General features: G+C 40.4%; 3 protein-coding genes and 2 long non-coding RNA genes across 8 annotated transcripts in view; all 5 read left to right on the top strand.

Annotated features, from left to right (window-relative positions):
* LOC133824645 (uncharacterized) overlaps positions 1 to 3,524 on the top strand; it is a 6,950-nt gene extending 3,426 nt beyond the window's left edge. The window contains exons 3-5 of the mRNA XM_062257599.1: positions 1 to 607; positions 706 to 1,197; positions 2,821 to 3,524. The exon at positions 1 to 607 is cut by the window's left edge and continues 237 nt beyond it. Coding sequence (XP_062113583.1) covers positions 1 to 607; positions 706 to 1,197; positions 2,821 to 3,524 — 1,803 coding nt within the window. The remainder of the gene's footprint in view (positions 608 to 705; positions 1,198 to 2,820) is intronic.
* A 23,495-nt stretch (positions 3,525 to 27,019) lies between these two features.
* On the top strand, positions 27,020 to 30,906 carry LOC133800534 (isoeugenol synthase 1-like). 2 transcript variants are annotated; one of them, XM_062238540.1, is made up of 5 exons: positions 27,020 to 27,244; positions 27,372 to 27,506; positions 27,652 to 27,880; positions 29,065 to 29,268; positions 30,601 to 30,906. In XM_062238540.1, exons 1-5 carry the CDS (start codon positions 27,089 to 27,091, stop codon positions 30,798 to 30,800), a joined length of 924 nt encoding a protein of 307 aa, XP_062094524.1. In that variant the 5' UTR covers positions 27,020 to 27,088; the 3' UTR covers positions 30,801 to 30,906. The 2 variants fall into 2 exon arrangements, with proteins under 2 accessions (XP_062094524.1, XP_062094516.1); XM_062238532.1 differs by having other exon boundaries at positions 27,022 to 27,280.
* Positions 30,907 to 44,258: 13,352 nt separating this feature from the next.
* On the top strand, positions 44,259 to 45,168 carry LOC133822696 (uncharacterized). The gene is made up of 3 exons (XR_009887972.1): positions 44,259 to 44,450; positions 44,767 to 44,869; positions 45,100 to 45,168. It is a non-coding gene; the product is annotated as an uncharacterized LOC133822696 (long non-coding RNA).
* Positions 45,169 to 45,732: 564 nt separating this feature from the next.
* On the top strand, positions 45,733 to 46,569 carry LOC133822711 (uncharacterized). Its single transcript, XR_009887977.1, has 2 exons — positions 45,733 to 45,767; positions 46,256 to 46,569. It is a non-coding gene; the product is annotated as an uncharacterized LOC133822711 (long non-coding RNA).
* A 721-nt stretch (positions 46,570 to 47,290) lies between these two features.
* Positions 47,291 to 49,689, top strand: LOC133822718 (T-complex protein 1 subunit theta-like). 3 transcript variants are annotated; one of them, XR_009888001.1, is made up of 4 exons: positions 47,291 to 47,440; positions 47,598 to 47,675; positions 47,874 to 47,996; positions 49,453 to 49,689. XR_009888001.1 is itself a non-coding variant. In XM_062255155.1 (4 exons), exons 1-4 carry the CDS (start codon positions 47,412 to 47,414, stop codon positions 49,459 to 49,461), a joined length of 312 nt encoding a protein of 103 aa, XP_062111139.1. In that variant the 5' UTR covers positions 47,291 to 47,411; the 3' UTR covers positions 49,462 to 49,689. The 3 variants fall into 3 exon arrangements, 2 of the variants coding, with proteins under 2 accessions (XP_062111139.1, XP_062111146.1); XM_062255155.1 differs by having other exon boundaries at positions 47,291 to 47,513; XM_062255162.1 differs by having other exon boundaries at positions 47,291 to 47,513; positions 47,604 to 47,675.
* The last annotated feature ends 22,400 nt before the right edge of the window (positions 49,690 to 72,089 follow it).

A 72,089-nucleotide genomic window follows, 5' to 3' on the forward strand; every position in this document is an offset into this window, starting at 1 on the left:
ATTCGATTTCTTCTACGACAAGGTCTTGCATTTCGTGGTCATGATGAGTCTGAAGATTCTAATAATCAAGGTAACTTTCTTGAACTTTTAAATTTTTTGGCTGATCATAATGAGGAAGTTAGAGCTGTTGCTTTGAAAAATGCTCCTGAAAACCTTAGATTGACTTCCCCAAGGATTCAGAAAGACATTGTAAATGCATGTGCTATTGAAACAATTGATGTTATTATTAAATACATGGGAGATGCTGTATTTTCTATTTTAGTTGATGAATCTCGTGATGTATCTATGAAAGAGCAAATGGTTGTAATGTTTCGTTATGTGGACAAGAGAGGGTATGTGATTGAACGATTCATAGGCATTGAACATGTTCCAAATACAACAGCAATCTCACTAAAAATAGCAATTGATAAGCTATTTTCAAAGCATGGGTTGAGCATATCTAGACTACGAGGTCAGGGATATGATGGAGCTAGTAACATGAGTGGAGAATTCAATGGTTTGAAGAGTAGTATCATGAAGGAGAATGAATGTGCTTCTTTTGTTCACTGTTTTGCTCATCAGCTTCAATTCGCACTCATGGGTGTAGCCCAAAAACATGATTTAATAGGTATTTTCTTTTCTTGTAATTATATATTAATACTTGTTATTTAATAAACTATGTAACTCTGTTTCCATTTAATGATTTGTATTTAATAAAAAAATTAGGTACTTTTCTCACTGTGGTATCCAATGTGGTGAATATTGTTGAAGCATCATCTAAGCGTCGTGACATTCTTCGAGAAAAACAAGCTCAGAAAGTCATTGAAGCCTTAAAAAGTGGACAACTTTCAAGTGGAAAAGGCTTAAATCAAGAAAATGGGATTAAGCGTCCATGTGATACACGATGGGGATCACACTTTGGCACTTTGGTAAGCTTCACTATCATGTTTTCATCTATCCTTGATGTACTTGAGGAAATTACAAATGATAGTTTGAATAATGACCAAAAATATGAAGCATCTATTATGTTACAAGTGGTGCAATCATATGACTTTGTGTTTAGTTTTCATTTGGTAAAAAATATACTTGGAATCACAAATGAGTTGTCGCAAGTCTTACAAAAAGGTGATCAAGATATTGTGAATGCCATGGATTTAGTTAAAGTATGCAAGGAGCAATTACAAATAATGAGAGATAATGGATGGGATTCTGTTGACGGTGAAATCTCGTCAACAAAATTAGGTCGGAAAACTCAAAGGTAAATGCGGCGATCTCTAGATAAGAACTTAGAATTAACTTATGAAAGGATAAACACAGATGAACAATGGAGTGAAAAAATGTATATTTCTTAATGGCCTCTGCATACAATGAATTTTCCAACCCCCTTTCAGGTGGTCTTAGAGTTCATTTTATAGTAGGCTCTAATGGCCTTAGGTACATAGTGGTCCAGGGGACCAAATGGTACATACGTAATGTGTCAGGGGAGTGGCTCCAGAGGTTGTAGTCGTACACCCCGTACAGGAGCAGGTGTCAGGAGGATGTCTCCACTACTTGTCTGTATCCATGTCTGATGCGTGGTGGTAGGCGTAGTGGCGCAGGAGGTAGTGGTGTCGGCTCTGACCTATGGTCGTAGACGTACGGACCATAACTCCTATCCTTGCATACCCACTCCTGGCGTTCCCACTACTTGTCTGGTAGGGGTACTATATCCGTACTCTGACTTCTTTAGGTTTGTAGGTACATTCCATATTCATGCGTGTACCTTGCCCCTTGCGAGTATTCTCACCTCCAAGGCCATGGGCACGGGACCATGGGGCCTAGGTCATGGGCGAGGCCACGGGCGAGGCCATGGAGGAGGCCACGGGCGAGGCCATAGGAGGAGGCCACGGGCGAGGCCATAGGAGGAGGCCACGGGCGAGGCCATAGGAGGAGGCCACGGGCGAGGCCATAGGAAGAGGCCACGGGCGAGGCCATAGGAGGAGGCCACGGGCGAGGCCATAGGAGGAGGCCACGGGCGAGGCCATAGGAGGAGGCCACGGGCGAGGCCATGGAGGAGGCCATGGAGGAGGCCATGGGCGAGGCCATAGGAGGAGGCCATGGGCGAGGCCATGGAGGAGGCCATGGAGGAGGCCATGGGCGAGGCCATAGGAGGAGGCCATGGGCGAGGCCATAGGAGGAGGCCGTGGAGGAGGCCATGGAGGAGGCCATGGAGGAGGCCATGGGCGAGGCCATAGGAGGAGGCCATGGGCGAGGCCATAGGAGGAGGCCATGGGCGAGGCCATAGGAGGAGGCCATGGAGGAGGACATGGGCGAGGCCATAGAGGAGGCCACGGAGTGAGGCCGTGGGGCCGAGTGCATGGGCGAGAGGGGCCTCACGAGGCTACTGAGCCTTGGCACCTATGCCTTGCCAACGTGGGCCACTCGGCATCGACTCCACGAGAAACGAACCCAGACTCGTGTTGTGATGGCGCGATGGCTTCCCGAGACGACGGTGGCCTTAGGGCCTTGCCTCGGCCTCATACTTTCTCTTGATGAGATTATGAGCATCAACAACGCGTATGAGTGCATCTTGACCCATGAGCATGTCAGCCTTGCGCGGGCACGTCGAACCTCACTATGTGAGGGCCCTGTGCACCTATCCTCTTGCAGTATTCATTGTGGCCCCCTAGCTTAGCAGGGCCAAACCTTGTGGCTCATAATGTGTTGTTTCTCAGGAGATGATCTCCTGTATTCAACAAGGCCTACAGGCTCGAGCCCAATAGCATGAATAAGTGACCTTTATCCCTAGGTCCTGACCAGGGACTAAAGAGTTTTTATTTGGTGGATTTTTGGCATCCACAGATTCCTTAGTAGAAGAAGTTTCTAAGTTTTGTGTGGAATTCAATATCGATGTTCTAAATATGGATGGAATGTATTGTGCTCAAGGAAAATCACGACGTAGAGCTCCGAAGCTTACAAATTTTCACTATTTTCGTACTGATTTTTTCAACAGTGTGATAGATTTACAACTACAAGAGCTAAATAGTCGTTTTAATGAGGCTAACACTGAGTTGCTACTTTGTGTAGCATGTTTGTCTCCAAATAATTCTTTTGATGCTTTTGACAAGGAAAAGCTAATTCGTCTTGCTCAGCTCTATCCTCATGATTTTTCTACAGTGGATTTGAGGGTACTTGAATTTCAACTTCAAACTTATGTTGATGATCTGCGTTCACATACTGAATTTTCAGAATTGAAAGGAATTGCTGACCTTTCAAAAAGATTAGTGGAGACAAATAAACATGAGGTATATCCATTGGTATATTTGCTTATTAAATTGGCATTAACACTCCCAGTTGCAACAACTTCAGTAGAAAGGGCATTTTCAGCTATGAACATTGTGAAAAATCAAATGTGCAACAAAATGGGAGATGAATGGTTGAATGATAGCTTGACTGTGTATCTTGAAAAAGATATATTCAATACTATTGACAATAAGACTATTATTCATCGTTTTCAAACACATGAAAACTCGTCGAGGACAACTTTAAATATATGTGTTGAATGATTGCTTTATTTTGTTAACTTTTTGGAATATTGAGAATGCTTTTTAAGCATCGGTTTGAATGAGTTTGTAATCAATATTAACTTTTTAAATATTTACACAATAAATAATTTTTATTTTTATTTTTTTGGCATTGAGAAATTTTTTTTGTTAGAAATTTTTTTTTATGCCCCCCTAGTATCAAATCCTGGGTCTGCCACTGCCTATGACCTATGGTCAAGCTCCACCGAACCCTTAGAGACAAATGCTTATGCAAGAAATGATGTAGATGATGGATGTCAGTCAGGCACAACCACAACCCCTGAAGGATAGTGGTCATGATAATATCGATATTAACGATATGACTCGCCTAGGATAGGATACATATATAGATTTTAATTGTAGTTCGGATTGTTCAAATAATATAATGTTAAATTTTCGTCATTTTATTTCTAAATATTATGTTAGTTTTGGATTGTCAAAATAATATTATGTTAATTTTGGATGTTTTAGTTGTAAAATAAAAATTATTATTAATTAAATAATATTTTTTAAAAGATAAAATACAATTTGCGGTGACACTTGCTGCTACAAAAAACTATATAAATCGCCCAAAAAAAATATTATTTTGATAAAAGTATTCACGACAACATTTCATCACAAATAATAGCCTTATGCTTTGACACTGTTAGAAGTATTGTTTACCCCTCTAAAATTCTTCTAATTGTTCAATCATTTTTAAAACATTAGTGTTAAATAGCAGCCATTGGATCCCATGCAAAATCTTTTAATGGTGGAGATTGTCTAATTAAATACACCATATCTGCATCCTATATATTTATATACATATCTGCATTGTTTATACAGATTCATCCTGTGGAGTTTGCGTCTTGATTTCACTACACCTATTAGTCTGTTATTAATGTTTAAGTTACTCTTTTTGTTTCTATCTCTTTTTCTGTTTCTAGCCTATACATATAAAGGCTTTTCTTATTCATTAAATTGTAACAAAAACTTGTGTAAGCTGAGTAGAGAGAAAAAGAGTAGTACATTCCTGGGGGTGTACTCGAGAGCCTTTCTTTTTGAAGAATAAGTTGTATTTGAAATTTCTATATAGTGAAGAGACCAGGGAGTTTACTCCCAACCTTGGATGTAGGACCATTAATTGGTCTGAGCCAAGTAACATGTGGTGTTCATCATTCTTTCTTTTATTTACTCTGTTTTAAAATCATCATCTTGTTCAAAAACTCTGCTACTATTGGTGTGTGTTTTTCTGGGGGTGTACTGAGAGGAAAATTCCTGGGGGTGTACTCGAGAGCCTTTCTTTTTGAAGAATAAGCTGTATTTGAAATTTCTATATAGTGAAGAGACCAGGGAGTTTACTCCCAACCTTGGATGTAGGACCATTAATTGGTCTGAGCCAAGTAACATGTGGTGTTCATCATTCTTTCTTTTATTTACTCTATTTTAAATTCATCATCTTGTTCAAAAACTCTGCTACTATTGGTGTGTGTTTTTCTGATCTTGTGTGTTCAGGTGCTTCAGACTAGCTGGTTGTGTTGAAATTCCTCACACATCTGGAACATGTTTATACATATTCATTCGGAACACCACACAAGGGTATTTATTGATTAATCAAGCCAGGCCTACAGAGTTTGAGTAGTCTATTTTACAATTCTTCATGAAATCTTCTTTTGGTCTAGATAAATTGTAGAATTGTACATTTTCAGTGCTCCAGCATATACTTCCATTTTCTTTTCTTCAGAGTAGCTAGTTGTATTGAAATTCCTCACAGATTGGTATCAAAGTTCAGGCTGCCGAAGGAAAATTCCCATGCCGAGATAAAAGATTACTTCATCCATCTTTTTGTTTCTCCATCCATCTTCTTGATTCTTCAAGATTTTCTCACCCTTTCCTTGTTTCTTATCTATTTTTTATTTAAGAATTTAACTGGCCATTAGATTCGATTACAATGTCTTCAGCAAAGGTTGATTTTGAGAAATTTGATGGTAAAAATGATTTTGTCTTATGTCAGCAGAATATGTGTGCACACCTTGGAAATCTTAGTTATGAAGAAGCTTTAAAAGAAAATGACAAAATGTTAGTCAAACAAGAAGATAAGGAAGAAATCTTGAAAAAATCAAGGAACACCATTGTGCTTAGCTTGAGTGATTCTATCCTAAGGAAGGTGATCAAAGAAAAGACAGCAAGGGAAATATGGGAAAAGCTTGAACAACTTTACATGACCGAAGCTCTTCCTAATAGGATTAACTTGAAATAGAAAGTGTGTGGTTTCAAGATGGATGAATCGAAATCGATTGACGAAAATTATGATGTGTTTGTCAAGATGATTGCTGATCTTGAAATGATGAGAACACCATTGAAGAAGAAGATCAAGCCATCTATTTGCGGAATTCATTACCAAAGACATATGATCAACTTAAAGATACTATCAAATTGAGCAAAGAAGTTTTGATCGTGGATGATGTTATCAGTGTAGCCTACTCAAAAGAGATGGACTTGAAAGCAAGTGACAAGACTCATAGGAGTGCTGGAGAAAGCTTACTTGCTTGTGGAAGACCTGAAAGAAGAGATCATCACCAATTTAGAAATCAAATCTCAAAGAGTGGGAACTACAAATTTGGCAAAACTGGTTCTAAATCAAGAGAGAAACAAGTATGTTGGACATGTAACAAAAGTGGTCATATAAGGAAAAAATTTCTTCAAAGATTTAGTTTCAACAAAGGACATAGATAAAACAACTACAGCAACAAATCAGAGAATTTAGACAACAACTCAGATCTGAATTTCTCAAATGGTTATGAAAGTGCTGATGTACTTAACATAAGTAATGAAAATCTAGAAATGGAATGGATTATGAACTCTAGATGCACATTCCATATGACCCCAAGAAAATATTTTTTTTATTGATTATAAACATATATCTAATAATAAAGTTTTCATGGGAGTTAACAATTCTTGTGATGTTGCAGGTATTGGAAGAGTAAAACTCATATTAAAGGATGGTTCAACTCAGATTCTTGATGATGTGAGGCATATTCCAAACCTGAAAAGAATCTAATTTCTTTGGGTGCCATGGAATGTTTGGGGTGTACATATAAGGCTCAAGGTGGATTCTTGAAAGCCTCCAAAGGATCTATGGTCATAATGAAGGGAAGCTTACAACAAGGGTTGTATATTCTGCAAGGAACTGTTGATGAGGGAACAACTGCTATATCTATCTACAAAGAAGATCAAACCAATCTATGGCATAATAGATTAGCCCATATGAGCATCAAAGGCATATTGGATCTTGGAAAACAGGGTCTCATAGACAAAAGCAAGCTGTCAGGAATCAATTTTTGTGAGCATTGCATACTAGGAAAATCTTATAGACTGAAGTTCACCCGAGCTGTACACAAGACAAATGGTACACTTGATTACAAACATTCAGATTTGTGGGGATCACCAAACATACCATTTTCTCTTTCTAAATGCCAATATTTTGTCTCATTTATTGATGACTTCTCTAGGGAAGTCTTGTTATATTTTTCTTAAAACAAAAGATAAGGCTTTTGAAAAATTTATAGAATGGAAAACACTTATGGAAAGAAACATTGGTAAGAAAATCAAGAGACTTAGGACTGATAATGGTCTTGAATTTTGTAATAAATTGTTTGACAAATATTGCACTAAAAATGGCATAGCAAGACATAGGACTTTCATAAATACTCCTCAACAAAATGGCTTGGCTGAAAGAATGAATAGAACTATAATGGATAAAGTTATATGTATGCTAGAAGAATCTGTACTTTCAAAAATGTTTTGGGCAGAAGCTTCAAATACACATGCTTATATAATTAATAGGTCTCCTAATGGTGCCTTAAATCTTAAAGTGCCTAATGAAATATGGTATGGACGAAAACTAGGATATAGTCATCTTAGAATATTTGGTTGTGTTGCTTATGTGCATACTAGTCAAGGAAAATTGAATCATAGAGCAAAAAAATGTTACTTCATTGGTTATCCATATGGAGTTAAGGGTTATAAAGTATGGCTTCCTAGTAGAGATGTATATTTCAATGAAGCTGTATTGTTTAACACTAACATGCAGGAAAAAACTATTGATTCTAACTGTGACTCCGAGACTCAAAACAGGTCTCAGGAAATATTAAAAGATATGCAGGTTTCTATTGACATTTCAGCTCAAGTTGGAGCATTTTCATCAACACAAGATGAACCAAAGTATGATATAGATCATGAAAATGAACCTAAAGAAGTGACTGAGCAACAAAGTCTTGATGAGTACCTTTTAGCAAGAGATCGAGAGAGAAGGTAGATCAATTTGCCATCAAGATATGCTCAGGTTGATCTGCTTGCATTTGCATTCACAATTGCTGAAGATATTAATGAAGAGGATCCAAAGACATATGAAGAAGCAAGAAATAACCCCAACTGGACATATTGGGAAGCAGCCATGAAAGAAGAATTAAATTATTTGAAAAGGAATTAGACTTGGAAATTAGTTCCTAAAGGGAAAACTCAGAGGTTCATTGGGTGTAGGTGGATTTTCAAAAGAAAATCAGGGATTCCAGGGGTTGAGAAGCCTAGATAGAAGGCTAGACTCGTTGCAAAACGGTATGCTCAGTTGGAAGGGATTGACTATCATGACATTTTTGCATCTGTTGTTAAGATGACTTCCATTAGAATTATTTTGGCTTTGGTTGCAAAGGAAGAGATGGAAATAGAACAACTAGGCGTTAAAACAGCTTTCATACATGGTAAACTTAATGAAAAGATTTTCATGCAACAACCAGAGGGATTTGAAGAAACGAGGAATGTTGATATGGTGTGTCTACTACAAACATCATTGTATGGATTGAAACAATCCCCAAGGCAATGAAATAAACATTTCAATGATTTTATGCTTAAAAGGAAGTTTGTGAGAATCCAATATGATCACTATGTGTATTATCAAAAATACAACTCAAAATATTACATATATCTTTCGATCTATGTTGATGACATGCTTATAGCATGTAAAGATCTTGCTGAAATACAAAAGTTGAAAACTACTCTTGCTATGGAATTTGAAATGAAGGATCTTGGTCCAGCTAGAAGCATTTTGGGAATTGAAATCTCTAAGAGACAGATCTCAAGGTACTCTTACTTTACCTCAGCAAGCTTATATAGACAAAATTATGAAAAAAAATTAATCTTGAAGAGGCAAAATTAGCCTTGACACCAATTGGAGTTGTAACGACCCAAAATCACTAATATGGCTTAAGGGCCTTAATTAGTGTGCCGGGAAGGCATAATTGGTTTATGTGTGAGTTTATTGATTTAAATGCATGCTTCTATGATTATATGAATGTAAATGTGGTTAAATGTTATATCTATGAGAACCACATTATTATGTGGGTAGATTTGCAGAGTGCGACTTGAGGCGATCCTAGGGAGCTAGATAGCGGGAAAAGTCACAACGGGGCTTAATATTTGACTTTGGATAAGTCAGGGGTATTTTAGGTATCGGGTAGTTATTTAGACTATCGGGTTATGGAAATAAATATATGGAGAATTATTTGAGGGTAGGAAGCTTAGGCGGGAATATTGGGGAAATTTACCGTTTTGCCCTAAGGGACGTTTCCGGTACCCCGAGCCTCGGGATTGATTTAACTGGCTAGGATTAGACTAAGTTAATAAAAAAATAGAGGAATAAAATACAAACCGGCCGTAGCTCTTCTTCTCTCTTCTCTTCTCTTCCGTCTACTTTCACTTTCAAGAAACTACAGAAAATTCAAGGAAAACCAGCTGGGAATTTAGTGATTTGGGATGGAAACCTGTAGGTTGAATCTAGTGCTCAGCTAAGGGAACTCAACCAAGATTAAGGTAAGGGCTGAATCATACCTCTAAGCATTTGAATTTTGAGTTTTTGCTGGGTATTAAGGGTGTTTATGGTTTTGATGTTTAAGGGTTGAATTAAGCTGAGAAGCTTGGATTTTAGCTCAGGAATTTGTCAAGAAAGTGGTTAAGCAAAAGAGGTAAGCTTCAACTCGTAATTTAGAGGTTTAAATTTGAGTATTGCATGACTGGTTTTGGTGTTTGAGTTGCTGGGTTTCAGAAATCAAAAATGGAACTTTAGTAGGTTTTTAGGTTGGCTTTCTATTGGATTATGTTGTTAGAGTCATGTTAAAAGTTTTGTGATTAATGGGTTTTGAGTTAGGGTGCTTTGGGATGGTTTTGGATGGGGTTAGGATGCTAGAAGTGGTGGATTTTCTAGGCACAAAGGGAAGGGCCGCGACTCTGTTCTAGAGCGCTGCGGCCCTACGAGGCTCGGCCAAGGGAGAGCGCCGCGGCGCCCTTGGGTAGGGCCACGGCTAGGTTTCAAGGGCCACAGCCCTTAGGTGCATTCTTGATCATTTGGGGATTTTAAGCGCGGGAATCTAGCCTAGGGTGCTCGGGATCGATTTCACCACCGTGCTTGGTGGAATTCGATGTCCCGGAAGCTAGTATTGTACCCGAAAACCTTTATTTGAATATTAATGGAATCCAATACCTTGGTTGTGACTAGGTGTTAAAGATAGGGCTCGGGAAACGGATCGTGCTCAAGGAACGTCGCTCATAATCAGTGAACGTAGAAATTAAAGGTAAGAAAACTGCACCCGGTTGTGTACTTGTAATGGGACTAAGGGTTCCGTAATATGTATGCTTGAAATGATGGTATTATGCCATGTAAACAGTGAACCAACAACCTAAGAGTGCCAAGGGTTACACTAGCGCACAGGGCGCGGCTTGGCCACTGGTAGCCGAGGACAGCTTATTATGCATTGAGCTCGGTTTAAGTGGGCCGGAGTCAGTGGGGTAAACAGAGGGTGTGGCCTAAGTTGTCGGCCCTGACAATTATGTGACCTAATTGTTATTTGTGATTAGTTGCGTCTTTGGTTCTGAATAAGTGTTGAATGGTTAATGTGGTGTATTAAGTGTTTGGTCATGATTAAAGAATTGACTATCTGTTATTGTTGTTTGTGCTGCATACTATGTTTTCTTGCTGGGCCTTGGCTCACGGGTGCTACATGGTGCAGGTAAAGGCAAGGGAAAATTGACCAGCCCTGACTTGGAGAGCGTTGTGAGCTGAATGTACATGACCAGCTGCTCAGCCGCCACGGTTAGAGGAAAGGCAGGAACATGAGAACTAGAAATGTCTATTTTTCCTTAGTATGGCTGATGGTTGTCTGTATTTTGGAGATTCTGTAAACCAACTTTTAAACACTGTTTCTTTTTGGGATCCCATGTATAAATCTGTTAAATTATATAAAGTGTAACTCTTGAGACCAAAACCTTTTTAACCCTAGCACTTTCACGGTTAGTGACACATTTTTAACTAAATGACTTGATTAGCAAGTCCTGCACCTTATAAGTACACAGTGTAGCGGTCTTGGCTATCTAGGGCGTTACAGGAGCTCACTTTAAATTGTCTTCATTAAGTAAGGTCGAATATGTAAATGACATGAAGGCTATTCCTTACTTAAACGCGATAGGGAGTGTGATGTATGCAATGGTTAGCAGTAGGACTGACATTGCTTATGGAGTTGGTTTAGTAAGTACATTTATGAGTAATTCCAGTAGAGATCATTGGAATGCAACTAAATGGCTGATTAAATATCTCAAAGGGGCAGTAAGCCTGAACCTTAAATACTCAAAACAAAGGTCAGGTAGTTTTATAACAGTGTTTTGTAATTCAAATTATGCAGCAAACTTGGATAAAAGAAGGTCGATATCTAGGTATTTATTTACCATTGGTGTAACGACCCAAATTTCCTAATAAGGCTTAGGGCCTTGATCAGTGTGCCTGGAGGGCAATAAGTGAATTATTGTTATAATATGTGAATTATGTGAATAAGTGATAGAGATGCATGTTTAGTTGAATTAAAAATGCATGTGGGCCCCGTTTGGATATTAGGGGTATGTTTGTGATTTTAGCCAGTTGAGGGCATAAAAGTGATAAATGTGATATGTTTGTGATATATCTGTGTAGCACGATCTGAGACAGTTCTAGGGAGCCGTTAGTGAGAAGGTCACAACGGGGTTGAGAATCCGACTCGGGGCGAGTCGAGGGGTATTTTGGGTGTTAGCTATTTTTTGGGTTATCGGGTTATGGAAATAAATATTTGGAGATATATTTGAGGTTAGAATGCCTAGGAGGGAATATTGGGAAAATTTACCATTTTGCCCTCGGTGACGTTTTTGGTACCCCGAGCTTTGGGGTAACCTTAGAAGCTTAAGTTGAATAAAACAAAGTTAGGGAAACCCTCAGAATATAGGAACTGGTCCACTCATTCTATCTCTCTCTCTCATCTTTTTCCTTGGAAGCTTGGAGGCCTAGTGACATCTTCGAGGAAACTAGTCAAGAAAACTAAGTAAATTTCAGCTAGGATTTTGGGAGCTAGAGGCTTGGAGCTTAGAGAACAGATTTGGAGACTCAATTCAACATAAGGAAAGCTTTAATTTCAGTGAATTGTGTTGGGTAACTGCTGGTTTTCTTAGAGTATGCATGTGTGTTGAGTGAAGGAATTGACTTTGAGTTTGATAAGGTTTTTGGCTTGAGTTCTTGTTGGGTTTTGTGGCTGAATCTATAGTATAACCTCTGTGATGATTAGTTGGGATTGTTGGCTTGATTCTGGGGATAATTGGACTGGATTTTGAGGTGAAAATGGTGAGTTTTTCTGGGCTCAAGGGGTCGGTCCGCGGCACTATTCTTGTTGAGCTGCGGCCCCTTAGAACTTAGGGGCGCCTGGAATTGAAGGTGCACCGCGGCGCCCTTTAGGAAAGGCCGCAGCGCGTGTGGGATATTTTGAGGCAGGGCCTCGGGTTGAGCTGGGGGCCGCGACATGAGTCCCTAGGGTCGCGACGCTTAATGCATTTTTGGAGTGTTAAGAGGTTTTAGGCTCGGGAATTCAATAGTTAAGGCTCAGGATGGACTTTATCACCCAAATTGATAGAATTCAATGTCCCGGAAATTATAACCATAATCTAAAGTTATTTAATGGATTAGAACTTGATGAGTGGAAATTGTTAATGTGTTGTGACTAGGGATTCAGCGAGGCTCGGACTAGGGATTTGTGCTCGGGACATCAGTGCTTGGAAAGCTCGGGACACAGGTAAGAAAAATACTGTCCCCATAGAGCTTGTGTTACAGGGCTCGACCTATATGATTGTGTTGCGGGGCATGGCCCTTTAATTGAATTTATATGTGCTTAGATTTCTGCTTAGCTTTATCGTATGTGTATGTAAATGATGTAACGGCGAAGGCCGAGAACGGCAAGGGGCCGGGTGCAGCGTTCAGCACGTGGAGTGCGATATGCTAGTGTGAGACCCCAAGGGATACCTTGGATATCCTTACGGTTTAGACCGCGAACCCAAGGCCTGGTAATGCGCCTGGGATGGCATGGTTGTAGTTGTATGACCTGGTGTTGGCTTGATTTTATATTAAGTGTTTGATATGTGTTTATTATCTGTTAGTGAGGGTTTTCTTGCTGGGCTTCGGCTCATGGGTGCTCTATGGTGCAGGTAAAGGCAAAGGGAGAGTCGATCAACCTTGAGCATGGCGAGCGGGACGAGCGGCGCGTACATGTCTGTTAGGAAAAAATTTATTGCCTCAATGGAAATGGTAAGAAAATATTACAACTCTATGTAAAATATTACAATAGACAATGATTGATTAAATAAAGTGTTACAACTCTATAACTGAAAAATACAAATAAAAGGATTAGGAGATGTAAGATGATAGAAATAGAAAGTACAACTCTATTACAAAAAGATACAAGTAAACTAGAAGTGTTTGAGCAAAGGAAATAAAAGGATTACAACTTTTAAACAAAAGTACAAGTAAATAGAATAAGAATAAAAGAAGAAAGAGCAATAGAGAAAAATAAGAACAAGAAAATAAGAACAAGAACCAAAACAATAAACTCTCACTCACACAACCAAAGTGAAGAGTGTTGGGGATCACCAACTTAAACAAGGTTTGAAACCTTTGTCCAAAAGCTTATTTCCCCCTAACTCAAGCACTAAGGGATCTCTCACAGATTTTGGAAATGCTTTTTGGAATAATCAAGACTGAAGGTGTTTCTAGCCAAGTGCTCTAGTGGATAGAAATGGTGTCTTACAAGTGAGCATTAGGCTCCTATTTATAGAGTTTAGAGACACCCTTTAAATTTCAAATTCCACCAACCCCCATGGCTGTTACCAATGATTAATTGGGTGTTTTATGGAATTAAAATTGAGATTTGGGAGTTACTTGGCTGTTGGAATCGTTCAAAATTGGATAAAAACCGAAATTGTATGAAGCTGTCAGCCACTAGGGCTGCGACGCTTGTTCCAGGCGCCGCGGCCCTCAGTCAAGTTCAGCAACAAATTTTTCAGTTTTTCCCAAAACGTTCCAATTTATTCCCACTTGATTTTGTAACTTCCATACATAATATGGGAGTTAAAATCACATCTCTATCAGCCATTTCTCATATGGCTTTAAGAAATTCATCTCAATATTGTGTAACAACAAATCTACACAATAATGGGTGATATTTAGGAGTTACAAATTTGTGATGAATTTGTAACACCAAATATGTTACATGTTTGGATATTTCACATATATCCAAATAATGTAACTCTCTATTATATGTTACAATATGTGACACTCTATGTCACATTTATTTAATCTAAAACATTATATTATAAAATAATATAATATTACATTATATTATATAATAATATAACAATGTCTGGTCTGCCTGGCTGCCATGGCCAGGGGTGTTTTTGGGTGATGTTTGTACAAAACCTGGATTTTGTCGTTTAGTTGACTCTAATTATATTTTGAGTTGTAAATACTTCTAAAAAATGTTTTTGGGATCCCAAAGGTTAAATGTTTTATAAATTTTCAATGAAAGGTTTATTCTCAAGTTTTTTACTCTGATTATGATTTAATTACACTTTTGACTTAAACCTTGATTAGCGAGTAATTTGCACATTTTAACCCACCTAGTAACGGATTTAAGGCAGTAGGGTGTTACAACTTGGTATCAGAGCGAGCCAAGGTTTATTGTTTCTGGAGAATGACCGAACATGTACGCTCGCTGTCAGTTGTAAGCTCGACTCATGGTTGGTTGGTATGATTGACCATTATGTTGAAATATTTGCTTAAATGCCTTGTTTGCTTGCTTATTTGATATAGAGCATGATGAATGATTTAATGTATGCATGATGTCAGGGCATGGCCCCTTGTGTGTTATATGTTATTTGAGTGTTATGTGGATTGTTGCTTATGGTTGACTGATGCGATTGGGAGGTGGTTTGGATGTTGTTATCTTGCCTGATGAGCGGTGTCATTAGTTGCAGGCATATTTGTTGAGATGCCTCGTCAATCATCTAGACTCCGCGGCAGTCGGGCCAAGGATGATAACCAGGGTCAGGACCCTCCACTTGCCTCACAGAATTGGCAGCAGATGTTTGCCGAAATGGAAGCAAGGCTGCAACGAACAGAGGAAGAACTCCGCCAGTTGAGGCAGCAGGCCCCTCCACAGGTTACAGGTTTGCGGATTCAGCAGGTTATGGCGCCAGAGCCAATTCAACCTGTTGTGGAAAATAAATGGGAACCTTTGTATGAAAGGTTCAGGAAGCAGCATCCTCCCACCTTTGAGGGTGGACCAGACCCACTGCGGGTAGACCAGTGGATGAATATTATCTCCTCCATTCTTGATTTCATGAGGGTTGAGGGGAACGAGAGGGTAGCTTGTGCAAGCTACATGTTCAGAGAAGATGCCCGCATCTGGTGGGATGTAGTGGTTCAGAGGAGGAAAGTGGCAGTTATGACCTGGGAAGAATTTAGAAGTATCTTTAATGAGAAATATTACAGTGTGGCAGTTTGAGCTGCGAAGGTTGATGAGTTTATCAACCTGATTCAGAACTGGATGACCGTGACAGAGTATGCTCTGAAGTAGTGTTTGGCAAAGTTTGCGCCAGATCTAGTACCGATAGATGCGGCAAGAAGGAACAGGTTTGTACGGGGATTGAATGTTATGATCTCCCGTGATGTAAAGATCACTTTGGATCCAAAGACTACTACCTACGCTCAAGTGGTAGACAAGGCCCTTATAGCTGAGGGGGCCGAGGACCAGATTTGGAGAGAGAGCGCTGTTAGGCGCGATGCCAGGAGGACAGTGCCTCCATTTATTGGATCTAGTCAGGGTAGTGGCTCCAGTGAGAAGAAGAGGAAGGCCCCAGATTCCATTATTCCTCCCAATTCATATAGGAGGGGATGGGGTGGTTTTAGTGGCCGTCAGGGCGGAAGTGAAAACTAGGGGAGTTTCCCAGTGTGTCCTCGGTGCAGACGACGACATCAGGGTAAGTGCAGGATTAGGGCCTACTTTATCTGTGGGAGTGCCAATCACCTGAAGAAAGACTGCCCACAAGCCAGGAAGGAGGAGCCAAAGTAGGGCGATAGTCTCGCTCCTGCCAGGGTGTTTACTTTGACTCAGACGAAGGCAGAGGCTAGCCCCTCAGTTGTGACAGGTCAGATCTCTAGTGCTGGTACTTCTTATACTGCATTGTTTGATTCGGGGGCTACCCATTCGTTTGTGTCTGCTAGAGTGATAGATCAACTGTGTAGACCTAGTGTTCTGTATGCTAGGGGTTTTCAGACCTTATTGCCGACTGGGGAACTGGTAGTCTCTAGGAGGTGGATTAGAGCTTTACCGGTAGAGGTAGATGGTAGGGAATTGTTTGTTGATCTGATTGAGCTTGCGATGGATGACTTCGATATGATTCTAGGGATGGATTGGCAATCAAAGTATGGGACAACAATTGACTGCAAGCGTAGGATGCTGACTTTTGAACCAGAAGGGGAGGTACCCTTTGTATTTGTGGGGACAGCTGGTGGACCGCGGGTACCTATGATTTCGGCATTAAAGGCTAGGGACCTGATGCAGGGAGGCTGCATAGGATTCCTAGCGAGTGTTGTGGATACCTCTAAGGTTGTGATGGTTGGATCGGGGGAGACCAGATTGGTATGTGAGTTCCCAGATTTATTTCCAGTAGATCTGCTGGAGCTGCTGCCGCAGTGGGAAATTGATTTTGTTATAGAGTTGGTACCAGGAGCAGAGCCAGTATCTAGGACACCTTACAGAATGGCTCCGGCAGAGTTGAAGGAGTTGAAGATTCAGTTGCAGGAGTTACTGGATTTGGGGTTCATCAGACCGAGTTTCTTGCTGTGGGGAGCTCTGGTGTTGTTTGTTAAGAAGAAGGATGGATCTCTCAGGACGTGTATTGATTATAGGGAGTTGAACAAGTTGACCATTAAGAATAAGTACCCATTGCAAAGGATTGATGATTTGTTTGACCAGTTGCAGGGAAAGACAGTGTTTTCTAAGATAGATCTCCGATCAGGTTACCATCAGTTAAGGATCAAAGAGGAGGACATACCAAAGACCGCTTTCCGCACGAGGTATGAACACTATGAATTCCTAGTTATGTCCTTTGGATTAACCAATGCCCCAGCAACTTTTATGGACATGATGAATAGGGTTTTCAAGGATTATTTAGACAAGTTCGTGATCGTATTCATTGACGATATCCTGGTGTACTCACAGTCAGAGACAGAGCACGAGCAGCATCTACGTTTGGTATTGCAACGATTAAGGGAGCATAAGCTATACGCTAAGTTCAGCAAGTGTGAGTTCTGGTTACCACAAGTTACATTCCTGGGCCATATCGTCAGTAAGGAGGGGATTCTGGTTGACCCAAATAAGATTGAGGTAGTGAGAGATTGGCCTAGACCGAGCAATGTTCCTGAAGTGAGGAGTTTTCTAGGATTGGCAGGATATTACCGGCGGTTTGTTGAGGGGTTCTCCAGAATAGCTATGCCATTGACAGAATTGATGAAGAAGAAGACAAAGTATGTTTGGACAGACCGATGTGAGAACAATTTCAAAGAGTTGAAGCGGCGATTGATCACAGCGCCAGTGTTGAGTTTGCCGACAAACAATGAGAAGTTCATGGTTTATTGTGATGCTTTTGGGCAGGGTTTGGGGTGTGTGTTGATGCAAGATGGGAAGGTGATAGCCTACGCATCGAGACAGTTAAAGGAGTATGAGCAGAGATATCCCACGCATGATCTGGAGTTGGCGGCGGTGGTATTCACACTTAAGATCAAGAGACATTATTTATATGGTGAGAAGTGTGAGATATACACCGACCATAAGAGTTTGAAGTACTTCTTTACTCAAAAGGACCTGAATATGCACCAGAGACGGTGGTTGGAGTTGGTTAAGGATTACGATTTTGATATCCTATACCATCCTGGAAAGGCTAATGTAGTTGCTGATGCATTGAGCCGGAAGGGCCCAGGACAGTTGTTCAGTTCGAGACAAATATCTGATAAGCTAGCGGAGGAGATGACTAGAGCAGGTATAGAGTTGGTGGTTGGTAGGTTAGCCAACATCACTCTTTAGTCTATCCTCCTTGATAGGATCAAGGAGGCACAGGGGCATGATTCCCAGTTGAGGGGTTATAGGGAGAATGTTTTGGTCGGAGCGGCTAAGGACTTTTCTATTTCGGAGATGGGGTTACTGAAGTACAAGGGTCGGATCTGTGTTCCGATGGATGCAGATATCCGACGAGAGATTCTGGATGAATTGCATACCACTCCCTATTCCTTACATTCGGGTACGACGAAGATGTACCAAGATCTGAGAGCTTTGTACTGGTGGTCAGGCATGAAGAGGGGTGTGGTAGATTATGTGGCCAAGTGCTTAACTTGTTAGCAGGTCAAGGCTGAACATCAGAGGCCAGTAGGGTTGCTGCAGCCTCTAGGGATTCCAAAGTGGAAGTGGGAAGATGTCGCTATGGACTTCGTGGTTGGGTTGCCAAAGACCGTAGGACAGCATGATTCGGTGTGGGTGATTGTGGATAGGTATACCAAGTCCGCCCACTTTTTACCAGTCAAGATGACTTATACTGTGAAGCAGTACGTTGAGTTATATGTGAAGGAGATTGTTCGACTGCATGGGGCACCAAGGTCGATAGTATCCGACAGGGACCCCACCTTCACTTCCAAGTTTTGGGAAAGTCTGCAGAAGGCTATGGGCACACAGTTACAGTTTACCCCCGCTTACCATCCTCAGACAGATGGACAGACTGAGAGGACGATTCAAATACTAGAGGACATGCTACGAGCCTGTGTGCTAGATTTTTGGGGATCTTGGAGTAAGTATCTTCCTTTGATTGAGTTCTCGTACAACAACAACTATCAGGCGACTATCGGAGTGGCTCCATATGAGATGCTTTATGGGAGGAAGTGCAGATCACCTATCCATTGGGATGAGACAGGTGAGAGGAGGTATCTAGGTCCTGAGATGGTTCAGAGGACCAATGAGGCAGTTGAGAAGATTAGAGCTCGAATGCTCGCCTCCCAGAGTCGCCAGAAGAGTTATACAGATCTGAAACGCAGGAGGGTGGCGTTCCAAGTTGGTGACCATGTGCTTCTTAGGGTTTCACCTTTGAGGGGAGTGAAACGGTTTAGTGTTCAGGGCAAGCTGAGCCCTAGGTTTGTTGGCCCCTTTGAGATTCTGGAATGGGTTGGAGAGGTAGCTTACAGATTGGCAATGCCCCCAGCCTTATCAGGGGTCCATGACGTGTTTCACGTGTCCATGCTCCGGAAGTATGTGTCAAGATTTGTTTTATGAGGAGAAACCAGTTCAGATTCTTGACAGGAAGGACAAAGTCTTACGGAGCAAGACCATCGCCTTGGTGAAAGTGCTGTGGAGGAACAGCAAGGTTGAGGAGGCAACATGGGAACTGGAATCTGAGATGCGGGAGCAGTATCCCGAGTTATTCAAGTAATTTCGAGGATGAAATTTATGTAAAGAGGGGATAGTTGTAACGACTTAAATTTGCTAATAAGGCATAGGGCCTTGATTAGTGTGCTTGGAGGGAAATAAGTGAATTATTGTTATAATATGTGAATTTATGTGAATAGGTGATAGAGATGCATGTTTAGTTGAATTAAAAATGCATGTGGGCCCCGTTTGGATATTAGGGGTATGTTTGTGATTTTAGCCCGTTGAGGCCATAAAAGTGATAAATGTGATATGTTTGTGATATATCTGTGTAGCACGATCCAAGACAATTCTAGGGAGTTGTTAGTCAGAAAGTCACAACGGGGTTGGGAATCCGACTTGGGGCGAGTCGAGGGGTATTTCGGGTGTTAGCCATTTTTGGGGTTATTAGGTTATGGAAATAAATATTTTGAGATATATTTGAGGTTAGAATGCCTAGGAGGGAATATTGGGAAAATTCACCATTTTTCCCTCGGGGACGTTTTTGGTACCCCGAGCTTTGGGGTAACCTTAGAAGCTTAAGTTGAATAAAACAAAGTTAGGGAAACCCTCAGAATATAGGAACCGGTCCACTCATTCTATCTCTCTCTCTCATCTTTTTCCTTGGAAGCTTGGAGGCCTAGTGACATCTTGGAGGAAACTAGTCAAGAAAACTAAGTAAATTTCAGCTGGGATCTTGGGAGCTAGAGGCTTGGAGCTTAGAGAACAGATTTGGAGACTCAATTCAGCATAAGGAAAGCTTTAATTTCAGTGAATTGTGTTGGGTAACTGCTGGTTTTCTTAGAGTATGCATGTGTGTTGAGTGAAGGAATTGACTTTGAGTTTGATAAGGTTTTTGGCTTGAGTTCTTGTTGGGTTTTGTGGCTGAATCTGTAGTATAACCTCTATGATGATTAGTTGGGATTGTTGGCTTGATTCTGGGGTTAATTGGAGTGGTTTTTGAGGTGAAAATGGGGAGTTTTCTGGGCTCGAGGGGTCGGGCTGCGACACTGTTCTTGCTGAGCCGTGGCCCCTTAAAACTTAGGGGCACCTGGAATTGAAGGCGCGCCGCGGCGCCCTTCAGGAAGAGCCGCGGCGCGTGTGGGCTATTTTGAGGCAGGGCCTCGGGTTGAGCTAGGGACTGCAGCATGAGTCCCTAGGGCCGCGGCGCTTAATGCATTTTTGGAGTATTAAGAGGTTTAGGCTCGGGAATTCAATAGTTAAGGCTCGGGATGGACTTTATCACCTGAATTGATAGAATTCAATGTCCTGGAAATTAGAACCATAATCTAAAGTTATTTAATGGATTAGAACTTAATGAGTGGAAATTGTCAATACATTGTGACTAAGGATTCAGCGAGGCTTGGACTAGGGAACTGTGCTCGGGACATCGGTGCTTGGAAAGCTCGGGACACAGGTAAGAAAACTACTGTTCCCATAGAGCTTGTGTTGCAGGGCTTGGCCCTATATGATTGTGTTGCGGGGCATGGCCCTTTGATTGTATTTATATGTGCTTAGATTTCTGCTTAGCTTTATTGTATGTGTATGTAAATGATGGAACGGCAAAGGCCGGGAACGGCAAGGGGTCGGGTGCAGCATTTAGCATGTGGAGTGCGAGTTGCTAGGGTGAGACCCCAAGGGATACCTAGGATATCCTTACGGTTTAGACCGTGATCCCAGGTCCTGGTAAAGCGCCTGGGACGACATGGCCGTACTTGTATGACCTGGTGTTGGCTTGATTTTATATTAAGTGTTTGATATGCGTTTATTATCTGCTTGTGAGGGTTTTCTTGCTGGGCTTTGACTCACGGGTGCTCTATGGTGCAGGTAAAGGCAAAGGGAGAGTCGATCAACCTTGAGCATGGCGAGCGGGACGAGCGGCGCGTACATGTCCGGTCTGCCTGGCTGCCACGGCCAGGGGTGTTTTTGGGTGATGTTTGTACAAAACCTGAATTTTGTCGTTTAGTCGACTCTAATTATATTTTGAGTTGTAAATACTTCTAAAAAATGTTTTTGGGATCCCAAAGGTTAAATGTTTTATAAATTTTCAATGAAAGGTTTATTCTCAAGTTTTTTACTCTGATTATGATTTAATTACACTTTTGACTTAAACCTCGATTAGCGAGTAATTTGCACATTTTAACCCACCTAGTAACGGCTCTAAGGTAGTAGGGCGTTACAATTGGAGATAACACTATAAGTTGGAAATTGACTGAATATGTATTTGGAGAAGAGAGAGAAAGTTTGTTATGCTGAATATTCTGTATATTGTATATATTGTTACAGTACAATGAGTAAGGGTCTATATATACACTTAAGAGAGGACCCTATATTATTTAGTATTTACACAATATGCACGGGCTAGTGAGCACGGTGAGCTTGGTGCGAAGAGACTGAAAAGGTTGAGAAGCCAAAGGCTTAGTCAGGCAATCAGCAAGTTGTTCTGCAGAAGGAACAAAGCGTACATGAAGAGTGCGAGCAGCAACACGTTCCCGAACAAAGTGAAAGTCAATCTCGACATGCTTAATGCGAGCATGTAAAATAGGATTGGCTGTCAAATAAGTAGCACTGAGATTATCACAGCAAAGAGTAGAAGGAGCAGACAAAGGAACACCAATATCATGAAGAAGTGATTCAAGCCTTGTGAGTTCAGATGTGCCATTTGCAATGCTGCGATACTCGACCTCGGTACTAGAGCGAGAGACGACCTTTTGCTTAGAGGAGGACCACGAGATAAGATTGGAGCCAAGAAAAATACAGTAACCGCTGGTGCTACGCCGATCATCGGGGCATGAGGCCCAATCCGCATCAGTGTAGCAGAGAAAAGAAAAATCAGGTGAAGCTTGAAACCAGAGTCCATAGTGAGGGGTACCCTTGAGGTAACGCAATAAGTATTTGACAGTAAGCCAATGCACGTCAGTCGGATGATGCATAAACTGACAAAGCTTGTTAATGGCATAGGCGATGTCGGGACGAGTCATAGTGCAGTATTGGAGAGCACCAACTGTGCTGCGATATGTAGTTCCATCAGTAAGAGGGATGCCAGTGTGAATAGAGAAGGGAGTGCCAGTAACCATGGGGGTAGCAACAGGTTTAGTGTTAATAAAATCAGTCCTAACCAATAGGTCATGAATGTATTTAGCTTGGGATAAATGGAGACCGTGCGGTGTGCGAACAACTTCCAGGCCCAATAAATAATGCAGAGGACCAAGGTCTTTAAGGGAAAAACGTTGTTGCAATGTTGTAATTAAGGCAGTAAGAGTAGTGAAAGAACTCCCAGTCATGATGATATCATCTACATAAATAAGAACGATGGTGGTGACACTTGTGGTGCGATGAAGAAACATGCTGCTGTCGGAAGTTGAAGCCGAAAAACCCATGGACAGTAAGGCATGAGTGAGCTTGTGAAACCAAGCACGGGGAGCCTGCTTCAAGCCGTATAATGATTTATGAAGTTTGCAGACAAGATGAGGATTGTGTGTATCAATAAAGCCGGGAGGTTGTTGCATAAAAACCTCCTCAGAAAGATCCCCATGGAGAAATGCATTGGAAACATCGAGCTGTCGGATCTGCCAATTAAAAGAAACAGCCAGAGAAATGACCAACTGAACCGTGGCTGCCTTGATAACAGGGCTGAAGGTCTCAAAATAGTCCAACCCCTCTGTTTGGTGATAACCTTTGGCCACTAAGCGGACTTTGTACCTGTCAATACTACCATCAGCCTTAAGCTTGAGCCGATAAACCCATTTACACCCAATAATAGTAACATTAGGCGGAGGAGGAACCAATGTCCAAGTCCCATTGCGATGATGTGCTTCAATTTCAAGAGACATAGCATGGCGCCATTAAGGAGACTTGTTGGCCCGAGCAAAGGTTTGAGGTTCAGGAACTTGACCTGCATAAACACTGACAAACACCCGAGGCTTATGAATGCCTGCTTTAGCTCTAGTAGTCATCGGGTGAACATTAGTAATAGGGATAGTAGGTGCATCAGATTGGTCAGGTAAATCTACTATCATTGGTACAGAAGGAGGAGGGGAGGAAGGAGAGAGAGAAGAAGAAGGAGGGGAAACAAGAGAAGAGGAGGGAGAAGGCAGTAAAAAAGAAGGAGAAGGAATAGAGGGAGAAGAAGAAGGAGGAGGAGAAAGGGGAGGAGAAAGAGAGGAGAGAGTGGGAAAAGGTGCTGGTGGAATCGAAAGAAAACTAAAGGACGAAGAAGTGGGAGAAGTAGTAGAGGAAGGAGAAGAAGGAGCAGAAAAAGGAAAGGAGCATTCATTGAAGACAACATGACGGGAAACATAGACACGAGAAGTAGTGGGATCAATGCAAGAGTACCCCTTGTGTTGAGAACTATATCCCAAGAACACACATGGCTTAGAACGCAGCTGTAATTTATGATCGTTATAAGGGCGAAGGAAAGGAAAACAAAGGCAGCCAAAGACCCGAAGATGAGCGTAAGAAGGTGGTTTATTGTATAAAAGAGAATAAGGAGATTGATGATTGAGAATAACAGAGGCGGCTTTATCAACCCTACAACAAGTTGTGGCTTTATCAACTACAGAGGCAGAATACATGGCCATTACAGAAGCTGTCTAAGAAAGGTTATGGATCAAAAGATTCATAAATGAGCTGGGTTATAATGAATACAAGGCAATCCTTTATTATGATTCACAAAGTGCGATTCATCTCACCAAGAACAATATGTATCATGAGAGCACAAAGCACATTTACATTAGATTACATTTTGTTCATGACATCATTGAAGAAGGAGATATTTAGATAAAGAATATCACGTTTAAAGATAGTCCTGCTGATATGCTTACTAAAGTTATTCCTGTTGGTAAGTTCAAGAACACTCTGAACTTACTCAACATTTCTCCTAAGTAGTAAGCTGATTTGTTTGGGAGTCCCTAGTTCTTTTCACTCACCGTTCATCAAGACATAAAAGGAGGAATTTGTGGAGTTTGTGTCTTGATTTCACTACAGTTATTAGTTTGTTATTACAGTTTAAGTCAGTTAGTCATTTTGTTTCTATCTCTTTTTCTGTTTCTAGCCTATATATATAAAGGCTTTTCTTATTCATTTAAATTGTAACAAAAATTTGTAGTCCTGAGAGGAAAATTCCCGGGGTGTACTCGAGAGCCTTTCTTTTAGAAGATTAAGTTGTATTTGAAATTTCTATATAGTGAAAAGACTAGGGAGTTTACTCCCAACCTTGGTGTAGGACCATTACTTGTTCTAAACCAAGTAACGTGTGGTGTTCATCATTCTTTCTTTTATTTACTCTGTTTTAAATTCATCTTCTTGTTCAAAAACTCTGCTACTATTGGTGTGTTTTTCTGATCTTGTGTGTGCAGGTGCTTCGGACTAGCTGGTTGTATTGAAACTCCTCACACATCCGGAACACCACACTGGTATTTATTGATTAATCAGGCCTGGTCTACTGAGTTTGAGTAGTCTATTTTACAATTCTTCATGAAATCTTCTTTTGGTCTAGATAAATTGTAGAATTGTACATTTTCAGTGCTCCAGCACACACTTCCATTTTCTTTTGTACGAAATAGGTTGTCAACTATAATGTAATAATAAAAGATAACATGTTTTTGAAAAATCAATTAGATATTAGATTACTACATTAATAATCCATATATATTATATATATATTTTGTTGAATAAAGGTGATTTACTTCATTACGAGCTTCCGGCTAAACAATTACCAGTAACTCAGCAGGGACAAAAACCCCACTGATAAAACGACCAGGATTCGAACAAGAAGAGCGAGCCAACATATGAGCCGCCTTGTTCCCGGACGGCTTAAGAAAAGAAATAGACACATTACGAAGGCTACTAAGTAGCACCTTACAAGAGGAAATAACAAGTCCAAACGGAGAAAATATTTGACCTGAACTAAGAATTGCATGTTCTACAACCTAGCAATTTGTTTCAACAATCATATCGTGAGCCCTGAAGCGAGAAGAGAGGCCTTCATCCCTCCTCCTATGCTTCAACCAGCTGAGGACCTCTCTAATTCCAATAGCCTCAGCCAAGAAAGGGTCCAAAATCCCCACTCTACTTTCCGACACAGCTTCTATCAACATTCCCTCATGATCTCTAGCAATCCACCCGAAACAAAACTTGTTTTAGAAGCAAAAATAGTTGCATCACAGTTAACCTTAACGACATCAATTCCTGGTTTAGTCCAATGCTCAACAGGTCCAAGTGAAGCACCTGAAACTGAGGATCCCTCATTGCCCTTATCTTGAGCTCTATCGCATTGTTCAAGGTACATAACTGCAGAATGCACCACCACCTCGGCTACCGAACTTTTTTTGTTCCAAACTAAATCGTTTTGGGCACGCCACACAATCCAAAAGATCATAGCCACCACCCTAATAATGTCCACAATGTTGCTGCTGTAAAAAGTTTCAAACCAGCTCCAAAAATCACTCCATCCAGCTGCTATAAAACCAGTCAAAACACGAGATAGACAAAGTCTAGCAAAAGGATACGAAACCAGACTGTGGCAAATTGTTTCTCTACTGGTTCTGCAAACAGGACATTGGCTTCCCACGGCTATATTTTTTTAAAATTAAATAACGTTGAAAATAACATAAAAATGTTTTTTAATGAAAATAAAGTACAAATTAAAAAAGAAAGTTCTGCCATGAATTTTTGTACTTAACTTGCTCAGTGGAAGAAAAAGAAAACTACCTACCCCTCACATATTTTCTCTTAATTTCTACTTCGTAATAATTATTCAGTGTTTTACAAAAACTTCACAATGTAACCCACCCCTCTGCCATCTCTTTCTACAACCAATAAGCATACATAGAAATTAGGGGTGAGCACGGTGTGGTTTGGATGGTTTGAACACTTTTTAATACACCACGCCACAAGTGCGGTTTAGTAACTAGAACACACCATGCGGTGTGATTTGGTTGCACCAAACTGACCAGACCAAACCAAACCATTTTTTGCGGTGTGGTTTGGGCGGTTTTCCACGGTTTGTGTAAAAAAATGTCATAACAAAATTTAAAATTTTTAAAAAATACTAAATCCTTAGTTCATAACAAATCCTTAACAAGTTCTAAACAACATCACAAGTTATCAATTAAGTACAGTGAAACACAAAAAAAATATACAAGTCTCTCATGTTGGGTAACTATAAAAAATGGTATATATGTAAATTTTTTTTTTTTTTAATATATTTGTAAGTATGCGGTGCGGTGCGGTGCAAACCAAAATTTCACACCGCCAAACCGCACACCGCACCGCACCGCGCGGTTTAGCTAAAATACAAACCATACCGAACCATTACACTTTTGACACCGCGGTTTGCGGTGTAGTATGGTGCGGTGCGGTCGGTCACCGCGGTTTGTCGGTTTAGATCCTCAGCCCTAATAGAAATATCCTATATGTAAACATATATTATGAAAATGGGACTCAATTTATTTAATGTATGAAAAGCAGCTCTACTTGAGTTTATTTATTTAGTTTTACGAAAGTAAAGAAAATAAAATAACAAATAAAAAAAGCCCACTTGTATACGAAAAGCTCATGTAGACTTTTCAACGTATTTAAAATATATCTTTATTAATTGTGGTCGAGAGGTAGGTCTTTAGAGTGGACTTCTGGCTATAAAATGCGTGCTTTGTTTCATGCCTTGGAGAAATAACAAGGTCCATCGTAAAGTAATCAGTTAGTTGATTACTAATTTTTGTTATGGCTTCTCCAAAGAGCAAGGTACTAATTTTTGGAGGCACTGGTTACCTTGGTAAATACATGGTGAAGGCCAGCGTTTCTCAAGGCCATCCCACTTTTGTCTACGTTCGACCAATCAATCCCCATGATGCCCATCCCTCTAAGCTTCAACTCCACGTACAGTTTCAATCCATGGGTGTCACCGTCTTCCAAGTATTAATTACTATCTATCTGTACAACGTACAATTCTGTGTGTGTATTCATTTATTGTATGTTATTAATTAATGAATTTGTACGTTAACAGGGTGGATTGGACGAGCACGATAAACTTGTGATGGCTCTAAAACAAGTGGATGTGGTTATATCTACGTTGCCTGTTCCTCAACATCTTGACCAAGTCAAGATAATCAAGGCCATAGCAGAAGCTGGTAACATCAAGGTGATACAAATATATTAATTTATAGAATCATAAACAAATTACTTTATTTTTAAAATTTTGTTCAAGAAATGAAATGTATAATAGAAAATATTACTTAATTTTTCAATGAAATGAAAAAAGAACATATATATGTCTGTATGAGCAGAGATTTGTTCCATCAGAGTATGGGAATGAAGTGGACAGAGTGAGTGGATTGCCACCTTTTGAGGCTTTACTTGAAAATAAAAGGAAGATCAGAAGAGCCACGGAGGCAGCAGGGATTTTCTACACTTACGTCTCTGCAAATGCATTCGCAGCTTATTTCATTGATTATTTGCTTCATCCACATGAAACTCGAGACCAAGTCATAGTTTATGGCACCGGTCATGCCAAGGGTAAATTTTTTTATCGCTAATGATCGATCACTACGTACCAAAACTATTCTAAGGTTAAAATAAATAAATAAATAATAGGACAATACTTTGTACAGTTAATAATTTTCCGACCTGATTTAATTGACTATCTAATAAATGGGTAATATGTACACGGCAGCAAATAATATTAATACCTTGTTTGAAGACACTTTGAATCAGAAAAGAATATTATACGAAAGTTTAACTTAGAACTATTTGTCACGCTGTTACTTCCTATCCCTCTGTATTACAGTAAACACATAGCAGACAACAGAAGAAAATAAAAATTTAAGTGTTTTTAATTGCAGTTTAGATAATTTACTTCAAAAGAGCTTTTAAATTCTCAAAATTATTTTTTTCTTCTGTTAGAATAACAATATGTAGGAAATCTATTATTATAAAATTAATAAAATAATTTATTTAATGTTTTTCTCAAAAAAAGCTTTCAAGAAAAACAAGTGCAGATTTACTTCTTTAAGAATTTTTATATATAGATATATAAAGATTGCTAAATTTTCTATTTCATTTTAGTTAACTTCTGTCTTTAAAAATACATCTCGAAGTATTTTTTCTTTAAATTTTTATAGCGGTTTTCGTTGTAGTTATAACATGTTTATTGTAAATTTTAAAAAAAAATTGAATAGTTTATGTGCCGAAAACAAAGTTCGTAATATTCTAATTTATCACACATGTAGGAAAAAAATACAAATCTGTTTTTGACTATAAATTATTTGGAATATTTGATAACTACAATCAATACCAACATAAAAATAAATTGATAAAAAGTTACTCCAAAATATATTTTTGAGAACGAAAAAGTTGACTAAAAGGATAAAATAGAGATTGAACTTAACACTCCGATAATATATATATATATATTAAAATCTATTTTTTAAAATTCACCAAAATTCTTTCTTAAATAACTTTTAAGCTTTGGAATTGCTTCCAAAACTATACCAAACAGGTTCTAGCTAATATATAACAAAATCTTGTAAATATACATTTAAAGAACATGTACTACTTATTAGTTATGATAATTTTGAAAAGTCAAAAGTTGGCATAAAAGTAAAATTTTATTATGAATGATTTTTCTTTTGTTGTTATACTGTAACCACCTGGTCAGTAATTAATTATATAATAAGTAATATTGTGTGGTTGATATGTAGTGGTGTTGAATTACGAAGAAGATGTAGCTGCATATACTGTAAAAGCAGCGAGTGATGAAAGAGTGGTGAATAGGGTTATTATATGTAGGCCCCAACACAACATTACAACTCAATTAGATTTGATATCTTCTTGGGAGAGGAAGACAGGTCGTACACTGCAAAGAACCTATGTTCCCGAGGAAGAGTTGGTCAAGCTCTCCGAAAGTAAGTTATTTATAAAATTATTTTAAAAAAGAAAACCACCTAATAATCCTTTGTCTGCCTTTTTAATACCCAAAAAAAAGTATTATATTTACGAAACATTGTTCAAATTATAATTTACTCTCTTACCAAAAGCAAAGCCACTTTCCTAACAGAATGTAATTTGTAAGTATAGTACATATAAATAGAATGAAAGACTACATCAATATGCATCTGAGATATAGTTGGACTTTCAAGGGTAAATCTGCGACAATAATTGAATTATTATTCTATTCTAATATATATAATAAGGTTCTCTATTATGCTGATTACGTGAACATATAAATCTGTCAAACACACACGTGTATACATATACGGGAAGGGATGCAATGTATGTTATTTATAGAATCTATTAATTATTTTTATTAAATTTATATTATTGTTATATAAATTTTAAATAAATAAATAATATTATATAAAAGAATAACACACATACTAAATTAAAATATTATTTATGATTTTTCTATATATATATATAATATGATAATTTTTTGAAACATAAATAATAATTTTTTTAATAAAATTTAAGATTATGTATCATATATTATTATTATAATAATATTTTATAATATTTAAATTTATATTAATATTATTAGTAAAATATAGGATTATATAATATTATAATAATATTTTATAATATTTGAATTTGAATTTAAATTTGTATTAATATAATTAATAAATTATCTATTTTTAGTTGGTTTTGAAAGTATAATAATGATATTTTTTAATATTTGAATTTATAGTAATATAATTAATAAATATTTATGTTTAGTAGTTTTGAGTGTATATTTTGTTAAATATTTAAAATATTATGTTAAAATTAATAAAACAAATAGTTAAAATGGAATTTTTTTTGTTATCTCCACACTTTTTACTTTTTATATAGAAGAGATATGTTAATTTTATCTAGCTTTAGGTATCATTTTCTTTCTTTTGCTTTTCTGTTATATATCAAAATAATGAGCTGAGAATTAATATTCCAAAGAAAAAAAACATTGTGTCCCCAACCTACGTATATCGTACTGTTATGTTTTCCTTTTTTGTACAGTAGACTTTCTTTTTTAAATCATATTTAATATATAGTAATACCTATTAAATAATAGTGTGAAACTTGCCTTAAATAATAACAATATATATATATAATTAGTTTACTTGTTGGAAATTTGGGTAAGCATGATTATTCCTCTATCTGCTTATGTATATTTGTATTGTAAAACCATGTTAGCGTTGATTAAGAAAATATATAATGTTAATTATCTGATATATATATATATATGTTTATTGTTTTGGTTGCAGCTCTACCATTTCCAGACAACATACCTGTGTCAATTATTCATAACATATTCATAAAAGGAGATCAGATGAGTTTCGGACTCACAGAAGACGACTTGGAAGCCTCAAAGTTATATCCTGATTACAAATATACTTCTGTGGACAATTTACTCGACATTTGCTTGGTCAATCCTTCCAAGCCTCAATTATCTTCATTTGCCTAATTTCTTCGTAAATTTATTTCTGTATTATATATGTTCCACAAAATAAATTGTATCGATGAATATGTCTAGCTTTTGCACTTCTCAAAATAAAGTCTGCTTTCATATAGAGTTAAGTTTGAAAATTATTATGTTTTAAGGTTTTATTTCTACTTTCCTTTCTTTCTTTTTCTTTTAGAATATTTTTTGTTCATATAAATTAGGTTTTTCAATGAATTTATTTTACATTTATATAGAATTATACTAAAAATATAAGTTTTCTTAAAAAAAATTATTTATTTAAAATTGATAGACTAATAATGGACTGGCACGTAGCCTCTAGAACAAGAAACAACGCAAGATTTTAAGTGGGTTTGCTTGGATTATGCTGTATGAATCATATATATCTTACCTATTATATAAATGGCTATAAAACCGTATTTTGTATTTAACAGAATTTAGTATAGTTTAACCGAATTTGGTATGACTTTAACAAAATATGCTAAAAAAAAAGTTACAGTAATAGTAAATAACCTTTCACACCATTTCAAAAGTACACATCCTTTCAGGGGTACATATCATTTCGCATTCAGTATAACATAAAAATAGATAAACAAATGTTGAAGAACCTATGTAACAAAGGAGTCTCAGTCTCATACCCAGGACCAAAACGATAAAGCCAACCTCTCGATATTTCTCAATTTAACCCTTCATCTTCAATTCCCTATATTGTATACTAAAGTCCTAAATTCTGTTAATATTCGATTAGGGTTTGGATTCGTTTTATTTTTAGGGGTGATACACACATAACATACGTGTGCATTTTTCTGACTTTTTCTTGCCGAAGGTTCATCTTTAATTTTACTTAGCAGAATTGTCTAATTAGTTTTTATTTTTCAAACTTTCTATGTGACCTTTAGGCAGAAAATGGCAAATGGGAACAGTTCGAGGCTTGACATTAAGAACATACTACCTACGTAGAAACTTTCCTGGAAAATAAAGACCATACTACGTATACGTAGTAACTTTCTTAGAAAAAGACTTGGACACTTTTATTTAATGCTATATATATATGGCTAATATTGATTACATCGTCAACTAAGTATGTATTAGTTTTTTGTGTGTGTGAACTGGTGGTTCATCTTAGTCGGTGGAATATTAAATTTTGTGTGATGGTTTCCCTATCTTTTTTACTGATCTATTTTTATCTTTAAAGAAAAACTGTCTGTTTTCCAATAACCTTACCTATAAACAACAAATATATCACTCCAAAGATAGAATAGCCTTGTCTATTTTAATTTATTAAGGGTCATCTTTAATAACTTGTGTTATTAGAACCATAATTAGATCAATTTTTTTTTTCACTGGTATCTTGGAATTCTCGAATGTTGTATTATGAGCATAATATATTTTATTCATTTTTCTGTAAAACAGTTCACTTATTTAAATTGTCATTGTATTTCAAATTCATGATATTGAAATATTCATTTATTATTAACAAGTGCGGTGATGCATCATATTTTTATGGTATAATTTGATAAATGACCAATTTTAGGAGTAATTAACTAAAATTAACTACTAAAATAATTTAGTTTAATAATACCCATTTTTATAATTACCTATCCCATACTACCCTTACTAAAACATACTCTCACCTTTTTTTTCTAAGTCATGGCTCTCGCGTCCTTCACCAGAAGAACAATTATTATCTACTTCTCTCAGACTCTATAGGTGGGTTTTCTTTTTTCAACTCTTTCTCTCACTAAATTCCACTACTTACCCATACAAACTCTCAATTCTTATACAATGGAACATGTGAATTGTAATACTTCAAACAAAGTATGCAACTTTTTAGGTCAAATGAAGGATTGACTTGTCTGTAAGTAATCATGTTTTGAGATATTATATATATATAAAATATATACTTAGAAAATGCTAAGATGATCTATGATAATGTTCTATATATCATATTATATTTCCCTCTATATATATTATGTTTATGTATGACAAAAATGTTCAAGAACTCTTTAACATTGATTCATATAAAATAGTACATGTCATTTGCATTAAATAACTATGTAAATTATTTTATTCATATATTTGATATATTAATTATATATATATAAAAGGAAGTGACAAATATATATAAATAATTGGGATGGGTTGCGATGTGGATTGAATTGAGTGCGTGAATAACTCTTGAGAAGAAAGCATAATAGAAGGGTATAATAGGTAGATTCCATTAAATATTAGGTATAAAATTAAGAGTTGTAAAAAGTGGCTACAAATTTAACAACCAATCTAAATATGGGTACTCAGCCTAATTTTTACTATTTTTATTAAAACTATATTTTTATTTATTTATTATTAAAAATATGATACATTAGTAGTTATGCTTTTTAAAGTTTGTTACTTATAAATATTTAAAAAAAATAATTTTTATAAATTACTAATATTATTATTATTGAACACAATCTAACTTTTATGTTTTGGCTATTAACCAGAGTCTCGTGACTATTTAAAAAAAATGTTTAAAGATAGATAAGATAGATAGAACTTTGAGACTCTGAGACATACATGGCAATTGAGGATTGGTTTCCATATTGGAATAATATGGAGATTGTGGATTTGATTCTTATTACTTTCATAGTTGGAGAATGTGATGAACAGATAGGACAGACCTGTCCTGTGTGTTTGGAGGAATTTGAAGTGGGAACGAGCTATGGACATATGCCACAATGTTTACATTTGTTTCATGTCGACTGTATTGTTAACTGGCTTCGTCGAAATCCTTCTTGCCCAATTTGTCGAGCTCAATTATTTCATTTAAGTTGGTTTTAACCAGTTATAGGTTTAATATATTATATGTTATTGAAGCAATCACTGTTTGAAATTGTGTCTCAAAATAATTTTTCACGTAGACAACAACTTTCTACATAAATAATATTGTACATTTTAATAATCATGTTATTTATTATCCAATTAATTTTTTGAATATTACATCATTTCTAAAAAATATAAAATATAACGTGCATTTGCACGTATTTTATACCTAGCATATATATATATATAATTATAGGAGATCTGGTAATTGTTTGTTCACATTATATGTGAAAGGCACATCGGTGCAAGACAGCGAAAATTATAAATTCAACTCCAACTATAAATGTCATTTGTGTGTTAAACTAACGTAAAAATTGTATTGTTTTAGCACCATTTTATCATTGTATTCTAATGCACCAAAAAATATATTCTCCAATAAAATATTATATTCTTTTTATAACTTAATTTATAAATAAAAAAAACAATATACTCCTTCACACCAACCAAACTGACCTATAAAAACAACATATAAATTTTGTTGTTGTCTACAGTAGGACAACAAGTATGCTAGGACACTGTAGACCCACAAAAAAATAGGGTCAATTTTGCCGTGCAATTGGGTTGATATTTGGGAAATCAACATAAAAATGCAATTATATGGCATGGTTGGAATTGCGCTAAGAACAACATTTTTGCTGTAAAAAATAATTAGAACTGGTCATATGTTTAGCCTCATAATACTATACCCATCTTTATAAAGAGGACACTACAACAAATCTCTATTTCCATAACACATGAATATAAGCTTTTTTCAAAAAGTATTATAATAAGTAATATTAAAAATGGTAAAATTAGATTAAAGGCGCGGGACAAAAAAAATTTAAGCGCCAAATGAAAAAATGTGTTAACTTTTTGCCCAAATCCAATTTTTCTTTCTCTCACCTCATTCCTTTCTCTTCGCCCAAATCACTTTGACAGGGCTCGATTGCACAACTCCACCTCCATCTCCATCACAACCTTTGTTTCTTCTCTCCCCTAATTTGAAAAATTGACCTTCCCTATCATCGACAAACGACGCAAATGACAGGGGCTCGTGGGTCTTGTGAAAACGACGGGCTCAGGGTCGTGGGTGGCTCGGTCTCGCGGAGGGGGTGGGTGGCTCGGTCTCGCAGATAGGTCGTAGGTGGCTTGGTCTCACAGATTCTTGATAATCTGCATAATGGCCGAATTGAAATTAAAAAGATTTTAAAGGATTGACTTCTTCCTTGCAGTAACCGAATACTTGAAGCAGCTTTAATGGCACGATCTTACCTTCCAAGCAAGGTGTCAGAGATAGTTGCAATTTAGAGAGATGACCTAAAGAAGGTTAGGCTTCTACATACTTTATTCATCATTAAAGATTTTGGATCATGTTACTGAGATATGCACTGGACCAAAAGTGATACAAACTGAAATATAGAAACATTGTGGATCGTCCCATTTTTTCAGCTCCACACATTGAACCAAGGAATTTATGTTTGAGTATACTTGCTAATGAGTGCAGGTCAGTAAGAAAGCTGCTGAGTCATTAGCTGATCCTGACGAATACGCTAATTTGTTTGATGACTGGGATGTTTCTCTTTCCCTTGAAGCAGAAAGTGGAAAAAACAGGCATGACTTCTTTTTTTCCTCTGATTTTTTACTGTGTGCATGATAGGTGTTCAAAGTTTTATTGCAATAGTTGGATAAACCGTTTATGATGTCTACTCTTCATTTATTTGCTCGTAATAGTGGATTGCCATGGATACAATTTGCAGGTGCAATTATCCTCCTACTGAACTGTACCCAATCTATGCTCAGAAATCAACCACCAACCTTCTTGAGAAGTTTAAGAGCATGCAAATTGATGAAAACGATGATCCAACTGAAAATGGACAACATGATCATTAAGTACGAAATGCCAACTCCATACAGATTTTTCTAGTGTTGCTAAAATTCTTGAATCGAAAATAGGACAATATTGTTATACCTTTATCACTTTTCATCCTCCTGAAACCCATAGGGCCAATTTTTTTTTATTTTACTAGCCCATATCCATATGGTTATAGTTATGGTAGTAAATTTATTTCTAATTTTAAGTAGGCCATAGGTATGATAAAGATATCACAGAATTGGACCATTACAAACATCGCCTTTTTTTATTTTAAATCTATACTTATTCAGGGCTGAGGCAACTAAAGATGATAGATTTGGAGCTTTAAGTAGGTCACAGTATGGTCTCCTGAGTTGCCTAGGTCTCGTTTCCTTTACTCTCATATGTGATAAGTTTCAATTCTTGTATTTGATGACCTTATTTGTTTTATTTTTCCTTTTCTCGTTCTCTGGTCTAGAGATTCTCTGTTATATTTTCTGGGTTTCAGTCAGTTTTGCTCAGAGTTGTCTTCTTCAATGGCGGCTCTTAACATTTTGACAAGAATGTATCTCCTCAAACCCGAGAGGACCCCTAATTTTCTACCGTCCTCCAAGAACCTTAGCGATTTCCTTGCATTTCAATCCAGACCCAGAAAGAAACGTGCCCAGAAGAGCCATGCATTCACTGTTAGATCCATGGCGATAGCCGAGGAGAGATACTGAGGCCAGCTCAACTTGCCTAATGGCCTTGCGGGGAGCCCTGTATGTATACTTTATGTTTTGGGTTTTGGTTTTGAGTGGCTATGACTTTGTTTGTTTTTGCTGTTTGGTTGCTGGGAAATTTGGGAAGCCTCGTAATAACGTAAACGGAGATGAGCTATTCCTGTTTCCATTTTTTTTAATTGATTCTTTAACTTTGGTCATTCCGTTTCGTTTTTGGAGTTGTTAAATTCACCCTATTGGGGTTTTGTTTTAAAGAAATGTTCTCTATATGGTAATTGTACAATTTTAAGGGACTGTTATAAGGTTACATGTGTATATATATTCTTTCCCTTGCAAGGTTTCCGGAAACATATAAAGCCATGGTGAATTTTTGAAGTGGATGTGCATATTGTGGATGCCAAAAATCTACCAAGAAAAAAATTGAGGTTTACCCTCGCTAGCCACGGGCAAACCAAGCAACCCAATATCTTGCCCCATACGAGGCTGCCCGACATGCACAAGTACCTACCAAGGCAACGAGGGCCTCACTATACGAGGCTGCCCATGACCCGTGCGCGTCTCGCGACTCGGCTGCACACCCGAGCCTCCCACGCGAGGCCCCCATCTCTCCTTGACCATGCGCATTCGAGGCTCCCACGCGATGCCCCCATCTCACCTCGGCCATGTGCACTCGAGCTTCAGGCACGAGGCCACCATTCGTGCCCAAGGGGTGTGCCACGCGAGGCCACCATGCGTGCCCAAGGGGCGTGCCACGCGAGGCCCCCATGCGTGCCCAAGGGGCGTGCCATGCGAGGCCACCATGCGTGCCCAATGGGCATGCCACGCGAGGCCCCCATGCGTGCCCAAGGGGCGTGCCACGCGAGGCCACCATCCGTGCCCAAGGGGCGTGCCACGCGAGGCCACCATCCGTGCCCAAGGGGCGTGCCACGCGAGGCCACCATGTGTGCCCAAGGGGCGTGCCACGCGAGGCCACCATGCGTGCCCACCATGCGTGCCCAAGGGCCTTGCCACGCGAGGCCCCCATGCGTGCCACGCGAGGCCCCCATGCGTGCCACGCGAGGCCACCATGCGTGCCCAAGGGGCGTGCCACGCGAGGCCACCATGCGTGCCCAAGGGGCGTGCCACGCGAGGCCCCCATGCGTTCCCAAGGGGCGTGCCACGCGAGGCCACCATGCGTGCCCAAGGGGCGTGCCACGCGAAGCCCCCATGCGTGCCCAAGGGGCGTCCCACATGAGGCCACCATCCGTGCCCAAGGGGCGTGCCACGCGAGGCCACCATCCGTGCCCAAGGGGCGTACCGCGCGAGGCCACCATGCGTGCCCAAGGAGTGTGCCACGCGAGGCCCCCATGCGTGCCCAAGGGGCGTGCCACGCGAGGCCACCATCTGTGCCCAAGGGGCGTGCCACGCGAGGCCACCATCTGTGCCCAAGGGGCGTGCCACGCGAGGCCACCATCTGTGCCCAAGGGGCGTGCCACGCGAGGCCCTAGGGCCGGCATATTCTTGGGAGGCCATCACACCATGCCATGCCATGCCATCAGGAGCACCCCACGGAAGCTCTCACGCCTAGCCCTCTTAGCTCGGCCAACAAAGTTTAACTCTCACGCGTGTCTTTTGGAATGTACCCGCAGACCTAAGGGAGTCAGCGTACGAATATGGTACCTCTGCCAGGCAAGTAGTGGGAACGCCAGGAGAGAGGAATGGCATATGAGTCTATGGCTAGATGTTAGAGTCGACACCACTACCACCTGCACCACTCCTCTGACATTCGTACGGTCAAGTAGTGGAGACATCCTCCTGGCACCTGTCCTTGTACTGGTTGCAAGACCACAATGTCTGAAACCACTCTCCAGACAGTGTACCTATGTACTTCCTGGTCCCCTGGACTACAATGTATCCAGGGCCATTAGAGCCCACTATATAATGAATCCCAATTCCAAATGGAGAGAGGTTGGAAAATTGATTGTATGCTAAGGCTGTTAAGTAATATACAATTTCGACTCCATTGCAGTTCTACATTTTTACTAATTTAAGTTTTCTCCATCTTCTTCTGAGATACCTTTGGCAATATAGTCTTAATTTTCTAACCTTATATCGTTGACCAGATTTCACCGTCAACAGTTTGGCGCCGTCTGTGGGAAGAACAAGCATCAAGCCAGTGTTCTTCCATCACTTCCAACAAAGAAAGATGCTAAGACGTTCAAAACGCCTACGACAAATACAAGAGGTTGAGGTTCGCCGGGACGAAGTAGAGCGGAGGGCTTCCAAGAAAGACCCCCCTCCGCCCGAGCATGGAGGTGAACCGGAAGAACCTCTTCCCTCAGGGGAGGAGAGGGAAGCATCGTCCCCAGCTACCCAGCCCGACGGAGGTCATTCAGAGCCACTAGTGTATCCACTTAACCGGCCCCGGTTGACCCCACGCTCAGGCCACCAGGACCCCGGTCCCTCGACGCACTGGCCAGGCAAGGGTCCCGGGGTACGCTCGGTAAGTTCCAGCTCAAGGACGCGCTTCTACAAGGATGAGATTCACGAATTGCATAAAAAGACTCGAAGGCTGGAAACCACGGTAGAGAACATGCAGGAGGTTTTAAACGACCTACTGCAAGGGAAGTCAAGCATACCCCTCCCTAAGCGTAAAGGGAAGGAGCATGAAAAAGGGGAAAGCACTGTCCCAGTAGACAATGGGGGAACCCAACTTTCCACCAGTAAAACCCCCCAGACAAAGTACCAGGGGGGACCTAGGCCAACGAAATGTCCCCAGGAGCAAAGGCGGAGGGAAGGTGATGGTCATAAGAATGAGGCCAAAGTCCACTCAAAAGAGGCACCCCCTGGCCTAAGAAAAGAGCTCCATGGAGAGAGGTCAGAAGTAAGAGACGTACCCCCCGCGGTTCCCCCGAGGGACACAACCAAGGCAAGGGATCAGCCCGAGAACCCGCAAAACTCCTTATGCAAAAAGAGGAGGGGACTAGACACCAAAATGCGAAGCCCTCGAGGCAAGATCACCACTGCACTTGGGGGGCACATGGATGACGAAGAATTTGACCGTGATTCACCCTTCACGAGGGAGATTCAGGATGAGCAAATGCCCACTGGCTTCAAAGAGCCTCGCATGACTCCGTACGAGGGTACTACAGACCCAAAATATCACTTAGACTCCTTCAATAACTTGATGAGGTTAAGAGGGGTCAACAACAGGGCAAAGTGTCATTGCTTTGTCGTTACGCTTAAAGGAGTGGCGTACAGGTGGTTCAAGAGGTTAAGGCCAGGAACAATCAAGTCATGGCAACAATTCTCTGATGAATTTCTTCAGCAACACCATGCAGCGTGTGATTACGCCATGCCAACTACCAACCTCGCTAACATAAAACAAGGCGAGAATGAAAGTTTGAAGGACTACATCCATAGGTTCAGTATAGAAGAAACAAAGGTGGGAGGTTTAACCAAAGCGGAGCACAAGATGGCTATTACAGCCGGAGTTCGTCCAGGAAGCAAGTTGTGGGGTAACATGCTCAAAAGAGAAGTTACAAATTTGGATGACTTTGAGAGAGAGCACAGAAGTACATACGTGTGGAAGAGGGCCATAAGAACTTCTATGTGGAAGAAAGCGAACCTTCCTCCAGTTTCGCTACTACCAATACGTCTGAAGATTCCATATAGAAGGGGGCGTCGTGCTAGAGGGGTCGCTGGCCAAGTTTGAGATTGAACGAAGACCATCTAGCCATGAAAGTCCCGACTCGAGGGGAGATCACCTCAAAAATAGACGCTTGGGAAAAGGATCTCCAAAGTAGACGCTTGAGAAAAGGGTCTCCAAAATAGACACTTGAGAAAGGGTCTCCAAAAATAGATGCTTGAGAAAAGGGTCTCTAAAATAGACGCTAGTAAAAAGGGTCTCAAAGTAGACGCTTCCAAAAAGGGTCTCAAAGAAGACGCTTGCAAAAATAGTACTATGCCTAATGACGAGAAGGACGCTTCTCGCAAGATATAATAAGCGCGCGCAAAAATAGATAAAAGGATAGCTAGAACCCAAAGGGTCAACATATCCTTATAGATACAACCAAGGTGCACCAAAGAGAGACCTATCGAACCCCCATTCGCGTGGGCTCCAAAGGACCTCGAGCATGAAAAATACGATAAAAAATAAAAAGGAAGAGAAGAGTCTACAAGAACGCCTAAAGGCCTCCCTATAGACTGGGGGGCAAGTGTGGATGCCAAAAATCTACCAAGAAAAAAATTGAGGTTTACCCTCGCTAGCCACAAGCAAACCAAGCAACCCAATATCATGCCCCACGCGAGTCCCATGTCTCGTAGGAGGCCTTTGCGAAGATGCCCCTAGAGACCCGAGGGCCTTCCCATACGAGGCTACCCGACATGCACAAGTACCTGCCAAGGAAACGAGGGCCTCACTATGCGAGGCTGTCCATGACCCGTGCGCGTCTCGCGACTCGGTTGCACACCCGAGCTTCCCACGCGAGGCCCCCCATCTCGCCTCGACCATGCGCATTCGAGCCTCCCACGCGATGCCCCCGTCGCACCTCGGCCATGTGCACTCGAGCCTCCCGCACGAGGCCACCATGCGTGCCCAAGGGGCGTGCCACGCGAGGCCACCATGCGTGCCCAAGGGGCGTGCCACGCGAGGCCCCCATGCGTGCCCAAGGGGCGTGCCACGTGTCACAGGCTGACATTTTAACAGTGGAAATGCCCGTGCGACACCTTGACTTCTCTGAGCCAAGGTCAGCCTTCCAACCATTCGAATAACAATGAGCACATTTTTCGCGTGACCGTGTGCCTCTGCACACTTCCGTCTCTCGAACAACTCTCATTGAGTCATGCTCTCAAGCATCTATGAGTGCAATCATGCATCAAGGCTATCTAGCCAAGACACTCACACTGTCCATAGGTTCTCACTATGGCAAGGAAAATCCCAACACCAATGCTCACCCGGACATTCGCAAGTCAAGGTAGCATGTGTGGCTAAGAGCCAACACCAAGCTGACGTGCCAACACCTCCCATCATGTCCCATTCCGTACTATCCAATTAGTTCACGTCACAGACCAAGGGCTCCCATACGTCCATGGTCCACTCCTCAAGGCACCATACCATCGCACATGTTGGCAGGCCCTCGAGACTGGGTGCCAGACTAGTAGCACACACTGGACCTCTGTCCTGCTCAAGCATAGTGCACCTTCCAATGCTTGCATGCTAACAAGTCCCACGAATGACTTCCCGTGCCATCTCGTGTCGAGATTCGTGGCCATGGCGCACCACGATATCTCTCGAAGGTTTAGGCCACGTTCCATGCAAGTGGAATCCCGGCAAGCCAAGGGAACCGTACCCTTAAACCTCTGGCAGCACACTTCGACGCACTACCGGGGCGGCCCGGTAATGTCCATGAGTACTCCTACTCATGGAGACATATGAGTCCCCTCATGGTCCTCATATGCCCGCCCTACTAGTTCTTCCAACTAGTAGTAGCTCACTTGACACACCTGCGCCAGGGGGTGGTGGAGAGCTGACACCAGGTGCTCCCCCTACAAAGAGCCTTCTGAGCTTTTAGCCTTCTACCAGGAACATATATGATTTTTGCTTGGGAGACATATTTGGCTTCCAGCTCGCCAATTCTCCGAATCTCCCAAATCTGATCATACCATAGCATTCATTGACCCTTCAATATGGAACCTACCAAGTCCCGTCCATTTCTGGGCAATATTGAAGATATTTACGAAAATGCCACTGCCGTACAAACTAGGCATCAGCATGCTCACCAGCCTGCACCCTCGCGTGCGCATCTGACCGAGCGCCATCCTAGCTTGTAATGTGCCAACAAGGCCGGCATGTTACACCACGCGAGGTCACCATGCGTCCCCAAGGGGCGTGCCACGCGAGGCCCCCATGCGTGCCCAAGGGGCGTGCCACGCGAGGCCACCATGCGTGCCCAAGGGGCGTGCCACGCGAGGCCCCCATGCGTGCCCAAGGGGCGTGCCACGCGAGGCCACCATGCGTGCCCAAGGGGCGTGCCACGTGAGGCCACCATGCGTGCCCAAGGGGCATGCCACGTGAGGCCACCATGTGTGCCCAAGGGGCATGGCACGCGAGGCCACCATACGTGCCCAAGGGGCGTGCCACGTGAGGCCCCCATGCGTGCCCAAGGGGCGTGCCATGCGAGGCCAGCATACGTGCCCAAGGGGCTTGCCACGCGAGGCCCCCATGCGTGCCCAAAGGGCAAGCCACGCGAGGCCACCATGCGTGCCCAAGGGGCGTGCCACGCGAGGCCACCATGCGTGCCCAAGGGGCGTGCCACGCGAGGCCACCATGCGTTCCCAAGGGGGATGCCACGTGAGGCCACCATGCGTGCCCAAGGGGCGTGCCACGCGAGGCCACCATGCTTGCCCAAGGGGCGTGCCATGCGAAGCCCCCATGCGTGCCCAAGGGGCGTGCCACGCGAGGCCACCATGTGTGCCCAAGGGGCGTGCCACGCGAGGCCACCATCCGTGCCCAAGGGGCGTGCCACGCGAGGCCACCATCTGTGCCCAAGGGGCGTACCGTGTGAGGCCACCATGCCTGTCCAAGGAGCATGCCACACGAGGCCCCCATGCGTGCCCAAGGGGCATGCCATGCGAGGCCACCATTCGTGCCCAAGGGGCGTGCCACGCGAGGCCCTAGGGCCGGCATATTCTTGGGAGGCCATCACACCATGCCACGCCATCAGAAGCACCCCATAGATGCTCTCACGCCTAGCCCTCTTAGCCCGGCCAGCAAAGTTTAACTATCATGCGTATCTTTTGGAATGTACTCGCAGACCTAAGGGAGTCAGCGTACGAATATGGTACCTCTGCCAGGCAAGTAGTGGGAACGCCAGGAGAGAGGAATGGCATATGTGTCTGTGGCTAGATATCAGAGTTGACACCACTACCACCTGCACCACTCCTCTGACATTCGTACGGTCAAGTAGTGGAGACAGCCTCCTAACACCTGTCCTTGTACTGGTTGCAAGACCACAATGTCTGAAACCACTCTCCAGACAGTGTACCTATGTACTTCCTGGTCCCCTGGACTACAATGTATCTAGGGCCATTAGAGCCCACTATATAATGAATCCCAATTCCACATGGAGAGAGGTTGGAAAATTGATTGTATGCTAAGGTTGTTAAGTAATATACAATTTCGACTCCATTGCAGTTCTACATTTTTACTCATTTAAGTTTTCTCCATCTTCTTCTGAGAGACCTTTGGCAATATAGTCTTAATTTTCTAACCTTATATCGTTGACCAGATTTCACCGTCAACACATATTATTATTCATGTTTTGTTAATTCTTATTTAAAAAAGCATTATGTAAACTTGAAGTATTCATAATTTATGTTTTTTTTTCGTTTGGTTTTCTTCTTTTTTAGGACAAGTACTCTCTTTATGATGATCAGTCCATTGAATATTACTCTATGGGCTAGGCAAGGGCAACTCCGAATAGTTAAATTCAAGTAATATTATTTCTGTTTGGAATCTCTTTTCCTGGTGGAATATTGAGGACTCCTTTTCACTTGCTGTGAACACTACTTGATAAAGTATTAGTTGCTGATTAATGCATAATAAGAAAATCTTTGACTTTTATGCATCAATTCTTGGACCAAGTTGGGGAAAATCAAATCCATTCAAAAAAAAATTCCTTACTAAAAGGGAAACCCATTCACAAAGTGAGGCTAGAAAATAATTCTCAGCTATTTATAACATAGGCACATCTTGAGGTAGACTGATAAAGACGTGACTAACTGCTAATCATTTGACTTATTTAAGGAATGCTGCACACTGTGGCTTTGGGAAATAGTTTGAATAACCATATGTAGAACGTTTGATTCATGATGTAGCATATCGTATCATTGAAAATATATTGCCATCCCTGCTCAGTGCATGCAGCGTATTTGTCTCCTTTTCATGTCTTTGGGCCCATATATATATATATGTATATATGTTAAGTTCATCTTTTCAAATGATTATTATTGAAAATACTGAAGTTAAAATCTTGAATTTTTCTCAGATTTTGTCATGAATGAAATTTCCTTGTTACGTACAGGAGGACATAATTAGAAGGTGTCAGAGAATGCATAAACCAGTTATTGTAGCAACAAACATGCTGGAGAGCATGATTAATCATCCTACGCCAACAAGGGCAGAAGTCTCTGACATTGCAATTGCAGTACGGGAAGGTGCTGATGCGGTCATGCTTTCTGGTGAAACTGCCCACGAAAGTAAGTTAACTAATTCATTTGGCCTTGGGTGGCCTCTTAATATATTTCCAATGTGCAATGGCTATTGAAAAAGTATTATCAAAACTCAATAAATATGTTTTTTTTCTAAATTTTTTGCTTTCTTTGTAGTAATGTGTATCCCACAAAAATAATTATAGTAGTATTCTCTAGTTAATTTTTTTTAATGATTCTTAGACACTTTAGAGTTATCCGTTATGTATGACTTTTTCCTCTTGTCTGATGAAAATTTTCTGTCTTGTCATTTCCTTTCTTTTATTTTACATATCTGCCGTCTAATTTTGTGATTATAACAAAGATATCCATTGAAAGCTGTCAAAGTAATGCATACTGTGGCATTGAGGACTGAGTTAAGTCTACCAATTAGCACTGCTCCTCCAAATCTATTGAGTACAGATAGGGTATCTGCAGATCAGTCTACCTACAAGTTTCATGTATTAAGTTATTGATAATATTAAAAAATAGGGCACACCTATATATAGTAGTAGATGAGTATTTTTCTTTATTTTGTCGCTGTCAAAAAAGTTGAGAGGTAACCAGAATATTTGTATTTCAATACCATGTGAATAATAGTTTTATTATACAGAAAATAACTAAAAATTAATCATTTTCCTCTTGTTCAATTTGCCAGTGCTGGAAATCGAAGCTTTTCATCTAATGCCCCACTGATTGAGATCTCTGATGCTGAGATTGTCATTCCAGATGTGAGTCTTTTTCCTTTTTATTTTTGCTTTGTATAAATGTAGTTTATTCATTAATTGGGTGCTTATCATGAATGGATACAAAATATTAGATTAAACCCTGAAACTGTTTGTAATAAGTCTTTAAAGAGAATTAGATGAACTAACTTTTTTCCTTCTCATCAGTGATAAAAAAGTACTTAAAGAACAAGTTGGAACTTTTTAATTAATGGCATATTTCTGAAGACTTGACATGTGTTCATGTGTTGAGGTTTTCTATCAAGTTTTTGCATTTTTAGTTACTGTTTGGATAGCCTCATTTAAAAAACTTGTCAATGACTCTGTTTTTTAATTGTAATGTTGATTTAATTACACTAATATTTTAAATGAAAGGTTTGTTTTGAATGCTTTTTCTTATGAGACTAAATTTTTTTTGTTGTATTTTAAGTTGTGGATTTTTTTAAGTAGCAGTCTTTCTTTTTCCCTAGGAAACATTGACCTGACTGGTTAATTGCTGTTAATCCTTTGGTCAAATATTTGATATAATTGTTGCATATTTAACCAGTGGCAAGAGAAAGATGCAGCAAGCAAGATGTTGATTACATGTCTATTGTCGAGGGTGAGGACACTTTTTACAGTTCATCTAATTTTTGGGTAGTGGGGGTTTGTTGAGTGATTTTTGTCATAATATAATTTGTAACTTTTTCCTAAAATAGAGACTATTGTTTTTTTTTGTTCAAAAGGTACAGGAAAATATGGCAATAAAATAATAATTGCAGTCAGTTGTTATTGTTTCTCAGTCTCTTTGAACTGTATTCCTGACCAGGACCTCCTATCTTGTCTGCTTACCATGAGTTTTTATTTTTTAAGATAACAATTGGTTTTTGTGTTGTGGATCATTAGATCTGTTTTATTAACATAAGGATGTAATATTTGCTTCTACATTTACTATCATTCTAATCATAGAAATTTAGTATAGTTTAGTTACAAGTTTAATTGTTTTGCACCTATAAGGGCTCTATAACCCATGCTTGCAAACTGGAAGTGACATCAGGGAAATAGTGTTTGAAGTGTTTGTTGATAAGGAAGTTTTATATTGTATTTCAGATGAATCTGAATCTACTTTTCATGAGGCTTTTCTTAGTCGTCTTACGGAAACTGGTGCAACAGAAAGTTCATCTTTATGTGACCTTCCTAAACAGATGGCAGGTGATCAACAGAGAGCCTCTGAATAGACTAAGAACATCTTAAGTAATTTAGTTGCTGCTGTTGACAATTTGTGGTATCTAAAAGATGGAATACATACTGTAGTCTTGAAAAAACTTTCAGAAAATTGTAAGAGCTATGTGGGTTTTACAGTTTTATTTTTGTATGATACTTCAAGCACTGATCTGTAGACTTATCTCAGTTTTTGGTGGATCCTACTCCATTTTCTAGGATCTTGCAGGCAAAGGACACCAAGTGAATTAGATAGAGAGGTTAAGAACTTGAGGGTGGCATTTACTAACCTGTTCTTGAAGCATAACACTTTCAAAGAAACTGCAAAGCCATCGAGATATTGATGTAAAGAATAAAGCCGAGCTTAGAATATTAAGGGGTAACTCCACTCTTTTTTTTGGTATAATCAATAAATAATGATACACATTCCATACAAATAAATAAGTATATAAATTAACAAGGTTTTTATTTTTATTTTTATCATTTTTCAAGTAAATCGATCTTTAGTGTTTTTTCTTCCCATCTTTTCAGTATAATGAAAAAAATAGGTTGGTCAATCTATGAGAAGCAATTTGGTATTTGTAACTTGGTCTAAAAATGAAGTGCTAGATTAGTATATTATCTTTTTCTTTTTAATGAATATGCATCATATTGGTACTCATAGGAATAACAGCAAGATTTCTGCTCACAATTCTCTTTTCTTTATTCACTGTTATGAAATTATAATGTAAACTAGTTAATACACCTTGCAAGGTACTTAGGAATAACAATATCTCTGATTCAATTCCACCAAATATTGGAGAATACCAAAACTTGACTCAGTTCTAAGTTTTGATTATACCAATGGAGCTAACTTTTTAAGTTGTTCTTTTTTACTCCAATAGTTGGTATGTATTATGTGCCTTTAAGTAGTTCTCATAGTTGTTTTAATATCTTGTAGCTAGAAAATTATGCGAAAACTGAAGAAGCTAAAGTTGAGGAGCTTATAAAGGCAGTTGCTGATTCCGGTGCCAAAGTAATTGTTAGTGGAGCAGCAGTTGGGGAGATGGCACTTCATTTCTGTGAGCGCTACAAGTATATCACCTTCTATTGTGTTTTTTTATTGATTAACTTACTAATTTTCCGCACTACTGGTGCTGTTGCTATGGTAAGTCAGCTAGCATTAAATAGTACTCAAATTTTTTGAATTTTTTCCAAAAATTCTCTAACAATATTCTTATTTGTGTTACAGTTAAAGCTTAGCAAGCCAAACCCAGATGACCTGGGACATGTTGATTCAGTTTCAGTAGAAGAAATTGGTGGTGCTAGGGTACATAAATATTTTGTGGATCAGGAAACGATAGCAATTGCAATATAAGTATCCGGGTGTGACTCGAACTTCAGATTTTGTGTGAGCAAACCAAAGGCTGATTGTTTGAGCTACCACCTTTGGGTATTTTGTTCCTGTTGTTTTTATTATTTATTTTTCCTTTTAATCTCATTAACATGTCCCGTAATGTAAATATAGGTCACTGTTGTGAAGAATGAAGAAGGTGGGAACTCTGTAACCACTGTTTTATTGCGAGGAATCACAGATAGCATTTTAGATGACATTGAAAGAGCAGTTGATGATGGAGTAAATACTTACAAGGTAGTTTGGACTAGTTTTTCTTTATGTATCGATCTTTATTTAGAAGCAACATTAGGCATCTTTAATTGTCTATTACAATCTTCTTAGGATGGTATGACCGTATGATCCATACAAAGTAGGTTTTTTGACAGTACTTGTTGCATCAGACTTATGAATTGGAAACTTATCTACCCCACTAACCATTCTTATCGGGTACTTTTCCTGTTAGGCTATGTGCAAGGATAGCCGAATGGTTCCTGGTGCAGCTGCTGCTGAAATTGAATTAGCTAAGAGAGTGAAAGAGTATTCATTTAAAGAAACAGGTTAATTTGTTTGTTTCCGCTTTTGTTTTTTTTTTCCCAGTTTTTGTTTGTCTTGTTTCCCATAACCTAACTCTAAACACATTTCCCACTTCCAACTTAGAAAGAAAGAGAAACTTTGGGAGAATAAGAGGAATATCATGGGCTTCATATAGTACCTCTAATAACCATATTCACATTCTACTTGTTAATTTGGATGCCATACTTGATGCCCTGTTGGTTACCTATCACAGAGAGAATTTTGCCAAAGCTATTTACACATCAATGCTATGTTTGTATTGAACTTTACAGAAAGGAATTAACCTTGCTAGGTCTTTCGAGAAGAAATAAATGGGGATAGAAGTTAGTACAAACTGTATGAATTGTTTCTTCATATTGGTTCTTCTTATGGAATATAGGGTGATAAATTAGTTAGTATGAATTGTCCTTTCCCTTTCTTTTTCTCCTGAGTTGCATAGGTCTGGTTTTCTGGTTTCCTTTACTCTCAAATGTGATAAGTTTCAATTCTTGTATTTAATGACCTTATTTGTTTTATTTTTCCTTTGAAATTAGTTTCTCTCTATGTTCTTTTTGTTTTTCTTGATTTATATTATTTCTTTGTGGGAGTGATTTTAGTAACAATAAGAAACTAGCTTTTGGTGTTGAAGAGAACGACTTTCTGGTCATCCCTTGGTCATATGTTTCTATGTTTAATGCTTTTGCAGTAGCAATTGAATCTTGCTGTTCTATGCTTTTTATGTGTTGATAATTGAGTAACACTTTTATTTTTTGAACAGGTCAGTACGTCAGAGCTGTCTTTCTACATTTATGCTTCGTACTTCCTAGAAATTTCATGATCTTCCTATGCATGCAGGTTCTGAGTTTTTCTCTGTTTGTGGCTTCCTAGGATTGGATCTTTAAATTAATGCTCTTTAAATTAATACATGCAAGTTCTGAGTTTTTCTCTGTATTTCTTGTTTAATTTTAGAGGGAAGAAGCAATATGTTTTGTTGCTTCAGTCGTTGTTTTGCATGGTAGTACATCTTGCTATACTCTGTTGTTTTGTCAAGTTTTGGAGTTATTACAAATTTAATTTAAACTTTATATGCTTACAGGTGGAAACTAGCTTAAGTCTTATGTTCTTAATAATAAAAGGACTTTTTTTTTACAATGTGCAGGTATATTGAGATGATTTCTTTGGAGCAATTATTGACAACATTTGTAGTTGAGGCCTTTAGAATGGAAGAATGTATTTCACTATTTTTTGTATACATTTCTTGTTTTGTATTTAGTGATAAAGGAATCTGAATTGGGCATAAATTATGTTGTAATATGATTTCTTAAGCCTAGACTAGTAGACTAAATATTGTAATTACATTTTGAGTAATTAATAAAAATCTATTTATGTTACCTTATTTGGCTTCAACTTTCATATTTGTTTTCCTAGTTTTGTGTAAGTAAAAAAAGATTATGTTTCTCTAAGCTAATATAACACATGTGTTATACTAAAGTGTAGTATAACACAAATAATGTGTTATACTAAAGTATAGTATAACACAAAAAATGTGTTATACTAAAGTGTAGTATAACACAAATTTATAAGTATTGAAATGTGTTATATAATTGATTATAAATAACATAATTAAACACTTATCTATTTATTAAAATAACATAGAAATTGTGTTATCGTTTACAGTATAATAACACATCTGTATAACAATGATAAAGTGTTATGTAAAGTACCCTAACCTACGATAACATAGTCGGTCTTAATACATCAAAAAGTATTATGGTATGTTTTGATAACACATTTTCGGTGTTATTAAAAGCATTTTTTTCTTGTAGTGGGAGTAGGTCCCAAGTTTGAGTCCCTCTCTCATTGTCAAAAAAAAAAAAAGAAGAGATTTAAGAGCAATTTTTTTTAACATAAGATTAAAAACTTTTGTGGCAATTTTTATTTTTTAATTTTATTTCATAACTAAAATCCTAGTTCAATTAAATTCAAATTTTAAAATTAATTTTACTTTGAATATTTTAAATGATGTACTTTCTATAAAAATATCCTATTATTTCATTCACAGTTAATTAATAAAGTATTCAAATTAATTCAAATAATACATATTACATACTATCAATTATCTTCCAGAGCTATTTTTTCCTAGTCATATAAAATATTGGGTCTATTAGGATTAAACCTAATGACAATAGATGAAAGATGAACACAATAAACCAGAACAAAAGCATAAACACACAATACCAAGATTACTTGGTTCTGTTATCCCTGTTTGCCACCTGTAACACGTGGCATGACGTAGTGGATTTGGGGGCCATCTTAAAGAGGTTTAGGCCCATCTTGATAGCCCAATCATACTCGAACCCAGCAACCTTTGATGGGCACGAGCATAACGAAGGAACCAGGACTAAGATACAGGCTCGACTCATCTTCCTGGTCCTGACCTACATGTGTCCTCCGGGACGCCAATAAGGTGACAGATTAACTAGTCGAGGGAGATAGACCTTATTGGGAGTCCAGGGAGATATTCAGTGTCACAATGTCCGTCTTGGCAAATGAACTTGAGTCTCGATGAACGAACCAAGACCCTGGTAAGTAAACCGGGACATTATTAAACGAACCGAGACCATACGTCCGGATAGGGAAACCCTGATCTTCCCTGAAGCTAACATGTCCCCGGGAAATTCAGAAGTTGGTCTCCTCAACTAACCTGCAGAAGAGGGTATGCATGGAATGTACATTGTTCCTAGGAAACAATACTGCCACTACTCTGAAAGATCCTGTCCCCAAGATCTCCTTAGAAGCTCACACAGACCAGTCCGAACTAATGTACAACAGGCAGCTGTAAGGCTTGGCCCCACCTAAGCTTGCCCAATGGGCCCAGAATACTACATTTTATTATATAACGTTCTTTGTATTATGACTCCATTAGTGAGTAAACCGTGATTACATCTCTATTTGGCCCGGATTAGTCCAGCCCAAACATAGTGTACTTAGTTGTGCACTGTAGCGGGGATCCCATATTTTCTCTTGCAAGCAATTACTCTGCTAAAACTTGCAAAGAACTCAATTATCAAAAGCTCCCTAAAATCTAATACAATAGACTCGTGGAATAAGGCTCATTAACGCCCTGACCACGTAAAAACACTGTTTGTTCATATTTGATCCTTTCTTTCCAGCTCTTATTTATGAATATATTTCTAGTTTCTGAAAAGCTCGGTAAAGAATTTGGTGCTTTCATTGAGAGCTAATGGAAGCTTGAATCAATCTCGATCATTTGCGAAGAATGGTGAACACCAGGCAGACCGTGTTTGACCATGCTCACTAGAAACAACAAGACAATGGAGAACCATTGCCCAATCAACCATTTCCTCAAGACCAACCTCAAGATATGCCTTATCAGGGGCCTCTGCTAGATGACTCCCAAAAATTCGGGGATAGGGGTGACTACGACGAAGGCTATTAGGAGGAAGATGAAGGGGAATACGAGGATCATGAGGTCGAAAACCCCGTCGATCCTGAAGAAAAAAATATGGAGCCTAAACAGGAGGATCCAGAGGTGGTTCGCTTGAGACAACAGGTCTTGGATCAAGAAGCCATGATAGTTGAACAAAAAGAAGCCACCCGCCAGATGCAAGATTCCCTCCTGGCTCTTCAGGCCTTCATTGCTGCCCAAGGATTGGCATCTAATCCTACAACTGTTCCCCCTCTAGGAACGCAGCCGCCTGTCCCACCTATCAGGACTGGTGTACCTAACAGCACTAGCCCTGTCCCTCCTTCGGGACCACATCCCGGAGCCGACCCGTCGAATCCTGCTCAAGAGAAAGGAAAAGCCAAAATGGCTGTTCTTGTGGGAAAAACGAACCCCCAGAAGAAAGATCATCCCGTTCCAAGAACCAGGGTTGACCCAGGGAAATTCCCTAGGAAATGGCAGATGAATCCTGTCCTAGGACAGGATCATCCGTATGATCCGCAAGGGAAGCGCCCATAGGGTACTAAGCCCCAAAACGTCCCTAGATAGGACAAACGAGAATGACACTTTTATCCCAGCGCCTCCGTGAATAAGGATCACAGAGGGTACAAACGTGAAGAAGAACAAGAAGCAATCAGTTCGGGAGACAATACTTCCCAAGTAGACTTATGTGATGGCCTTAATGCCCGAAAGGAACGGGCCTACAAGGAAAATATTCGCCCTCGAGGAGGCGACTTGAGGAATAACCTCAACCACCAAAGGAACGAGAGAGTCCCCGGGATGATGGAATGGCCAAACAGTTCATGGAACAGTTGGATGCTCTTAAGAAGGTCACGGATCGCTTGGTCCGGAAACAAGAAGGCGGAGGTTCCGATTCCGAAGAGGAGGAAAAGGAGCCATGCTCCAAACACATCCTAGATGTGGTACTACCAAAGGGGTTCAAGTTGCTGAACCTAGCCGCCTACACCGGGAACGCGAACCCCAGGGACCATTTGTCCCGCTACAATTGCCTGATGATCGTGGCTCACATTTGTGACAACAACAAGTGCTTATGTTTCTTGATCACTCTGGCTGGACCCCCAGAAAAGTGGGGGAAAAGACTCAAGCCAGGATCAATCCAATCTTAGTATGGATTGTAGTCGGCGTTCCGTAAGCAGTTCGTGGCCACCATGAAAATGGACATGCAAATCAGCGCACTGGCCAATGTCAAACAACATCCCACGGAGACCCTCAGGGCTTACATCTAGCGCTTAATGGAGGTAGCCTAAAAAACTAAAGTGGATGACGGACAGCGCCTAGGGGCTCTTTAATCTGGGATCAGAGCTGGATCCCCTCTCTGGGATGGCATGTAGTGCAGCAAGGCGGCCACCCTCGAAGAATTCATCAGGAGGGCACAAGGTTTAATCAATTAGGAGGAGGCCAAAGTCCAGGCCTTTTGGTGACAGCCAGCGACCCAGTCGACCGCCCAAACCTTCCCCGGATATAGAGGGCAGTATCCAACAAGTCTTTATCCGGCATCCCCAACGACGTCCGAATCTGCTAGGACCCATGGGATGAGTTTGATGACCCTGACGGTCTATGGGCCCACCTCAACAGGGTACACTCTGGCTCCGTCGATCCCATTTTCTGGGTATGGAGTGGTACCCACCGAGTACAGTGCTACCCCCGGTGGTTCCCAACCGCCTCAAGCCGGAGGAGCTGAGGTGAGTGTAAACCTTTCCCGAGAAAAAATATCAAGCTAAGGTCAGAACTGATCCAGGCCATCAAAAAAGGGAAAGGGGGGTTACGAACCCCAATACACGGAGTACACCAACCTGGTCAACACCCAGGAAAACACCTATCTAGCAATGGACAATGTAGTCCATTACCAGAAGCCAGGCCCCATGTTCAAAGGGGGAAGAAATTCGAGGGACACCAACAAAGGTGTGCCTACCACAAGGACATGGGTCACATGACCGAAGAGTGTCGTCAGCTGAAGGACGAGATCGAAAACCTTATCAAATTGGGGCATCTCCACCAATGGGTTAGGATGCCAATAGGGGTTTCGAGACTGCCAACAGTTCCTAGGCAACCTATGGCCCCAGGTGCACCTGGATCATACCAACCTCCTTATGGAAGGTACACTACAGGTTCGGGAGCACAGGCCCCCAGGGGGCCCCAATAGTGCAAGCACCTGGACCCGAAATGCCATATCCTCCTGGAACGGTGCCTCCGCGAGTAGATGGTCACATGGCTACCATATCAGAAGGCCCGCATGTGGGAGGGCCATCCTAGAATGATCAGAAATGATACCTTAGTGAGCTCGATCACGACCATGAGGTATGTGCCTTGGTCCAAACTCTGGCCCAATGCCCGAAGTTGATGAACCTGCCCATCACGTTCACGGAAGAGGATTCCCGGAACGTTCATTTCCCGCATCATGACCCCTTGGTCATTGATGTTCAAATCGCTAACAAAAGAGTATTTCGAGTGTTGGTGGGCGACGGGAGCTCCATCAATGTATTGTTCAAGCTGGATTTCACAGAAATTAGTTTGACTAAGGCAGATCTGGCTTCATGCCCAACGCAGATCTACGACTTCAATGGGGATTCATTGCTCCTGATGGGTAAGATTCAGCTTCCCGTGACGTTGGGGAACGAGATTCAGGGCTTGTTCAAATATTTCTCTCTTGTAGTGGTAGACTGCCCCACTGCATACAACGTTATTTTTGGTCATCCCACATTGATCAATTTTGGCGCCATCACCTCCATCCGCATCTCTGCATGAAGTTCCCATGCGATAATTGTAATGTTCCAAATTCCCTAATGTGGCTTAAAACTTGGATTAGGGGGCCAGGAGGGCCATAATTGATTTATTATGTGATTATGTGATTATATACATGATTATGTGAGTTATATTATTATATGATGATAATTTCATGCATGTGGACCCACTTCCTATTAGAAGGGCATTTTCATAGTTTTGGCCATTCATAGCATAATTTTATATTTATGTGCATGTTTGTGATTTATGGGTGAGACCACATTCTTATGTGGATATGTTCGAGCTATTCGGTATGAGACGATCCTAGGATGCAATTTAGCAGTTTTTTCATAACAGGGTCAATTATCGAGATATTGGGTAATGAGAATGATTATTTGATGATATATTGGGAGTTAGTGAGATCAGGAGGAGATTTTGGGAATTTTGACCATTTTACCCTGAGGGAATTTTTGGGACCTCGAGCGTAAGGATTTACTTGAGGTTACTTAAGCTTGAAGTAACCTGTTAGAAGGAAAATACGTTCAAACACGTTTTCTCTTTCTCCGGTTATCTCTTTTTACTGTTCGTCGAATTTTTTAAGGGAACTTGAGTTTTAGGACTCAAATTCAAGCGAGGATTGAGTTATGGCGATTCTAGGGAAGATTAGAAGCTTATTAACCAGAGGATTTAGCAAGAAACGACTCAATCAAAGGTAATCTAAGCTTTAAGTTTTGAGTTTTTGAGTTTCTAAGCTTTGAATTGGATTTTATGTGCTCATTAGTTTTTGAGTTATTTGAGCCTCGGGTTTTGACGGTTTTTTATCATTGGGATGTTTGGGAACTTTAATTTTGGGACTTTGATATGTTTGGATAGGTTTTTGGAGGATTTTAAAAGAGGGAAAATGAAGGTTTTTAGCTGAGTTCCAGGTGGGGTCGAGGCCCTGTTCTTAGGCGCCACGACCCAAGCTTATTGTAGATGAGAGAAGAGGCTGAAGGACGTTGGGGCCGTGGCAACTGGGAGGTGGGCCGCAGCGAGTGGTGCAAGTAACTTGGAGCTAGCATCTATGTTTGGAGGTAGTCCATGGCTCAAGGGTATGGGGTCACGACGCTTAAGGACAAGTTGGACCAAAATTGTGTTTTAATCATGGGAACTCAAACCTAAGGCATCGAGATCATTCCTACTACCTGGTTTAGTAGGATTCGACGTCTCAAAGGCTAGGTCTTGGTCCGGGAACCTTTTATTACATATTTTTATTGATGGGATTTCATATTTGGTTATGACTAGGTGATCACTAAGGGACTTAAGGACAGATCGTTCTAAATGGTCGTTCTTTATTTATTTCACGTTCAAACCAGAGGTAAGAAAACTACACCCAGTATGTGACATGCATGGTTATTGATGATACATGTTGAGTGCTCTATATATGGAAATTGATTGCATTATAAATGTATAACAGTTTTGATTATTTGTGAATGGTACTGTCTTATTAGTCAGAAACGACATTGGTGTTAGTACTGGTCGTGAAGTCTTGACTTATTAGTCATGATTGGCAGTAGTACTGAACACTGGTCGTATGGTATTGGCTTAATAGTCAATAACAGCATTGACATGTTTAACGCAGGGCGAAATGATTAGATTTAATCAACATGAGCATTAAATGCTTGACCGACCCAAAGGTCGAAGAAAACTAAAGCACTAGTCTAGTCTAAAGGCTAGTTACTTAGAGCCAGGGCCAAAAGGCTCAGGTGACTGAAACGTCACATGGCTTAGGGTGAAGAGCCCCATAGTGTGACTCATTAGTCACCTATATAGAGTGTGACTCATTAGTCACCTATCTAGAGTGTGACTCATTAGTCACCTACCAGAGAGTGACTCATTAGTCACTTACCTAGGGAGTGACTTATTAGTCTCCTATCTGATTAGGGCTGTAAGCCCCATAATGATTACATGATCATTTATTGATATTGTATACATGCAGCTGTTGACGGTGAGAACTCGTCAACAATGTTAAGTTAGAAAAATCAAAGTATAGTGCTTATAAATGAAGAACTCAAAAATCTAAACAGAATCTTAGAAAATAGTTGCAGAAGAAAAATGGGGAAAAGAACTTGTATTTCTCTGTTGTGTCCAGCTACAATGTTTTTTCCAACCCCCTTCAATGTTGAAGTGGGGTTCCCTTTATAGTGGGCTCTAATGGCCCCTAATACATTGTGGTCCAGGGGACCAGATTATACATAAGCACATTGTCAGGAAAGTGGTATCAGGTGTAGTGGTGTCGGCTCCAGTACATAGTCAGGGTTCGTGGGGGTGCCTCCACTTTTTATTTGGTACGAGTGTCAGAGGTCTGCAAAAGTACTCCTGCCTTGGTACGATTTCATACTCCCACTACTTGCTTAGGTCGGGTGTTGTCCTTGTATTCAAACACCTCTTGATTGGTATGTACATTCCGTACCCATATGTGTACCCTGTACCTAGTGGATGTTTTCACCTTCTGAAAATGTGCATGTTGATCTAGCCCCTTTACGTCTATCCGAGCATCATATTTCCTATTGACGGGAAATGATACATATGAGTGATAAGCTTTGCTGGTTTGGTTAAATGGGCTAGGTGCGAGAGGTCTCGCGGGGTGCTAAGCACAAGGCCGAATTGTGGGTGAGCTTGGGTGCGAAGCTGTCACACAGGATCTTAGGCGCGAGGCTATGTAAGGCATGCCACTCTTGCGAGGCGCGAGGCCATCTGGGCAGGCACGAGGCACGAGAGATGCTCCTTCTTGCAAGGCGCGGGGCCATCTAGGCAGGCACGAGGCGCACGAGATGCTCCTTCTTGCAAGGCGCGAGGCCATCTGGGCAGGCACAAGGCGCGCGAGACGGTCCTTCTTGCAAGGCACGAGGCCATCTGGGCAGGCGCGAGGCATGCGAGACGCTCCTTCTTGCGAGGCACGAGGCCATCTAGGCAGGCATGAGGTACGCGAGATGCTCCTTCTTGCAAGGCGCGAGGCCGTCTCTCACGAGGCCCTAGGGACGTGGCTGGATGCGCGGGGTGTGGCAAGGTCGTCTCTTGCGAGGCCCCTAGGGATGCGGCTGCCTTCGCAAGATGCTTTCCTTCTTTCACCATGGACCTAGGTGCGCGTGGTACTTTGGCAAAACCATACCTTGTGAGACCCCTAAGGATGAGAGGCCTTGCTATGCATGCCTTCGTGTAGTATGGACCTAGGTATGCGAGGTGAGGGCATAACGGCTTCGCGGAGGCGTGGGGGTGATCGCCTCGCGAAGGTGCATAAGGGCCTCCCGTGGCACATCTTCTGGGCTCGTGAGGCACAAGACGGGGATCCCGTGTGGCACACCTGCTCGGGCTTCGCTCGGCAAGGCTTCCCAATACACACCTAGGGACGTAGGCACAGGTATGTACTCAGGCATTTATAGGACCTTAGCGCGTGCTTTGGATCTTTTACAAGTATGGAACTTTGAGCATCCACAACAGTTATAAGTTTTCTTACTGAGCCTCGGCTCACGGGTGCTATGTGGTGCAGGTAAAGGAAAAGAAAAGCTCACCCAGCCTTGAGTGGAGAGCATAGGTGGCGATGTGTACATATGTGGCCGCTTGACCACAACGGCCATGGTGTTTCTTAGGGGAACTAGGGTTTAACCCTATATTTTGATGCTTAGATCGTTGGGTTGTAACTTTCACACTGTAATGACCATTTCATATTGTAAATGACTTTGTAAACACTTTTATGGGCCCATGTACAATTTAACGTTTTAAAAAATATATATACATTCCTTTTGACCGAGATTTTTCACCCTGGCCTATTAATGACACCTAGATGCACGTTTACAACCTAATGACTTGTTTAGCGAGTTAAGCACTATTTAAAGTCCAGAGTAACGATCTTGGAGTAACCAGGGTGTTATAATAATGGAGGAGTGGGAACCGTGCAGGGAGATCATAAAAGTGTCCGAAAGTGCTATCACGTCTCCGTCCAACAAATCTACATGGTCCATGAAGAGCCTCTTGAAGTGGAAACGAAGGATGGTCTGGGAGGAGGATGAATTGGATCCACGAATAGGGCATTAGAACCCATGGGAGGAGGTGGAAGAGGTGTGCATCAGTGATAGCAACCTGACCAGAGTAATTCAAGTCTGGAGGAACCTGAACTCAGAGGTCAGAGCTGCCATAATTGCCTGGGTGGAATAGAACCAGGATGTCCTGGCCTGGTCTCATTTGGATATGACCAGGATCTACTGCAACGTCATATGTCATGCCCTGAACATTGACGTAAATATAACTCCCATCCGACAAAAGCAAAGACCCCTAGGGACGGAGAGGGCAGGAGCCCTCAAGTTGGAAGTAGAGAAGTTGTCATCGATCAACATCATTCGGAAGGCCCTGTATCCCATTTAGCTGGCCAATCTGGTTTTGGTACCAAAGCCGAACGGGACGTGGAGGACTTGCATTGACTTCACTGATCTTAACAAGGGCTGCGCGAAAGATTGTTTCCCTCTGCCTTGGATTGACCAAATGGTGGATGCTACATCCGGGTATGAGGTATTCAGTTTCATGGATGCCTACTCTAGCTACCACCAGATCAAAATGCATGTAGCAGACTAGGAACACACTAGTTTCCAGACAAAAAAATGTGTATGCTGCTACATCGTCATGCCCTTCAGACTTAAGAACGTTGGGGCCACCTATCAGAGGCTGGTCAATAGGATGTTCTGGAATAAATTATGGAGGAACATGGAAGTCTACATAGACAACATGTTGGTCAAGTCCAAGACCTCGGCTGTACATGTGGATGATCTGGCAGAAGCATTTGCCATCATCCAGAAACACTTTGGCGTGGCATCCGGGAAGTTTCTGGGCTTCATAGTAAGCTCGAGGGGAGTAGAAGCCAACCTGAACAAGATCCAAGCGTTGATCGAAATGCCTTCGCCACGAAAACACAAAGATGCTCAAAGCTTGACGGGAAGAATAGTTGCTTTGAGCCGCTTTGTCTGAAAGTCCACGGATAAGTGTATCCCATTCTTCAATATACTTTGCGGAGGCCAGAGGTTTGAATGGATGGCCGAGTGTGAAGTGGCCTTCCAGAAATTAAAGGAGCATCTAGCCCAAGTGACAATCTTGTTGAAACCAGTGGATGGGGAGCCATTGTACCTATATTTGGCAGTGTCAGAACACGCCATAAGCGCTGCTTTAGTGCGACAAGAGGGAAAGGTCCAACTCCCGATCTCTTATGTAAGAAAAATGTTATTGGGCACGGAGTTCAGATACCCATTAATAAAAAATCTGACATTTTTCTTACTGACCGCCTCCAGGAAGCTGATACCTTACTTTCAGGCCCACGCCATTAAGGTACTGATGAACCATCCCCTACGACAAGTACTACAGAAACCCGAATCATCAGGAAGACTCTTGAATTAGGCCATGGAGCTTAGCCAGTTTGATATAGCATATGTCCCCAGGAATTCTATCAAGGGACATGCCCTGGCCGACTTCATCTTGGAATGCACTAGGATAACCGAAGATGAAGAACCCATTGACCCCATAATGCCTCTATGGAAAATCTTCGTAGATGGAGCCTCAAATGAAAATGGGGTCACGGATAAGATCATCTTAATATCCCCTCAAGGTCATCAGTTATAAAGCGCCATACACTTCCAGTTCGAAGCATCAAACAATGAAGCTGAACACGAGGCCATGCTAGCCGGACTACGACTGGCCCGAGAGGTAGGAGCAACAAATATAGAAGTCCACAGCGACTCTCAACTGGTGGTCAGGCAGATTTCAGAGGAATACCAAATGATGGGGGAAAATATGGCTGCCTACGTGACATGAACCTGGGAGTTACTCCAATCTTTCAAGAAATACTTCATACGCCAGATCCCCAGGGAACAAAATGTGTTTGCAGACACATTGGCAAAATTGGCCACGGATGTTGAAGCAGAACTCTCTAGGGTTGCCTCGATCAACCATCTTCCCGCGCCTAGTATTCAAGCCCTCGCAATCATCATTTATAAAACAAGACGATATTCAACTAAGTATTAATAACATATCGAGTCCAGTTCTGTATAATCATATTATACAAAGTACTTCCACTAAGATGTCCTACTACATCAGTAATCTGAATCTAGATAAGATGTATTCATAATACTAGTGAACCGTACTAATAGTATTTAATCCAAAAATTCCATATAACTTGTAGTACTATGAAATATTTAAATTTGTTCCCTACAATCTTAATCCTCTTGTACCAATACAAGATTGTAGTTACAATAATGAATTTGGAAATTTTCTGAAATTCAAATAATATTAATTAAATAATAATACTAAACAATTAATATATGCAAAAAAATTATCTCAATTGTTCATTTCATAATAACATTGTCCAGTACATATGCTTTAATTGGCACCATTCCTATCAATCTCCCACGTGGCCTAAAGCAAATGAGGCATGTCTCTCAAACCTATGTTTCTAACATGATCCTTAAAAGTCTTAGTGAAAGGATCTTCAAGGTTATGTTATGAAGCCATCTTCATAAAAGCTAGATCTCCTCTATGAACTATATCCCTAGTCAAGTGGTACATCCTCTTGATGTGCTTTCCCATCTTGTGACTATTGGGTTCCTTTAAGTTAGTTATCGCCCCACTGTTGTCACATTATAGGACCAGTGGCTTATTAATGTATGGAAAAACTTCTAGATCAGTATAGATCTTTTTGAGCCAAACAACCTCTTTAGCTGCTTCACATGCTGTTATGTATTCGACTTTCATGGTAAAATCTACAAAACTGGTTTGTGTAATACTATGCCAGACTACAGCTCCTCCACCGAGAGTGAAACGGATCCAAAAATTGATTTTTGACTATCCATGTCTGACTGAAAAATCAGAATCAGTGTAACCAGTGGGGTTCAGGTCACCGCCTAAATATACAAGCATATACACTCTATTTTTCCTAAGATACTTGACAATATTATTTACAACAACTCAATGACTCAATCCTTGATTGAATTTATAATGACTGACTATCCCTAATTCATAACAATTGTCAGGCCTCGTACACAACATGACATTCACAAGACTACCTATTGCAAAGGCGTAAGGATAATGTCTCAAGTCCTCTTCTTCTTGAGGTGTCTTAGAACATTGTTCTTTAGAAATAACAATTCTAAGAAGGGTTGGCATGTCACCCTTCTTGTAATTTTGCATACCGAATCATTCCAGTACCTTATCAATATAACTTGCTTGAGACAACACCAAAACATTGTTCTGTCGATCCCTGAGGATCTGAATGCCCGAAACATAGTTGCTTCTCCCAAATCCTTCATTTGGAATTGTTCAGCTAGCATTTTCTTTACTTTCGTCAATGTTTCTATGTCATTTCCAATTAGTAGAATATCATCAACGTAAAGAACTAAAAGACCACTTTTCCATCTTTTATTTGTTTATAGACACAAGGTTCATCAACATTTTGTTCAAAACCATACGTTTTTATTGTGCCATTAAATCTAAGATTCCAAGATCTTGAAGCTCGTTTGAGTCCATAAATGGACCTAAGAAGATTGCAAACCTTTTTCTCTTGACCTTTGACTATGAACCCTTCTGATTGAGACATATAAATGGTCTCGTCAAGATAGCCATTCAGAAATGTTGTCTTTACGTCCATTTTCCATATCTCATAATTCATGTACACAACTATCGACAAGAGTATGTGAATTGATTTCAGCATGGCTACAGGAGAAAATATTTCATCATAATTAACCTATTCTCTCTAAGTATATCCTTTGGCAATGAGCCTAGCTTTGAAAGTCTCTACTTTCCAATACACTCCTCTTTTCTTTTTGGATATCCCTTTACAAGTGATAGGTTTAACATTTTCAGGTAGATCTTCAAGAATCCTTATGTAATTGGAATACATCGATTCCATTTCCAAGTTCAAGGTGTCTTGCCATTATTCTTTGCAGAATCTCTCATTACATCTTTGTATGTCAATGGATCATCTTTGTTTGTGTCAAACACAAGCATTTGAACTTCATGTTCATAGAAAATTGGTTGCCCAACAACCCTCCCACTATGACGAGGTTCTATGTTATTCTGACTAGAAATTGTGGCTTATTCTTGTCGTTGCTCATTGTGAATAATCAATGATTTATTTATTTGATGTGAGACCATTTCCTCCAATACAACTTTACTGCAAGACTTGTGGTTGTTAATATAGTCATGTTTAAGAAAAGTTTCATTTTTTGATACAAAAATTTTGTTTTCTTTTGGACTATGGAATATACCACCTCTGGTCTCATTGGAATACCCTACAAACATGCACAATTTAGTTTGTGTGTCCAACTCCCCAATCATTCCCTTTAGCACGTGTACTGGACACCCCCAAATACAAAAATGGTGCATACTAGGTTTACTACTATTCCATACTTCTAATGGTGTCTTCTGGATTGACTTATATGGAACAACATTCAATATGTATATTGCACATTGAATTTCATAGCCCCAGAACGCAGTGGTAATGATGAATAGCTCATCATTGATCTAACCATGTTTAGTAACGTCTTGTTCCTTATTTTCGAAATATTGTTGTGTTCGGTGTTCCTAGTGATATGAGTTGGGATTGAAATCCAAGTATTCTCCTCCTCAATCAGATTGAAGAACTTTTAGTGATTTACCTAACTACATTTCAGCTTTTGCTTGGAATTCTTTGAAATTCCCAAAAGTTTAAGATTTCCCTTTGCATTAAGTATAGGTAACCATATCTTGAATAATCATCAATAAAAGTGATGAAATATTCATCCCTACTCTTTCTTGTACATTAAATGGACCGCAAACGTCAGTGTGTACAAGGTGGAGTGGTTCTTTGGCTCTTGAACCTTTAGTGGAGAAAGGTTTTGTGGTCATTTTGCCTTCTAGACATGATTCGCAAACTAGAAGGGAACCAACAATTAATTCTCTTAAAGGTCCTTCCTTTACTAACCAGTTTATCCTATCCAAACCAATATGTCTCAATCTCAAGTGCCAAACATATGTATCACTATTGGAATCAGTCTTTAGACGTTTAATAGATATTAGTTTGGCCACTTTAAAAATTTCAGAGTTGTAGATTGATCATTCTTTTGCCTTCATTTTATACAGTCCATCATCGGATTTTGCATGACAGATTTCAATACCAAACATTGAGAAAACAATCGAATTATTATTGAAAGAAATTTCAAAGCCTTGTTCATGCACCATTGTAATGACCCACTAATCTAGACTAATTGGACCATTATCGAAACTATACATAAAAACTTACATTTTACGAAAATACCATAATTTATTGAGTAACTTGAAAATAAGAGTTATTTACAAAGAAACAGAATACTAAGAAGGATTTTGGGATCCCATTGTCTTTAAAACAAAATAAGATTTAAAATAAAAGACATTACATAATAATGCGGAAAATACATGTAAAACCATAAAAAACATAAAAGGAGACTACATCCTCGAATCGATAACGCTCGGCCCCTTGACTCCATTCATCATCGATACACATCCTCCCAAGCATCACGAATCTTACCGCCTCTAAGCTTATTTTCCTGCACATAAACAGAAAGGAGTGAGCCTAATGCCCAGCAAGGAAAAACCTAACACATAGTCATATACACAATTTCATAAGAAAACATAAAGACTTAACATAATACATATAACATACACTTATTATAATGGCCATTATTACTTGGGGTCCCATAGACTAAACAAGCATATGCCCATGGGGTTAATGGGGTCCTACTAGCTAAGTAGGTCATATGCCCATAACCCATTTGGGGTCTTGTTAGTCATATGGGTCATATGCCCAAGCCTACATACACATATACATATCATAACACTTTTAATAACATAAACATATAGATAACATAAGCACATAACATATTAATTCTAGCCTATTTTCCTTACCAAAGTTACCGAGATTATGGACTGAGTTGGGATTGTTGGAACACTCCTAAAACCATAAGAAAGAGTAAGTCTAAAGAAAGGAGATGAAATGAAAGAGATGGAAAGACTAAACCATAGAAAACATACTTACCAACTTATATGCTTAAAAGCTTGGATTCCCTAACCAAAATAAGAATAAGGTTAGGGGACTGAGTAGAAGGTTTTGAGAAAGGAAATAACATAAAAATACAGAAAAGAACTAGAGTTTTGGGTTTACCTCAAAGATTGCAAGATCAATCTAACATCCACCGAAATACTATAGCACTCACTTACTTCCCAAAGTGTTTGATAAGCTTATGATGTTTAAGCTTATAGTTTTTCCCCAAACCAAGTGTTTACACTCTCACACTCACTTAACACTAGCAGCCTCTGAACTTAGAGCAAATGGTGAATAATGGCTGGGTACTAGGTCCTATTTATAGAGTTTGGGAATGAAAATATCTTGATTTTACTTTAATAAAAATAATGGCTTTTTAGGTGAAAATCATTTGAATAATCGTTCAGCAGAGGCTGAAGACTCGTTCAGAAGATGCTGGACTGTTGAAGGAGTTTGAATGGCTGAAGGGAAAAGAATTCAAATGTATTTGAATTCATGCTGGTGGAGGCGATATATCGCCCCCTATAGGCGATATATCGCCTGGACCTTTGTTCCCGAGGCGACCGTGCATCGATTCTTGTTTTCCGTATCTACGTGCTGCGACATATCGCCCCCTATAGCTGCGATATATCGGCATACGCTGAATATTTAAACACGAATTTACACATTTTTAGCTGAGTTTGAATGGAGTAAACAGCCTTGACTAAGCCCTCAACGTGCTCAAAGCTGCTGACTGACCCTATACATTCAAACTTTTACCCTTATTTAATTTAATCCTCAAAAATACTTAATCCTTAATTACCATTCAAAACATGTGCTTAAAATCCTATTGGTTGATGTCTAAACCTTATAATATAATAATAAAATCCTTAATATCAGACACATTAATCAAACCTTAGGTTATACTTAATATTCTTAAACTATAGGTTAAACTTAGAAAATCTATAAGTACTACTATGAGTGTCCAAATAACTCCCGGTCTGAACCAAAAATCCAAAGTAACAATGATAACACTAAACATACTATAATACTACTAAACAATTAGCTAAGTAAAGTTCTTGGACTTTACAATTCTCCCCTACTAAAAAGAATTTCGTCCTCGAAATTTACTTACCAAATAATTCCGGATACCGGCTCTGCATGTCCTCTTCCAACTCCCACGTTGCCTCGCGTTCAGAACTATTGCTCCATAGGACTTTAACTATAGGAAAGCTCTTGGACCGTAACTGCTTCATCCCCCTATCTAGGATGCTAACCGGTCGTTCCTCGTAACTTAAGTCTTTCTGGAGTGCTATGGTATCGTACTTGAGGACGTGAGATGGGTCTGACACATACTTGCGTAACATCGAGATGTGGAAGACGTTGTGACTATCGGCTAGTGCTGGCGGTAGGGCTAGTCTATACGCAACTGGTCCCACTTTGTCCAATATCTCAAAAGGACCTAAGAATCGAGGACTGAGCTTGCCTTTCTTCCCGAACCGCTTGACACCCTTCATAGGAGATATCTTCAGGAAGACTTGATCTCCAACTTGGAACTCCACATCGCGTCTCTTGGTATCTGCATAGCTTTTCTGTCGGCTTTGAGCAGCAAGCATACGCTGTCTAATAAGCGTTACTGCTTCTTGAGCTTGCCTAACAGCTTCGGGCCCTAGAAGCTGCCTTTCTCCTACCTCGTCCCAGTGCAACGGTGATCGGCACCTTCTTCCATATAGCAACTCATAAGGTGCCATCTCGATCGTCGACTGGTAGCTATTGTTGTACGAGAACTCGATCAGCGGTAAGTACTTGTTCCACGATCCTCCGAAGTCAAGTACACATGCGCGTAGCATATCCTCTAAAATCTGAATCGTACGCTCTGACTGCCCATCTGTCTGAGGATGGAAAGCTGTACTAAGACTTAACTTAGTACCCATGGCTTGCTGTAAGCTTCTCCAAAATCTTGACGTAAACACTGATCCTCTATCTGATACTATCGTCTTGGGGATTCCATGCAATCGTACAATCTCTTGGATGTAGATGTCTGCATATTGGTCTGCCGTATAAGAAGTCTTAACAGGCAGAAAATGAGCCGACTTGGTTAGTCTATCTATGACTATCCAAGCAGAATCATGATGCTTATTTGTCTTTGGCAGACCCGTCACGAAGTCCATGGCTATATCGTCCCACTTCCACTCCGGTATGCTAAGCGGTTGCAATAATCCTGCAGGCCGCTGATGCTCCGCCTTCACTTGCTGGCATACCAGACACTTAGATACATATTCCGCTATGTCCTTCTTCATCCCTGGCCACCAATAGACTGCCTTGATGTCATGAGTCATCTTGGTAGACCCTGGATGAACCGAGTATGGGGTGTTGTGCGCTTCTTCTAGGATCGTCTTCTTAATACTTTGATCGTCTGGCACGCATACCCGATCCTTATATCTCAATAAACCTTGACTGGATATTGAGAAATCTGTAGTCTTGCCTTCTCTGACTGCATCCATGTGCGTTGCTAGTGAATCATCATGTCTCTGACCATTCCGTATGTCTTCTAGCATATTCGATTGGATAGACAAGTTAGCCAACTTGCCTACAACCACTTCTATTCCGGCACTGATAAGCTCCTGCTGTAGTGGCTTTTCTATTCCGGATAAGGCTGCTAAGTTCCCATAACTTTTTCGGCTAAGTGCATCGGCAACTACGTTTGCCTTCCCCGGGTGGTATAGGATTTCGCAGTCGTAATCCTTTACTAATTCCAACCACCGGCGCTGCCTCATGTTAAGCTCCTTCTGAGTAAAGAAGTATTTTAAACTTTTGTGGTCCGTATAAATCTCGCACCGTTCTCCGTAAAGATAATGGCGCCAGATTTTTAACGCAAAGACCACCGCTGCCAACTCCATATCGTGAGTTGGATAGCGTTGTTCATACTCCTTTAACTGACGTGACGCGTAGGCTATCACCTTGTCATTTTGCATCAGTACGCATCCCAATCCTAACTTTGATGCATCACAGTAGACAACGAACTTGTTGTTGGGTGTTGGGACACTAAGTACTGGTGTTGAGCAAAGCTTATCCTTAAGCAACTGGAAGCTTTCCTCACACTTATCATTCCAGTTAAACTTTTGTTGCTTCCGGGTCAGGTTGGTGAGTGGAGTGGCTATCTTAGAAAAGCCCTCTACAAACTTTCTATAGTAACCTGCTAGCCCTAAGAAGCTTCTTACTTCCGACGCGTTCTTTGGTCTAGGCCAATCCTTCACGGCCTCTACCTTCGATGGATCTACTGCAACTCCGTCTCTCGATATGATGTGCCCGAGGAACGCCACTTGTGAGAGCCAAAACTCGCATTTCTTGAACTTCGCGTAGAGTTGGTGCTCCTTCAATCGCGTCAAAATCATCCTCAAGTGTTCCTCGTGCTCCACTTCATCCTTGGAGTAAATTAAAATGTCGTCGATGAACACAACGACGAATTTATCCAAGTAGTCCTTGAAGACCCTATTCATTAAGTCCATAAACGCGGCTGGCGCGTTAGTAAGACCAAAAGACATAACCAAGAACTCGTAATGTCCATAACGAGTCCTAAAGGCTGTCTTGGGGATATCTTCTCCCTTTACCTTGAGCTGATGATACCCGGACCGTAGATCGATCTTAGAGAATACAGTCGCGCCTCGGAGTTGATCAAACAAATCATCAATCCGAGGTAGCGGGTATTTGTTCTTAATCGTTACTTTATTTAGCTCACGGTAGTCTATGCACATGCGCATACTTCCGTCCTTCTTTTTCACGAATAGTACCGGAGCTCCCCATGGTGAATGGCTTGGCCTAATGAAACCCAAGTCTAGGAGTTCTTGTAGCTGCGTCTTTAACTCCTTGAGTTCCGTAGGTGCCATCCGGTATGGTGCCTTAGAGATAGGCTCGGTGCCCGGTACTAATTCTATCGTGAAGTCTATTTCTCTAGTTGGCGGCAATCCTGGCAAGTCATCGGGGAAAACTTCTGGAAATTCTTGTATGACTCGAACATCTCCAACTTTGAGTGATGTATCCTTCTCCACATTCGTGATGTTGGCTAAGAATTCTTGACATCCTTTCTCCATCATTCTCTGAGCTTTGAGAGATGATACTAACGGTGTGCGTAGTCCTGAAGCTTGTCCCATGAAGCACAGTTTCTGGCCGTCAGGAGTATCGAATGTCACCTTCTTGCGTCTGCAGTCGATCGTTGCGCCATGCCGTGCTAGCCAATCCATGCCTAGTATGACGTCGAAGTCTTTGATCACCAGCTCTATCAGGTCTCCTTCTAGTTCCTTGTCCTCAATCTTGATTGGTACGCCTCGTACAATTCGTGATGATAGAACTACTTTGCCCGAAGGCAACTCGGTTGCAAACCTAGTTCTAAATCTTTCACTAGGTTTGTCTAGTTTATCTATCATTCCTAACGAAATATACGAATGGGTGGCTCCCGAATCAAATAATACATGACATAATTTATTGAGGATGGAAACCTGACCTGTGACCACCTTGTTGCTAGCATCCGCCTCTCCTTGGGTTAAAGCAAAAACCCGAGCAGGAACCATCTTTTCGTCCTTCTTTCCTTCCGGCTTTTGCTGAGGACAGTCTCTTTTACGATGCCCTTCTTGACCACAGTTGAAACACTCCTTGGTGTTGGCACGGCATTCTCCGGGGTGCTTCTTCTGACATTTGGCACATGGCGGGTATTCCACGTAGCCCGACCTATTTCGCCCATTACTTGGTCATGCCCTTTTATTGTTGTCGGCTTGCTTGTTGTCAGGATGCCTTCTCTTCTGTCCGTTACCGTTGTTGTTGGACTGACTGTTGCTGGACTGATTGTTGTTCCGACTGGCCTGAGGTTGGCTCTGCTGCCTAGGTTCCGGCTTGCTGGCTTCTTCTTTGCTCACGTTGGCTTGCAACCTTTCTACTTCAATTGCCGTCTCAAGAACGTCGGCATATGAAGTGTTTCCCGGGTTTGCTAGTTTAACCCCCATCTCGATCTTCGGGCGAAGTCCTCTAACAAACTTGTTCACCCTTAGATAGTCGGTTGGAACCAACTCTGCTGCGAACTTCGCTAAGCGATCGAACTGACGAGCATATTCCGCCACTGTTAAATTCCCTTGCTTCAGATTGGTGAACTCCCCAACTCTCGTAGCAAGCACTGCTGAATTGTAGTACTTCTTGTGGAAGAGCTCCACAAATCGGGTCCACGTCATGGTGGCAGCATCGTGGGATTGCTGGACCAAGTCCCACCATATCCTGGCATCTTTCTTGAGCAAAGATGAGACGCAGGATATGCGGTCTGCATTACTAAGGTTCATGTGGGCTAGGATCGGCTCCACATTCCTTAGCCATTCTTCTGCTTCAAAGGGGTCCGTAGTCCCTTCGAAGTTCGGAGCGTGCTGCTTGCGGAACCTCTCGTACACTGGCTCCATGTGCTGAACAGGATAAGGAGCGTAGTTCGTCATAGGCCATCCCCCATACGGACCAACTTGTTGGGGTGCTGGGGCCATTGGCTGTGGCTGCGGCTGCGGCTGTGGCGGAGGCTGAGGCTGAGATTGAGCCTGTTGGCGTTGTTGCTGCAGAAGTTCCTCGACTTGCTGTCGTAGTCTGGCAATCTCTGCAGTGTTGTCAGCTGGCTGTGCCGGTGCGTTGCGGCGAGCAGTAACACGTACTCTCCTTCGGCGAACGGTAGGGACCGCATTGGTCGCTGGAACATCGTTGGAAGCGTTCCCGTTGGTGCGAGCAGATCTTCGGAGAGACATCGTAGCAGAGTTCTAACAGTTAAAAGAAACATGTTAGAACTTTTTCCTAATAGGCTCTAAGGCAAAAACTTATTCTAAAACAAACATATCTCGGACCTATTTATTATGACTTTTTATGAAAAATTATATAGGTCTTTATTTATTATTAGAGTGGGTTTCTATACTTAGAAAAACAAGTCATATTTATTTTCTAAGTGTGTTTCTAATCATCCTATATGACTTAATTCTCAGGCTCGAAACTTATCTTTGTTCCAAAGTTAACCATATTGAGGGAGGGCTGGGATCAGTAAAATCGTTCCCACTACTAAGGCCCCCTAACTCTCAACAAGGAAACCAGGTTCATTGATTCGTATCCACCCTCACCGAACTCAGTCATTATTCATTTTATTTAGTATTTATTATGATTGTGAAAAAAATTTCAAACTCACACATGATATTCAAATAGCATGTTTATTCATTTGGAAAACAATTTCACTTATTACAATCATAACATAAAAGTAAATAAAACAAATAAAAACTACTAATCTAAAAATCGGGATCTTCTACATCCGATCCGTCATCTAACATATCATCATCTATAGCCTCATAGTCATCATTATCATGAGCATCAAAATGCCCTCTAGGAAGGTTTGTGAGAATCCTATTCTTTTGCTCCTTGGTGAATTGAAATTCAAATTTTGCGGTGAACCTAACTAAGAGGAAATAGTATCTCATTGCTAATGGTGATTCATCCTCATCATTCATTTCTTCCCATATTTCTTCTAAGGCTGCTATTACAGGATGGAAATCTTTAAACAACCTAATCACTAATACATATTGTTCTGTTGATCTTAGCATTATTTGTTTAGCCTCTTGAAGGCCACCTATTGCTTGGTGAAACAAAAGCAACCTTCGTGTAATCCTTTCTAAGGCTCCTACGGTGTTTCTTGGCTCCCTTATTCTTTTTAAGGCCTTAATGGCTCGGATATCTTGGTAGGTTAAAGCTCCATTCATTTTTAACTGAAACATAAACACTAAAGTTGTTAGCTATACACATAGACAAAGTAACTTGTAACTTGTAACTTAAACACTTACTTGGCAGTCCGATTCGGAGCTTTGAGCATGTGTATCGAGGAGAACTTCATGCGAAGGAACCGTTTGCTCTGATACCAACTGTAATGACCCACTAATCTAGACTAATTGGACCATTATCGAAACTATACATAAAAACTTACATTTTACGAAAATACCATAATTTATTGAGTAACTTGAAAATAAGAGTTATTTACAAAGAAACAGAATACTAAGAAGGATTTTGGGATCCCATTGTCTTTAAAACAAAATAAGATTTAAAATAAAAGACATTACATAATAATGCGGAAAATACATGTAAAACCATAAAAAACATAAAAGGAGACTACATCCTCGAATCGATAACGCTCGGCCCCTTGACTCCATTCATCATCGATACACATCCTCCCAAGCATCACGAATCTTACCGCCTCTAATCTTATTTTCCTGCACATAAACAGAAAGGAGTGAGCCTAATGCCCAGCAAGGAAAAACCTAACACATAGTCATATACACAATTTCATAAGAAAACATAAAGACTTAACATAATACATATAACATACACTTATTATAATGGCCATTATTACTTGGGGTCCGATAGACTAAACAAGCATATGCCCATGGGGTTAATGGGGTCCTACTAGCTAAGTAGGTCATATGCCCATAACCCATTTGGGGTCTTGTTAGTCATATGGGTCATATGCCCAAGCCTACATACA

This window comes from Humulus lupulus, chromosome 1, assembly GCF_963169125.1.
Source record: "Humulus lupulus chromosome 1, drHumLupu1.1, whole genome shotgun sequence".
NCBI lineage: Eukaryota > Viridiplantae > Streptophyta > Magnoliopsida > Rosales > Cannabaceae > Humulus > Humulus lupulus.

Bases quoted from the DNA above. Each gene is read 5' to 3' on its own strand.
- LOC133800534 (XM_062238532.1), top strand. From the start codon at position 27,089: ATGGCTTCTCCAAAGAGCAAGGTACTAATTTTTGGAGGCACTGGTTAC. The intron at 27,881-29,064 runs GTAAATTTTTTT...GTTGATATGTAG, and splicing joins TGGCACCGGTCATGCCAAGG to TGGTGTTGAATTACGAAGAA. The intron at 29,269-30,600 runs GTAAGTTATTTA...TTTTGGTTGCAG, and splicing joins GTTGGTCAAGCTCTCCGAAA to CTCTACCATTTCCAGACAAC.
- LOC133822718 (XM_062255155.1), top strand. From the start codon at position 47,412: ATGGCACTTCATTTCTGTGAGCGCTACAAGTATATCACCTTCTATTGT. The intron at 47,514-47,597 runs GTAAGTCAGCTA...TTTGTGTTACAG, and splicing joins CTACTGGTGCTGTTGCTATG to TTAAAGCTTAGCAAGCCAAA. The intron at 47,676-47,873 runs GTACATAAATAT...ATGTAAATATAG, and splicing joins AAGAAATTGGTGGTGCTAGG to GTCACTGTTGTGAAGAATGA.